Below are 53,487 nucleotides of genomic sequence, written 5' to 3'. Positions count from 1 at the left end.
GGGGCACGGCGGGCTCGGCCGGGCGGCCCCGCCACGCCCGGGCTCGGCGGCGAACGCAGCGCCTGCCCCGGCGCCTCCGCAGCGCTGAAAGCGAGCGCGCGCCCGGTTATTGCGGAGCGCTCGCATCCTCCGGTCACGCGTGGGAGGACAGAAATTAGATGGGGCAGTTTAATAAAATGCCTAAAGGAGGTGTTTGTGTGGATGATGATGAGCTGCCCCTCCTTGGAGATCTCCTGCCTTTTGTATGTCACGGATACAGCAGGACCGGCGGAGGGTGGTTCTGCTCCGCCGCGGGCAGCGGGTCAGAGCAAACGAACCAATGCCAGGTTCAGGAAGAGATCGCTGATTTAGAACATTTAGGAACGTTTCCAAGGTCCTGAGGAGCTAAGTGTACCCTCAAAACCTGCACCTTGCATTAGATGTCACATACTGTCTGTTCTGTCATCTTCTAATTAAAATAATCAGGGTGCCCTAGTTCAAGGGGATTTGCTTTGATGGAAACTTTAGGGGAATTTCTTCTGCCAGAATAAAAATCCACAGTTAATCAATGAGAGGCATGTAAAGATAACTGAGGAGTATAAACACCAAAAAGTAAACGACGACTGGTTAGATTAACATAAGCATCCTGAGCTTAGCAGTGACATAAACTTCTGAAAAAAATTCTAACATTATTATTAATGAGGCAAATTCAGAAATTTATCAGTATCAAATATAAATTTCAAAATAATTGGAAGAAGTAATTATATTTTTATACCATGAATATATACCCTGTGTAGATATATGCTTTTGAAAGTGTTTAGTAGAGGAAATCATCATCAAGTTATTGAGTGGCTTATTTGTAGTAAATAGATTCAGTCTTTCAATTTCTTATCATATGAAAGCTTTACTTTAACTGATTATTCTCAGAAATTGTCTTTGAACTTCCTCTGTTCTGCCCTTCACTCTTGGAGAGAGGAACATGTGATGGCCAAGAAACACCTGGGGTCAGCTGGCCTGGTACTGTAGGCATCCCATCCTCCAATTCTTTGCGAGGGATGCAGTTACTAGAAAACTGAGCTCAAACTCAGGGGTGCACAGTGATGTCTCACTGAATTATACTGACAATATCACAGTCCTTTCCCTGGTATTCTACACTCATTTGCTGTCTAAGCCTGCCTGCCTTTGTGGTGGAGTTCTACACAGTGCACACCTTAACTGGTTTCCACTATGGATATATTTAAATTTTTACCACTGGGTAAGAAAAATGAAGACTTATGTGACTCATTTTAGTGACTTCACCAACTTAAATTCCTAATGTGTCTTTTTTCCATTTATCCATCTTGGTTGTATGTCTGAGCTTAGCCAGTAGCCTCTCTTATCATGATAATCTAAATAATTTTGTTCAAAGTGGTGTGCTTTGCTCTATGTTTGCATACCTTTTCTTCCTTCCTCAAATTAACATTATTTCCAGTATTTTACAACTTCTGGCAAGCAATGTTCATGCATTTTTGCTGTTAGTAATCTGTTTTAGGTTTTAGGTGTTTTTTTTTTTTTTGGTTTTTTTTTTGGTTTTTTTTTTTTTTTTTTGGTAGCATTCATATATTATTGAACCTCCTAGTTTGATGGCTTCCTGTCATTGAGTGCCCTTTTGGCTGGGACTGAGGTGGCTGTGCAGGGTTTTGCACTGAGAGGCCCTGGTAGCATCCTGTAGCCACAGGAATTTGTACAAGGTGGGTTAATAGTGGGGTGAATGCCTATGTTCTGTTTACTGACCACAGCAGACAAGTGTGGTGGTGGCTTCTGTTGAACAAAGGGGTTTGGTCATCATTATTTGGTGCTCCAGAAGTCTGTAAACTTAGTTTTTAAATCCTTCTTTCAAAGAGCAGCTGGGACTGAGTGTCCAGCTGCTATGCTAAAACAGGGAAATCTGAGAACAGTGGTGACAAAAAGGTAGCACTTGGTTTGTTATCTGTTGGCAGCACAGGTGGAACAATGCTGGAGTTTATGTTACCCACTGTCCTTTTTTCCTATTGATGTTTCCAACATGTGGGAAACAAACACTGCTGTTGTTGTTTCCAGGGCTGGTCTGATGTATTTCATTGTAAAAATAAAAAGTCAATTTCCAGGTAATTCCTTCTCCTGTTTGTTGTTTCAGCTGTCGGGATGTGCACATCCTGCATGGTTTCTGGCTTTGGTTTGCAGATAAAATGCAAAAAATGTTGGTAGTTATGATGTCTGTGTACATTGTAAGGAGAAAAAGCAGCTTAGGAAAGATGCAAAAAGAGGTTTATGGGGTACCTAGCAGTGGTCATTATTCAGGATCTCAGTTCTGCAGTCATTAGTACATGCTCTTACCCAGCCTTTGGGTCTCTCTGCTGTGTTTTCACTTGGCCTATGTTGTTCATTTAAAATATCCACTTAAATGTACAAGATGTCCATGGAGGAAGGGACCCATGGCCAAAGGAAAAGCTGTCCAGTGCTTGACACTTGGAAGATGGTTCCATTCCTTATCTTGCCACGGACTTCCCACTGGACCTTGTGCAAGGCCTTTCTTTCTCCTGACAGGGAGTGGAGAGGCTCTCGTGTGGCTGGTGGTGTTTAGGGCCCCACAGCAGCTGGTTCCATGTAAATGTGATCAGCCAAGGAGGGTACCAGAACCTGGCCTTTGTCTTTCCAGGTTTGCCTCTGTGCAAAGCTGCAGGTCTTCCTACGCCAGTGTGTGCTTTGCTTTGCACTCATGGTGGATGTGCTGGTTACAAGGACTGCACTTCTTCACACAACACAAAAGCTGGGATCTGAGCTGGATGAGGACACCTCCTTGTAAACATCACAGCTGTTCCTGTAAAGTTTATGATCCCTGTTCCCCTGGGGCCACAGAGCCGCGGGCTGCAGTGTCACAGGCTGGGGGATGTCAGCTCTGGGGCAGTGCTGGCCAGGGGTACAGATCTTTACCTGCTCCAAGTAAATCAGCACCTGTCTGCTGCCAACCTGCAGAGTCTGGTACTTATTGAAGGAGGTTAAAATATCATTGGTGCCCCCCGGAAGATAATGAGGCCATTTTCTTCTCCTTGCAATCAAATGGGCACGTATCCAAGGGACCATCAGTCGGCCAGCCCTGGTGCAGCTCAGCAGCAGGGTGTTTCTGCTCACGTCAGAGTGAAGCACACAGATGACAAATTGTGGGTGGAGCTGCCACTTCACCGTCTCTTTTGCCTGGATAAAAAAACTCTGTCCTCCACAACTCTCAGCTGTGCACTTCACACCGCCCTCAGTCTCAGACAGTGACTGGTATGTTTTTATCTTAGAAGAGCTAATTAACATTGCACAGATTTTCAAACCATCATTTAAGTCCCATAAACGGAAGAACCTTCCAGTTCTACAAAGTTACCGCCTGCAATGATTGTTTAGTTTGTAACTAAACTTTACCCCTCTAGAAACAATGGGGGGTGTTCATCTGCAAGAGACAGGATGGACAAGCAGGTCTCTGGTGCTTTCCTGTACTTGATGCATCACTGAAATGGCAGACCACCATCCCACCAATGTCTGCAAGGCTTAGGTTTGTTCATCATCCTCTTCTTGGAGGCAGGAATTGAGTGATTTAAAGGTTGAATTTTCTAAGTAAGGCTTAAATCATCATGTGGTCACTGTATAATTAGTCATCAAATGTTTGTCTGGAAACAATTCTAATGGTTATGATCTAAAAATATCATGATACCCAGAAACAAGCTATAAATTCATCAGGCATTGTAAAGAAATTCTTCCTTTCCAGGACTCATTTTCATGTTTTGAGTGGTTATGAGTAATACCACTAATGTTATTTTAGAAACAATCAGAAATTGGTAATTATATAACATTCTGCCTCAGTGGGAGAAGCATCAATGTTTCATCTTTCTTTAATCACCAGGGAAAACCTTTCATGTTACCTCAATCAGAGGGAGTACATCCTTTTATGTCTTCTATAAATAACAGTGCTTTCATATGGATAATTTTGCAATATATGTGGTGGTTATTTTTTTTTGAAAGGGCATGACTGAAGTCCCATTACAATGAATTAATGTCTCACATTTTATTTGCATGGAAGTTATCAATCCCCATTTAAGCAGCCAACTGTGATGTAAACTATAGAGTAGCATAAACATTACCAAGGTTCAGAATGCCACATCCAATTATCAAGTGGAGTTTTTCATCACTGAATGATTATCTTAAAATATCAGGACTAGTCTAATATTAGGACAACATAATTGTTAATTATTCACTGCACTCTTAGAACTAAACCAGTTGCTGGGAATAGAGCATGAAGTAACCCTATATTAGCTCTGGAGAAAAGCAGTATTTTAAATATACTGAGATTTTGAGGGATTCTTTGCTGCAGTGTGACAGAGGATGGCAGCTGGGCTGGGCACAGAAGAGGTTTGGCCACTCTGGCTGTCCCAGAGCCAGCCCTGAGGCAGTGCCAAGTGCAGCTGAGCTCTCCCCCTGCCAGCCCCACAGACACTCTGAAGAACCCAGTTCTACAAGTCCTCAAACAGGTGATTTGCTCTGATCCACAAAGTGATCGCGCTATGTCATGAATGTAAAATGCTTAGAAAAGGTGACTAGACTGGGGCAGTTCAGTACTCCTTATGTTCTGAAGGGTTTTTTTGGGAAACAGAGAGAAAAGTTGGGAGATTCTAGAAGAGGAAATAGTTTTCAACAGACCTCTCTTCCATTTTCTGTCTCTGTGAATTTCTTTGACATGTCTGCTGTATCTGCATCAGGACCTGTAGCTAACACTATTCACATCATGCACACACAAACCCCAGTTTTGTAATGCTGTGTTCCTGCCACACTTGTGTTCTGTGCTGGCCCTAATGCATTCCTTCTAACTTTTCTGAGACTCATGAAGCTTCTACTGCAAAACATGATTTCCTAGAACTCATCCCCCGTATGTTCATGGTTAGAAAGTACATTGATGCATTTGTCTTGCCTTTTAAGTAGAAAAATTAAAATAGGAATCTTATTTATATGTCAGACAATGGAGTATTTCTAGTGTTCCCTGTCTGGCACTGGATTCAGTGTGCTGGTGGGGGCACTCCCTTGCCTGGGACAATCATCCTCCTTCTACTGGTGTTCCCTGTCTGGCACTGGATTCAGTGTGCTGGTGGGGGCACTTCCTTGCCTGGATGCCATGGGACAATCATCCTCCTTCTACTAAGCATCTGCTTGTGTTGCACAAATACGGCTCTTAATCATAATGGCCCCAATCCTATTTATTTGGTCCAGTATCAATTTAACTTGGGATTAATTCCACCTGGTTTTTATTTTCATGTTTAGCTACATGAGTCTATTTAAAGAAAAGGAAGATTTTTTTTTTCCACATTTACAGGTCAGTTTTACAACTGTTTTTTAAAGCATAAATATCCACCACTGTGGGTACAGAGATAATTTAAAATAGGTCATGCATCAGGATTTCCTTTCTAAAGATCTGTTGCTGTGATTTGCAAAAATGAGAACAATTTCTCAAACCTGATTATTAAAAAAATACTTTTTTTCCCAATAAAAATGCAAAGAACCACATGTCTCTATACTTCATAATGCACATTGTCATGCAGCTTCATTCCTAGCTTATACACACTATCAAACCTGGAAATTCACATCCTCTGTAACAGTCTTCTCCTCTCTGCAGGACCCCAGAGACAGATGTTTCTCTAAGTGTGTAGTCTGTGTTTTAGATGGCAGGAGTGACCTGAAGTGCATTTGTAGCTGCTGGTCCATAGGAGATTCTGCAGTTCAGGTTGTTCCAACACTTCCTAAGGGATCCAAGCACATGCAAGGGGGACCCCTGTGACATTCAACATCAATTCAGCAGAGGAGTGATTCACTCTCAGAAAGAAACATCTGTATCAGCAGTAGAAGATTACAACAGTGTTATGGCATCAGCAGAAACCACAGCTTGGCTCCTCTAGAAAGGCTTTTCAGAAGTATATAAGCATAACAAAAAAGTACTTTTGAACATGGTGAGGTGCAGAGGGGCTGTATCACAGCAGGTGTTAACTACACTGAGCAATAATGATTTTATGTAGGCCGGCTAATGACACCCTTTTTTTCCTTGAAGACATGTTTTGAATGCTGATGTTGATAGGAATAGTGAAAAGCTGCCCCAAATAACACCCTATGTATTTCTTTCTTTAGAAGGAATCAGCTATAGCAAGAGGTTCTTTGAAGCTCACAGTGGAACCTCTGTGCTCCACAAGGGTTTAAAAGTAGCATGTGGGTAGCAGAAATGCCTCTTCCAGTTCTGCCCCATCCAGAACCAGCACAGATCTCACCTTTGGGCTTTGCTGTTTAACACTGGGGCTTAGCCCCAGGAGAGACTGAGATACTCCATACTGGAACTCAGTGGAGAAAAACAAATGGGATATGTGCTCCCCCATTCCTTAACCTCTTTCACGCTTCCCAGTAAGTTTGAAGGGAAACTGCACAGTGTTATCCATGGTCCCTCATCCTAATGCAGTGTGACATTCAGGAGTGTGTTGTCTCTGTGGCTAGGCTGGACATCTCCCTTGTGCTGTGAGACCTGATCTGCTTTTACTTGCTCAAAATAACAGCAGCAGGGAGCTCTGGGTTAGAGCTGCCTTTGTAACCAATAGAAGTTTTCATCCAGTAATCATAACAAAGCAAATCCAGTGGATGAAGTGTGCAAGAAGTAAATAGTTGTGCGCACCCAGGCCACAGTAAGGAGCTGCACAGACAGCATATGGCTCTGTTTACATGCACAATATTAACAGTATCAAATCCAATTAGGGAGGTGGAGATCGTTATCATCACATTAGACAGCAGTTTCCAGAGCGTGTGAATCAAGAGTTCAGCATTTCCTTCCCAGTCTGACTGATGCTGAATTGTTGGATTTATCTGTTCCCTTGATTTGAGCTGCTGTGACTCTGGTGAAAGGTCAATAGAGAGCACAAACCCAGGACGTGAGCAATGGGTGTTTCAGCCCAGCCTGTGCAGCAGAGTGAAAGCTCCAGAAAAGCTTTACTGCTTTCAGGCATTGTGGACAAAGAAATTCCCTTAGCAGTTCACAGTTCAGTCACAAAAGAGTAGGATTCTGTTGTGAAAAGGAAAATATTATGGGAATTTCTCTTGCAAATGTGTGCAGGCAAGAAAAGCATGATTTCAGGCTCTTCAATCTACTAAGGGTTATTCAACACAGTACTTCATGCCACAAGAGAAGTTAGGCTGGTACATCTGTAATATCTGGGTTTAAATTTCTCTTTGGGTCATCCCTGCTGAACATGGTCTAACACCTTCTCTTCTTCCTTAAAATAGTGAGAGTTGTCACCTGTTCAAAGTGTCTCCTGGCACATCTTCCCTTTATGGCTGAGCGCTTGGGCAATTCACAAAGAATTTGGGGGTGTGTGGTGCACACAGTCATACTCTGATTCACCTGGGGTCAGCTGTGCAGACCTCACAGAAGCTCTCAGATCTGTGGCCTCGGATCCCAGTGCCACAATTCCTGGCTGTATCCCTGCAGTGCTGTACACCCGAGGGAGAGGTCCTGGTACCAGGTGTCCTGCACGGCTGGACTGCTGACCCTCAGCCAGGGAAATGCCTTGGATTCTTACAAATTGCTTTTTCTACAATATTTAATTACCCTAACCTTGGGATTACATTCTTGTCTTTTCCAGGGATGTGATTAAACTCTAATAAAATAACCATTTAACTTAAATAGTTTTAAAAAGCTGTAATCCCCTCAAAGAGATTTTTTAGCTCAGTTAATGACTGCTAGCTGAAATGTTATGTTTGGAATGAGTTTATCCAAAGGAACTTAGAGAAGGCACCTGATGCCCTGGGGCAGAATGTTGTACTGCATCTCAATTTGGTTTTACAGTTTAAACAAATTACGATTTTTAAATAAAATGCTTTCATTATTTAACAAGTAATTTTGATAAAAATTTTCTTGGATTAAATACATATTGAACTAGTGTTCTTCTTAATCACAAAGCACACAAAAACATCAGCTCTTTTGTACCAGTTTTGGTGAAAATATCCCCCACACTCATTGCATATGATGAAATTTTGGTATTATAAGGAAATTTTGCAACAGTTGTAACTTTATTAAACATCAGATGCTGACTATCTCCCTAAAACAAACTCAATTTAAAGAATGGTTGAATTCTGTCCTGACATTTGGAATGGCTTGATGATGATGTCGTGCTAGGAAAACAGCAGCCACAAACAGAGCAGGAATAAGGAAAAAAAGAAAATGTGTAGGCAAAATAATGATTCTTCTTGGAATAGGATATTTAAGTTTCCAGTCAAGGCTTAATGTGCCTTGCAGTAGTCACAGAATTCCAGATATTTCAAATCTGTAATTCCATTGATTATTCCCTTCCCTTTCAATAGATTGCTGATTTCTAGTCTTTTTGATAAATATAAAAATGAAATATGTTTTAATATTTAGTACTTAAATATTAAAACTCCTAAGTAAATTAAATATTTTTATCTGGATTTGGAGTAAAAGAAAAACAAAAATCAGACTTCCAGCTTGTATGACAAGCAACAGAACCCACATGGATTTTATCAGCTGATGACAACTGAAAACCTGGCCAAAGGAAATTAGGGTTGGGGTTGGTGCATAAATCAGTGGTGGGTGTCAGGTGGCTGGTTTCCATATCAACCATGACTCTGAAATTTGTGAATGCAGAAACTCAGCTGTGAAAGTGCACAGCTAACTGTGCCACTTGAGAGTGCTGGTGCTGCTGTGGGAACTGGGCACCCTTGGGAGGGCCCGGAGCACACTGAGAGTCCCAGCTAATGCTGTTTCTGATCATAAGTTAATTCTCTGTCCCTTTACAGGCTGATTCTGGTTCTAGAATTTGTTCTGGACAAGAAAAAAATGAGCAAGTAAAGACAGAGAGTCCTTTGTCATGTTGTCATATGACAAATAATATGACAATGACTGTTGTGGTCATGCAAATGAGAACTTCTTGTTCCCAGTCGGTTGGGATCATCTAACAAGGAATTGTATTCAAATTTTAGAACTAAAAGAGTTTGTGAAATACCAAGTTCATGTTTTTTTCATGTTTTTTTCAAGTTTTGAAGCTCTGCATGTCTCCCATGTAACAGACTGAATTACAGATAATATTTTGAGCTATAACTAGCATCCCCTCACTCCAAGAATTTTGATGATATGTGCTGTCATTTGTATCCAAACATGCTGAAGTAAGACTAACTACCAGTGTACCTGAGAGAGGCTTAGGTAACCAGAATGTGCCAAAAAGTCAGCCAAGATGATGTGGGTTAGCTTTCAGCCACCAGCAAAGCTGGGATAAGTCAGAATCCCTCAAAGCATAACATTTTGGTTTTTGTTTGTCAGTGTTGGATTGTTGTCTTTTACTCTACCACTTTGCTTCTGGCCAAAAGAGCAAGCAGATACTGTTTCTAAGCAAATGAAATAAACCAGCTATATTTCTATGAAAAAGCAAAAGTTGCTAATATTTTCCTTATCTCTATCTCGAAGCTGCTCTTTGCTGTGCTCCAGCTTACTGAACCCGTCCTTGCTATTCCTTGGCTGCTCTGCCCAGGACATCCCACACCCCCTGTGCTGTGCCAGGACATCCTGCTGCTTTGTTTTCATTAATAAGTGTCACTGTGACCCTCAGCTTTCCAGGACTCTCAGCTCAATGGAGATGCTCACAATGCTTTATTGTTAGCAGGGAGCGTGGCTGGAGGAGCTGGGCACCCCTGGATGGTTGAAACCCTGAGCAGCAGCAGCAGAGCAGAGCAGCAGGAGCCATGTCTCTGCCCTTCCGAAAGGAGCTGGAGAAGTACAAGAATATCAACGAAGATGAAATACTCAGCAAGCTCTCAGAGGATGAACTGAAGCAGCTAGAACACGTTCTCGATGACCTTGATCCTGAGGTGAGTGATGGTAATTGCAGCACTGCCTGTTAGAAGTGCCACACACTGCAGTGTTTTTTATTTGTATTCTGTTGCAGTAGGGACAGTGAACCTTAAGGTATGAGCAGCTCAGCTACAGACATTTTGGTGGTATTCCTGCTGGGATGTGCTACTTTTCTAAAAGTCACTGTGCTCTTGGTCTATCCCATGTCCATTTAGACATGAGCTTGTCTGCAATCTAAATCTTTAATCATGTTGGCACAGTGCAACACAATGAGAAGCTTTTTATGGCTGATATTTCTGAGCACAGCAGTAAACAAACATAACCTGTGTTTATGGACATCAGGTGTTTTGAACTATCTGTTGACCGTGTCATTCAGCACATATGTTTTTACTTGAAGAGAACATATTTGGAATGATCACGAAAACCAGGATTCAGCTACACAACTGTCATTTTCCAGAGAGGAGGAATAATTGGGATATTTTATATACATATATATATAAACATATAAATTAAAAAATTATATATACATATATAGTTATTATATATATATATACATAATTATTATATATATTTATTTTATATATGTGTATATATATATATAAAATAAAAAATATATAAATATCTATAATAGTTGAGAAATTCTCGCAAAGAATTTAAAGATCTCTGGTCTGAGGACCACTTGATCCTACAGTAATGAGGTTACAGTCACATGTGCGCAGGGAATTGTGACTGTATCTACCCAAAAATATTCAAACTGATGTAGGAATTTGAAAACTGGCAGGTAAAATGGCAGATAAAATGTTCTCTCTGGAGGCAAAATGAATTTGGAGAAACACAATAGATTTATAGCTTCTAATTCTATAGCACCAGTTTGTCTGGAAATTAAGGGGCACTTTAGTGTTCTCTCCCATCATGTTGCCACTTCTCACACTACTACCGCTTCTACATTTTCTGGTATTTTCAAGTATCTGGCATCTCAAATGGAGACACAGAAAACCATAAAAAAGCAACACCAACCAACCCAATAATTCAGGCCATGGTGCATTTGTATTTCTGCTACATATATGCAGTGAATTTGGAGCACTCTGGGCACATTTGTGCATGCACAGGTAAAATAACTGGTGACTTGAGTTCAGTGGATGTGCTCAGAAATGCACAGAATTCCTTTTGTATTTGCCATGGATCACGTTTACTGTGCATGTTCTGGCCAGTGAGGAAATGTTTCTGAAGTCCTCTGGGACACCTTCAACACCTTGGCGTTATTGCACATGCACTGCAAGTTCCACCTACCCGCATTTCTTCCTGGGATTTCCTGGACTGACATGGGGGGGCCTTATGCATATTCCTGTGTTACAGGAGGCAGGTGAAATCACAGGATCCCACAGCTACATGTTGAGAGTGGGAGTTATCTGCTTGCTTCCTCATACTCTGAATAGCTGAAGTCTACCTCATTCGCCAGTCTCTTTAGTGCATGCTATTCATTTCTGAATTCTGAGACATCTGCTTTAGAATGAAAGGAATTTTTTTTCAGTGAGAGAAAAATGGTGAGGAAAAAGAGTAAAGGAAAAGTACAGAAAACATATCCTGGTTTATCAGGACTGCAAACTGTGGTTATAATACGTGTAACAAAGGACTCTTGCTTAGTTCCTTGGTGCTCTGCCTGTGAATATGTTTAATACAAATATTAGTGGGCGGTAAGTCGAGAAGACTGAATGATGTGCTGGGGTTTGTGGTTATGTTTAGGTGCTCTGCCTGTGAATATGGTTAATACAAATATTAGTGGGCGGTAAGTCGAGAAGACTGAATGATGTGCTGGGGTTTGTGATTATGTTTAGGTAATGTGTGTTACTGCTGTCACCCAAGAGCATTATGCAAAGAATGATTTCACTTGAAACCCACTGAGATGAGATGTGGAGCACTGTGTGCAGCTGCCTGCTGTCCTTCCCATGCCCCTCTCTCTCACAGAATGCCCTGCTTCCAGCGGGATTTCGGCAGAAGGACCAGACCACGAAACCTGCCACGGGCCCCTTCGACAGAGAGCGCCTGCTCTCCTACCTGGAGAAGCAAGCTCTGGAGCACAAGGACAGAGAAGACTTCGTACCCTTCACAGGAGAAAAGAAAGGTACTGGCCATGCTCGTGCTGGCTCTGGGGAGCAGACAGACTGGCAGAGTGCCTGGTGCCTGCCTGCTCCGTGCTCTGTGCGGGGACACCGGAGCCCAGGGCTCTGACAGTGCGCGGCGAGGCTCAGTCAGATCTAGAGCTGCTGCAGCAGAAGGTGGAGGGGGGTTTAGCTGCCCTGGTGTCTGTCCCACTGCTCTGGAGTCCCATGGCAGCTCTGTGGCCTGTGCCATGGCAGCTCCATGGTCTGTGGTGGGTTATTGGCCTCTTGGGGGTACAGGAGCCCCATTCCAGCACAGGGCTCAGGCAGCAGCTCTTGGTCAGCCAGTGCCTCTGGGTGCACTCGAGCACAAAGGTGCCCTCAGCAGCCCAAGGGACTGTTCCCTGGTCAGCATTAGGCCATGCAGGGGTATTGCACTGGGGGAGGTGTTCAGGAGGAAACACATAAATGCCTTTCTGAGTGAATCTTGCCTACAAGTGCTGCATGTAACAGCTCAGGGAATACAATTACAAAAAATAAGTATTTTTCCACTTCTTTACTATCACATCTGGCAATGCTATTCATGCAGACACTTTCCCTGCTACCCTTGTCCTACAGCTACAGGAAAAAAAAAGGGGAAAAACAGGAAAACCTAATTCTAATAATTTAAACACTGGTAGGATAACCTCAGGGCAGGAACAGTCATAATTTAAACAAACAATATTCCTTTAGTACCACTAGCTCCTTTTCCCTGTTTATAAAAAGTGGACAAAAATGCTGGCCTCAGGCAACCCCTTCATTCAAGAAGGAACTTCCTATGTCTGGGTCCATTTCTGGCTGTGTAATGGATTTGCCATTATTTCAGTGGGATCTGCTTAAGGGAAAGCAGATACTTCAAGAAAGTCAAAGGCAGCATTTTCACATTATGTACCATTACCAAAGATGTAAAATGTTATTTATACAACATTTCATAGGCCAGGAGTTGTTACTATCACTACATTGTGTTCTCAGTCTTTGAAACAATGATTTCAGACAAATGAGACATTTTTCAGCTAGATCTGATCAATGTGTCATTTTACCATGCAGCGTATTCTTTAACCTGTTTTTTGCCCCATCAAAATGCCCACATCTTGCTCTTCACAGGGCTGATGGTGAGCCCACTGCCATGCAGTGAGAGGGCAGAGATCCTGCCAGTAGCAGGAGAGGTCAAGCACACACTGTGCAAGAAGGAAAGCACTTTACTGAAGTATGGATTAATTACCAATTGTTTTCAGTCTCCTACACACTGCTGGGTCAGAGCAGGACAGGTCACTGCCTGCAGGCCCCTAGGTATTTATACCAACACCTTCAGTCACCTTACTGATATTTACAGACTTAAGATTAAGATTTTGCAGTTTTCACTGTAGTTATATCTGAGATCTCCAAATGAGCCTGAAACACCAGCGCACAAACCCCAGCATGTATGGAATGGTATATACCCACAGGACTGGCCCTTGATCTGTGCAAAGTGAGTCCCTGTGCTGTCCCTGACAGTGGTACTGTATGGACTGGGCTCTTTATTCCATTTCAGTTTTCTTTTGATGAAGCTGAAGCAATGTTATTCCTACATTTGCTTCCAGATGCCCTTAAAGTGCTTATTAGTTCTGCTTATTAGTTCCTGGTGTCTCTGCTGTGGAAATACCACTGCTTTGCAAACACAGCCAACCACACATTTCACTTCCCCCTGAGCACAGAGTGAATGCAGCCCTCCCAGCATTTAAAGCTGTTCTTAATTTGGCTTTTGATTCACTGTGTTCATTTGCTTCAAAATTACAATTTCAAGAATTATTACAATTATGAGGTAATGACAGCGTTTTAGGCTACAGGAATTATTCCCTTAATTTCCTCTTTGTACAATACAAATTCATGACAAAATCCTCAGTATCAGCTTTAGCAGATTAAGTCAAATGAAAACAACCATGTGTTCTGTGATTCCTGCAGTCATTTTACAATTATAATCTAAACACACAGAATTATACTACATTTTCTTTGAAGTCAGAGGCCAAATGCTATGAAAATACCCTTTGTTTCTTTGTTGGTTAGAAAAAACTGAATTAATCTGAGATCTGATGAGGTCCAGTACCTTGACAATTGAGAACTGATGGGCTGCACAGTGTCATTTTTGTGCTGCTTTAAGGGAACTGACTTTAGGAACAAAGTTGTTTATTTTGAGCTTGGCATATCCAGAACTGGTACTGGAGTGTGAGTCCTGCTGCCCCTCTGTGGCTTGGCTGGAGGTGTCCTGCAGAAACACCACCAGACTTCCAGCAGTGCAGAAGCTGAGCCTTATAAAACATATAACTGAAATTTCCATCTGCCACATGCACTGAAATCCTCCCACGGGGTCGATGATAAACCTGCTAATTGGCTGCTAATTGGTAAAACGTGATGAATGTTGTACAAAGTCCATGTGTGGCTATTCCTGGATCTTAGAATCTATGCTTGTAACTGCAGTGCCACTCATTTTGACACTCTCAATTGAAAAAAAAAAAAAAAAACCAACAAAAACCAACAGGATGGCTGTATTAAAATATAAATTACTTGATTTACACTTATAAGAAGATATTTCCCATGCAAGGAAACAAAAGCAATCCTGAAAGATATTTTCAAATCTGATACTACATGCTAGGTGCTTTAATTGGAGAATAATTAGTATTCTTCCAAAACTCAGTAATTAGTTCAGGAAAAATAATTTAAATTTCTAAAATGTGTCCTCAGAAGAATTCTAAAGAAGGATATCTCTTGAGGAAAATCTTATTTCTCATCTTTTGCTTGTTGATGGTCTCTAAGTTGTGTTTACAGATTGGTAAATATTTATATGATTATACAGGTTTCTGTTAAATTATTTTTTTATACTCTAAATGCATTGTAATGTAGCCATTCTGTAAATAATTCCAAATTAATTGGATGCTACTTCTGCTAGTTAAAAATTAAATTCTCAAGCAGCTCTAAAATGTATCCAGTTGTGTATATTGGGAAGAATTGATGCCAGTTTGCCATTTGGTATTTATGACCTAAGAATATTTGTGTGTCAGTAGGATTAGAGCATGTCAAGTGTTGTTTGAACTTTTGTCAGTGTTTTGTACTATGATATTTGTCTGCCACTGGGAAATCATTTATTTTTTCAAATTTAGGAAGTGAGATGCTTCTACTAAATGTAAAGTGACATTTCTACCAGTTCTTACAGTTATCATACAAAGCTAAAACTTGGGAATTCAGTGATGAGCTGGAAAGAAGGTGGCATTTAACATATCCTCCTTCCAGACCAGTCTGTGGTACATGATGATTTTTTATCTACTGTTATTTTTTATCTACTGTGATTATTTTTTATCTACTCTTTTTTTTTTTTTTTTTGGTTGTTTTTTTTTTTTTTTTTTTTTTTTTTTCTGTTTTTTTTTTTTTTTTTTTTTTTTTTTTTTTTTTTTTTTTTTGGTTGTTGTTGTTAATATTTTAGAGTTCTTGACCCAGAAGCAACACCAAGCAGCTGCTGAAGGACCAAAACTCAGTTGCCTGTGTTGGTCTCTACATGCTGAGCAACCATAATGTTTTGATTGTCCTAGAAAACAAGCTAAACCAAATTCCAGAGCTGACAGGGATATGCAGAATAGCTAAAACACAGAAAGTGTTAAATACGAGCCCAAGACAGCGGGGAGCTGATTATGCAGGGAATTGCCTTGTTTTTGATTGTAATTGTGGTTTCAGGAGGTTGGAGATGTTTGGCAAAACCAATCAAACGTATGGAATGCATTAGGGTTTTGGACCTCTGCCATATTGCAGCTTGGTAATGTGCTTCATTAATTGCTGTACAGAAAGGATTTAAGCCTGTATGGGACAGATCTCAGATTTCAGTGGAGACCCAAGGTTTGCTGGAACCAGGGCTGGAATGATCACAGGCTCACACCCAAAGCTGGCCACTGAGAAATGTTTTCAGACTGCTTTGCCCACATCCTCCCTAATGCAAGTCAGGGCCGGGCACTTCATTTGAGTGGCCCATTGTGTGGTTTGAAATGATCTGGTGGCTTTCAGGAGCTCTTGTGCCACACATTTGTCTGTTAGTAATGAGCAGTGTAGGTGAAGAGTAAGGGCTGATAACTGGGGCCATGGTGATGGGCAGTTTGTAAGTGTTTATTTTGTGTATTTTTCATTTGTTCCTGCTTAGGATAATGTTCTAGAAATCCTTACATAGAACCTGATGGTCTGTGGAAGTTACTTAGGGTTGTACTTAAGTACAGTTGACCCACTGTACTTAACACATGTAGCTGGGACTGGTGGTTATCAGACTTCCATCACTTCCATGTGAAGTATCATTTTCAAGTTCAGAATGACCCGGGAATAAAAAGAAAAGGTGGGAACATGAAAGGCAGTGCAGACAAAGTATTGCAGAGTTCTGTCAGTGCTGTTTTTTCTGCAGTCTGTGCCTCAGTCTGACCTCAGTAAAGAGCTGAGTCCTGCTGTGGCACAGACATCAACTGGTAACAGCATTTCTGCTTCTGCTTTGTTGAGGGCTTCTCTGAACTGTATGGTACTAATGAAACACAATTAAAAAAGTTCTTCTGTTGTGAAATGTCATTAGCTATGAAAGGTTGCTTTAAGGATTGCTGTTTCAACCCTTCACCACTGTCCCTGTTTTCTACACGGTCTTCTGCTCCTTGCCAAACCATTTCATTTTGGATCCGATCCAGTTCTCATCAAAGTCATGGAAAAACTCCAGTGGATTGGGCTATTATTATTTGTGACTGGAAAGGGAAGAGAAACATGCTTGTATGTGATTAAATACTAACATTTTCAGCTGATTGATAAAAGGGAAAGGAAAGAAAGTACCAGAGAACTTTTGGCCAAATCAGTGTTTTCAGTTGCTCTGGCAGAGACCATCAGTGTAGCATGTGGTGCTGTGCCAAGCAGAGTATCAACACACAGCACCAGTAATAAGGACAGTCATTCTCAGGAGGTCAGAGTGTTAGAGCAGATGCTAATGAGTTCCAATTCCACTGTGTCTGACAGACTGCTTTCAAAGTCAGGGTTTAATATAGAGACTCAGTATCTTTCTTGGATTGACATGGCAGTCGTTTCACCCCCAATGCCTAAATGGTTTGTTTAATATTTTGCCACCTTTTTCCTATTCTTTAGGGCTTAAATTTAGAACTGATGTTTGTCTCTGAAGGCATTGAAAGCATTGCAGTTGCTGACAGTAATGCCTGTGGCCAGTGCCTTTCACTGCTTGCTTTTCTAAGGCTCTCTTTTAGTCGCTCATGACTTTGCCAAAGTTGCACAGTTCACAGTGAAATTTCCCATGCCGAGAGGCTGCCTCGAGTTGAATTTTTGGAAAGTGTCAGCAAAAAGGACTTAGCTGCTTCCAAGAACAAGATTAGGAGAAAACACATTGTTTTATCCATCTAGAGTAAATTTTTCCAGCTGTTTTTTTTTTTATGACCTGCAGTGCCTCTGTGCTTTGAAGAGAAGACTCGAAATGAAATCCCCAGGGAAATATACTCAAGTCTGGCATCCTCAAAATATTGTGCTTTCTTGTACATCCAGTTTGTTGTAGCATTCTCCAAGCATTCCTCCTGCAGTGAGTGTTGCTCAGAGCTCCTGCCTGCCTGTGCAGGCAGCACAGCAGTGCTCAGAGGGACCTGGCATGGCTGGGCTCTTGAAATTCCTCATCTGAGAGGCTCCTGGCACACCAGGACCAAGGGCAGGGAGACTCCCTCCTGCTCTGACAGAGCTCTCCTCACTTTGTAAGGGCACTGTAAAGGAGAAAAAAGAGTAAAGAGCCAGCAAAGAGGCTGGGGCAGAGAGGTGGAGTGGGGGGTTTGAGCAGCTGTATGAATATTCCAGGATGAAGGATTAGATGTGGCAGCTCTGGGGAAAGGAGCTGTAGAGAAGAGCAGTGGTAAGGAAGGGAGGGCAGAAGCAAGGTGGTGGGAAGGGTCAGGACTCAAAGATTTTCAAAACCAGGAGACATAGGGGATGGGGAAGGCACAATGAGGGAAGGAAAAGAGCAGAAGAATGTGTTGGGTGGGAGAAAATAGGCCAGAAAGGAACATAACTAGTGTAGTATTCAGTTCTGCCCACGTTTCAGAGGTCTTTGATGTCCAGGAGGACCTGAAGTGCAGTGGCAGAGTTTGAGTTTCTTCCTCCTCTATCACCATTACACATCAGACATAAGAGCTTTCTGCTGGCTTGGAGTGAGTAATGCAGGAGGTGATGCAGAGAACTGCCCTAGGGCTGCATCCTAACTTGTGATAATCCATGTGAGGGTCTGAAGAAATTCTGGGCTTCCTTCTGTTTTAAAAAAGTACAGGTTGGCTTTTGTTTATTTTTGTTTGAGCAAGCATACTTTCCAGGAGAGTTCTTTGGAGGATATTGCTGCAGTGGCAGAATCACAGCATGCTGATCAAAGTCAAGGATACTGGTGCAACTTAAGTTCACTTTTTGTGTTTATGCACAATAGATTTAACAACTTTGGAATGCTTATCTTTGCAGCCTTCCTATTCCATTGTCATAATTTTTAAGGCATAGAATATGCTGATACTAATCCAAGAGCAACAGAACAACAACAATTATGATTCTGCATTTTTATTTTATACTGGTGTTCAGCTTCATGCTTACTTGAACTTGGCATGTTTCCTTCTTCATAATACAAATTTGTCCTTGGTAAGAACTAATTTAGCTCCATTTTTATAGAATATTTGTAGGGAGGTTTTTAAGAAAGTGTCAACAGAAAAGAATAGTGTAAAATGAAAAAAGTGAATCAGGTGCCTGTGATTTATGCAAGGCAGGTTTCCAGGATTATTGAATTTCACTCCCAAGGTCAGTGTGGCATTCTGTAATTGAGAGCAGACAGGCACTCACTCTACTCAGTGATTCATTGAGAAGTCAGAAGTACTAAGTGTAACCAGGTATTTTCTTGAAAATACAATAATCTGAACTACACTATATAGGAAAAGAAAGTACATTGTTGTTTTACAATTACAGCAGAAAATGCATTTGTATTATAAAATATCTTTAAAAAATCCTCCCATAGATGTGCATATGGTAATTAATTATGACTGTATAAGAAGGTGGAGATCTCATTTCCTTGCTTTACTCTGACATTGCTTTAATGGGGGCATTTGCACAATGCAGGAAAAGAGACTTGGCTGAACCAAAATGAGATCTATGGTTTCATGACTGTTCCCAGTGAATTTCTTTTTTTTATAGAGAATTTGCTTTTCTTTTACCTTGGTCCACATTTCTGTGTCTCTCTGTAGTGCTTCCCTCTGAATCCTTCTTCCCTCTGGCTGTCAATGGATTTTGTTTCTGTAGCCTCTTTTGAGGAAAACCATATCCTATTTCAGTTTCAATAGAAGTCTTGTTTTTGCAGTGGGTGAAAAGGAGTAGGTGTGCTGTTAAACTGAGCCAAGACAAAACTCTGCTCACTGCACTCACACTCAGCCAGTCCCTGTTTGTAATCAGCTGCCTCAGCCGTCACCCAGGTCACCCCAGACACTTTTGGCCAAGTTTGGCCAAAAGAAGGGGAGAATTGCAGTGATGCACACTTAAAATTTCACACTGAAAGAAAGCACTGGGGATTCCCCACACTTTGGGTTTCTATGCTTGTGTAAAAATAAAATGATATTTTACTTCAATTGAAGTTTGGTTGCAGTTAAACAAAAAATATATTATTCATATACAGAAGTGGGTTATTTTTGTCTTGTTAACAACAAAGTAGCTCAAGTTATGCATTAACAGAACTTTTGTCACTGTGTTTTCCATTGGTAGAAAGTTAAGCTATTACTACTAAGACTTAGCACAGAACATTAGCATGTTCTGGAGGCAAAATATAACACAGGCAACATTAATTACACCACATAGAATAAAGTAATAATGAAGTACCTTCTAAAATACAGTGTGAATATAAAGAAGACCAAGAGCAGCAGCCTTTCTTCATAAATCTCACTTTATAATAATAAAATGTCACTATTCCTCCAAGGCTTCTTCCAAGTAATAAATTTTAAGTTGGACCATTGAATCAAGGAAGCCACAATCCATATTTTATTTTGTCAGTGAATTCCGTGATGAATGGATAATGAATTTACAATGTACAGATGTGGGACTAGGAGACACCTCCTGAATCTTTAAACTCTGTCCTTAAATAATGAAGGAAAACTGGTTGACAGCTGTCTATAAACAGACACACAGCTTTGCAGCTGGTGGACAGGTAATAAATTCCTAATAATATGCTAAATTCAGGAGTTTTTTAACCTGCATCTGCTGTGCTACAGCATCTCTTCACAGTGGAATGTTCTTATCTAGATAGCAGTAAAATGAATACTTTTAAACACCACTGGATGCCAGCAAGACCCACATACATTAAATATATATATTACTGTCTTTGACATGACCTTGCCCCTTTAAATATTTCATATAACCAAGAATAGAATTTTTTTTTTCTAAAACATTTGCCGAGAATGCGTTAAATGAAACTATCATTGGGAATCATGTACACATTTAACGAGATTCAGGCTGGTATCCAAGAATTACATATGCCTGAAACAAATGCTTAAAATTGTATTCCTATATATGTCAACTGTACAGGAAAGGTATGAGCCTCTAGAGGTTTTCATTACCTCTTGATTTCTTGCTGTGCAACATACTTAACCTTCACATATCCAAAGTCCTTAAAGAGCAACTACACCACATACTGTGTCCAGTTTAGTCCAAATTCAAGGTCCTGTGTCCCTTTACAACGTTATGTGTGAAAGTACAGCCTTGGATCAGTGTTTGTTAAAAGTGTGACTTGCGTTTGGGCCTGTGAAGAATCACTCACTGCCTGATGGAGATGCTTTGTCTCCACAGGCTGTGGCTCTGTGGAATCGCTCCTACAGAACAGTGTGATCAGTCAGGATGAAAACTCCCTCAATATCTCAAACAACCTACTGAGTATTTGAAACTCACGTGGCATCACAGTGATCTGAAAGGAAAACACTTTCTGGACAGTATTCCTCACTCACTATTGATTGTTTACTTGGATATTCTGATTGATTTTGGTTTTCTAGCCTCCTGCACAGTAATGAATTTTTTTTCTTATGTCTAGCTGGCATCAGTGAAGTCTTGGTCAGTGGAGCCTGGAAGCTGCCACCAACACTTCAGGCTGGGTGGTAGCACAGAGGGGGTCTGGAGTCTGACCACGTGTGCTGCTGTTAGATCTGGAGAGCGTGACTGACCTGTCTGTGCAGAGTGTTTCTTACCCCAGATTTCCACTTGACTTTTGTTTGATGCTGCTGGGATGGCTGTCCTTAATTGCTGTGACCTAATGCAGTCACAGTTAAAATGGTTCTTACCTTTCACCCACCAAAGGCTTTTATCTTCTTGAAGCCTTTTCTAAAAAGATTACTTACTTAAAGTTTCACATGAAAAATAAATCATACCATGATACTGCTTTGACTTTCTGCATAGCTTTCTGTCCAATTTTGTACTCAGAAGTTGTTTAGCCTTGGTAGAAATATCTCTAAGGTAAATAATTTGAATCATGTATCAATAAACCTTGCCAATGTTTCAGAAATTTCCATTAAAGTTTTTTTCTGAGCTTACTCAGGGACTTGAGTCATGAAAGCTGACAGCATAAAAATATCTGTAGACAATTTATAAAGATATATGTATAAAAGATATAAATGAATTGGCAGTTACTACATGAAAATGATACTTTGGACCATAATGGGGAAAAATGAAGCCACAGAAGGATGACAGTATTGAAAAAACAGAGACAAAACATCTGTAATACAATACTAAATATCAGGATTACATTTATGAATGGTAACAATATGACTAATTCAGTTAAAATTAAACTATTTTAGAGACATTTCAGAAAGCCACAGGACTAGATGTAATGCTTCAAGAATTATATCTAGCATGTAAAAAGCTGCACAAATCGAAAATTTAAAGCTGACAGTGGGCCAAACTGCCTGCACCATAGAACATCATTAAAACAGGATTAATTAAAGCCTGCCTGAGAAGCAGTTGTTAGGGACAAGGTGAGGAGAGCTATGGCACAGTGGACAGTAGATCATGGGAATTCCCTGTTATTGGAATTGTTGGAATTATTGGAGCAGTGGCACTGCCTGTTGCCTGGGGGATCATCCAGTTCTGCAGGGGCTGCAGGGGCTGGCCAGGAGCGCGCAGCGGGGAAAAGCCCAGCAGAGCTGAGTGCAGCTCCAGCTCTGACTTACAGGGCCTCACTCCAGGCATTTGCAGTTACATCATCACAGCACTGAGGTTAACATCATAGCAGCCTGAAGGAGTAGTGGAACTTGTTGTGTTGTTCCTGGATTTATCCTGCATTTTCCTCATTTCAGCAGACAGGCCAGTGACCTCAGTCTTGGGGGAATATTGCATGGAAACATATCTGCTAACCCAAAGCTATCAGCAGGATACAGAGAGAAACAAATATGCCAGGAGTCTTTCTTGGGCAACATGTGGTTCAGTTCAGAGTTTTCAGGCCTGCACAAATGATCAGAATAAGGCTATTTATGTGAATTATCAGGAGACACAGAGGGAAAATACTCTGGAGGGGCTGGCAGTTAAACTGAGTTACTGGAAGAGAACAGGTTTGCTGAGCTTTCAGCATGTATGGAAGTTCATGAACTGAAGGATTCTTGCAGTAAGATGGTTTTAACTACTCCTAGTGCCTCATTTAAATATAAGGATGAAATTTCTTCAAGCTTTTTGTGTAGACCTGATTCTGCCTATTTAAGGACACAAGACCTTCAGCAAAATCCCAGCTGGGACTCCTCCTGAGAGCAAATTCCTAAAATAACAATCACCAACACAGAGCAGTAATCTGCACCTTTTATTTTTAGACTTATTAAGATCCTGGTGTGGAGGATAACATCAAGTAAGAAAGAGAAAAACACACATGTGATAATATTTCCAAGCAGTTCCACTGTCACAGACCTATTCCTCTGCTGCCAGGAGGCAAAGAAGTTGTTCCAATAATTCATTACTCACTCTGGCTTTTTTCCTTATCTTAGGAAAAATATTTATCCCTAAAGAAAAGCCTGTAGAAACCCGCACAGAAGAGAAGGTGACCCTGGATCCAGAGCTAGAAGAGGCCCTGGCCAGTGCTTCCGATACCGAGCTCTATGACCTTGCAGGTTAGAAAACATGCAGATGTGATCTCTCACATGCCCAGCTCTTCTCTGGCCAGACCTGCCACCAGGAGTGTCTCATGATGACCCCTCAAGCCCCTGGTGCTGCTCTGATGGGTGGCCAAGCCGTGGGCCACACGTTGCCCAGGATGACTGAAGTGTGACTCGACAGCTGCTGCATTTCAGACTTCTCTGCTTAAAGCTGATGTGTCAGGCCAGGGGGGAAGATGGAGGAGCTCATGTGACTTGGGGAAGGGAAGGGTGGGCAGTGGACTGCAGGCTGGGGTGCTGGCACTGCAATGGAAGTGACTGATCCCACTGTATCCGCATTGTTTGTAGCATACTACAGCTACCTCCTCTCAACTCTGACATCCCAAATAGCCTGATGAACTTGTTACAGCATGCAGTGGATAAAGATCCTGAATCCATGAGGAAATTTGGAATCTAACCCCTTGAATGAGAAAATTGGTTGCCAGGTGATTAGACCTGGGTATCTTCACCACTTCTGATTATTTTCCAAGCCCATTAGTGTCGATGTGCTTCCATTGGAAACCCTGTCGGGAATGCCAATGCATTCAGCTCATCACATGTACAGTGAAATTCTCAGATACACCAAACAATAGAACATAGGAGTAATAAGAAGTTCAGATTGTATGTTGGGGAAGAAAAGGGATTAGGAGTGTAGCACTGAAACAATTTACCCAAAGAGTTGTGGGATTTCCATCCCTGGGTGTTTTCAGACCCCAGCAGACAAAGCCGTGGCTGACCTCATTAGTGCTGGCAGCACTCCTGCCTGAGGGAGAGGCTGGACAAGATGACCCACAGTGGTTCCTTCCAGCTGGCACTTCTGGGATATGCATTCTACATTGACTCAATTGTTCAAAAATCTATATTGAAAGTGTCTGTATCTCCAGAATTTGGAGCCCAAAAGGCTCTCCATACAAGCAGGCATGACGCACGCAGTTAACATTTTATAAAGGGGGTTTTGTTTGGGGAACTAAACTACAGTTTGTAGCAGATACTTTCCTGCAGCCTGTGTTCCTGTCACTAACATTGTATCCTCTTGCTGGTGTTTACACATTTCAGCTGTTCTTGGAGTGCACAACATGGTCAACAACCCAAAATTCGATGAAGCAGGAGCCCGTGGTAAAGATGGAAAAGGAATCGTGAGAAGTAAGCAAGCAGATTTCTCTTGTGGGCTGCGCGTCATCTTTGGGGACTTCTACAGCTGTAGGTGGGGTCTGTTGGTCTAATTTAGTGTAATGTAACTGGACCTAACTTTGATTGATCTAATTAATCATGAAAGGTGACTTTTTAAAAGTAAATATGATCTAAAAATTCATTATAATAACAGTAGTATACAAACAGATCATTCCTAAGGAAATTTGTTTTTGTAGAGAGCAGTATCTGGCTCTGCAGAGGTGTTTGAAAGAGTGGGAGTATTTAAGAGACCAAGACATATAAATTTCCATTCCATGTCAGTTTAGGCAGCAGGCAGAAAACAGAGTGAGCTGTAGCCAAGAATTGGCCGCAGTTCAGGCCAGGCCATCCTGCCCCAGGTTCCTACATTTACACACCTGAAAAATTACTTGTAACCACTGGGTTCAAATGTGGCAGAATCCCTGCATTCACAGAGAGGCAAAGACTGCCTGGATGTGCTCCTGCCCCAGGCACTCCCTCTGATCTCCCACCTCCACCTGGCTCCTGTGGCAGTGGTGCAGAGTGCCTGTTCTGTGGCTCCCTAGGGACACAGGAAACGGAATCATTCTGGAAATCCCCCAGGAGAAGCAGCTGTAGTTACTAAAAACAAACCCAGAAATGTTTGCACTAAATAAACAGACCTTTGGTGAGTCTGATCTTAGCTCAGCAGCCCAGAGGAGGCTGGATGGAGGGACAAATGGCTGGATGGAGGGACAAATGCATCTGAATTCCAAGCTTTTCTTGAGAGCTGCCAAGCCTTGATGCAGAACTCGTCACCTCCAGGCCCTGGGATATCTAGTGGGCTAAACTTTACTTTTTAAGACAAAACTGTGGAATGCCTTTTCCTAGGGAAACTGTACTAAAAAAATGTTTCTTCTTCTCAGGCCATGAGAACAGCAGCTATCTTTACCAAGGGCTTTCCTTTCCATCTTCCATTGCTAAAGGGGAGGTGGGAAAGTAGACAGGACACCATGTCACTTCATTTTTCTCAGGATAAAGCTGCCCTGCAAGCCTTCCCAGTGGGGCCCTGTGTGAGCTGCCATCTATCTCATAACAGGCAACTGCATGCATTACTAATCCTCATAGATTTCAGAATATTTTTGTTGTACTAAGTCAAAAAGTCAGCTATGTGAGTCAGCTAAACTATGCTCCAATCACAGACCTACGAACCAGAAAATCACCATCACATCACTTTATTCTTTGGTCCAAAAGCAATACCTTTCCTTAGCCAAGTGAAATGCTTCAGTAAAAATCTGCTCATCAATGTGGCAAAACAACACCATGATTAAAGAAACAAGAAAAACTCATGGAAAGCAACAAGAAGTAGAAAATGAAAATTCTTCCTAACTCTAGACAGAGTACACTGTGATGTACACCTGAGTACACCTGAGTACCATGATTAAAGAAACAAGAAAAACTCATGGAAAGCAACAAGAAGTAGAAAATGAAAATTCCTCCTAACCCTAGACTGAGTACACTGTGATGTCTAACCTGAGGACAGGGTGCTTGTGTCTCCCTTCCTTTCAGTCTGGCAGGGTGCTTCCACAAGTGCAAAAAATTATTTGCTTTTTTATTTACTTTCTATCCTTGCATCCAAGGTGAATTCTCTAAAGGTAGTTTTCAATTCCCAGCTCCCTAGAAAGGCTGAAGTGTTATCAGGGATATGTGAGGTCTCTCAGGGAATTAGTATAAAAAAAGGTTTGGCATCAAAGGGAACAGAGTGAAAACCAGCTCAAGACTTGTCTATGACCATCTCTACTATGAGTATGAGTTCTAAATAAGATGTGGCTTTCTTTTGGCCCATGATATGGCATGAACTTTTACCCATTGCAAGGAACAGCAATGTGTAGTACACTGAGACTTGAACACAGAAGTCTTCAAGACCTCTGCCTGTCTGCAGCATAAAATAAAAGGATTCAAACACATTTGTGGTCACAGATTCCTTTCTTGCTTCTAGTGGCTTGGGCGGTCAGGGTTAATAAATTAATCTCCACAACTCTATGCATGGGAATTAGAAGTACTAATTGTGTTCTAAGCTATGATTTTTATGCCTCTCTGAGAATATTTATAGCTCATAGCTTCCAGCACTAAATACCATAGTTCTTTGGAACATGACTACTCAAAGATTTCATAAATCTTGGTGCTGGCAGACAGACTTACTTTTCATGCTTTGATGGTTTTATTATTTTAAAAGTGCAGATGTTGCAATTTTACAAGAGCTAATTGAATTTATAGTAAGGCTGATAGTATCAGCTGAGAGGAGGAAACTGAGGGGCCTCCTGCTCGTGCTGCTTTATGTAGCACAGTCTATTCAGAGGTGCAGGGACATTTTCTCACTAATACAGTGGGCAAGTTCTGAGCTCACCATTCTTTGCAGATATTAGACAAAGCACAAAGCAGCCCTTGCAGTATATCACATCCCAAACAATAGCCTTCAAAGCTGCTTTGGCTCCAATTAATTGTACAGGGATTTTGTATATAGAGCAGGAGTTTGCCCTTGACAATGCTGCCCATCCTCCCTGACCTCAGCCTCCAGTGGCAGCTCTGGGTGCACAAGGCATGGCAGGGGTAAGGGGGATAATACTCCTACTTGCAGGTTTTGTGGTTCTCATAAACCCTTCCTGGATTGCTGCAGTACAAACCTAAGTGGGAATGGAACAGCCAGAGTGATGGTGCCTGTTCCTCGGCTGACATCTCATGAGATTTTGTGTTGCAGATGTGGTGAAAGGTGAAAAGGTCAAGCCCATCTTTGAGGAGCCACCTAATCCAACCAATGTGGAAGCAAGTTTACAGAGGATAAAAGCAAATGATCCTGGTCTCACAGAAGTTAATCTCAACAACATAAAGGTAGATGCTGTGGTTTTGCCCATGTCACGATAGGAGGATTTATTCAAATACTTCCAAAGCCTGTGCCTTTTATCCTCAAATTTTGTCTCTCTTTACTGTTCAGAAAAAGCAGGACACTCAGGGAAGGGGTGGGGAAAGGACTGTTGTCGTCGCTCCAAGGTCATCAATTCCTGATACCGAATTAAATGCTGATTAAATGCTCAGGGGGTGACTCCCTTTGGCTGCCTTTCTCAGCAGATTGTGAAGGAATATATCTCATGGGTACTATATAATCATCACTGGCCAAATTCAATTAGCCCTCACAGGCAGGAGGAGGAGGAGCTGGCACTGGAGACTGAAGAACTGGCAGAGGAGGAGAAAGTGTCTCAGCGAGGGTCCCGTGCTGGCCTTGGCCTGACCCAGATCCGGGCAGCGCTGGCATCGCGGGCAGCACCAGCCCCTGGGGCCACTGTGCCCACCCTGACACACTCCTGAAAGCAGCAGGGGTGTTCCCATTGCATACACTGTGCTTGTTCATCAATCAGTTCCATAATAATTAAAATCAGCAGTGTGATTGGCTTTCCTAATTACTGGATTTGTCTTTTTACCCTAGAATATTCCTATTCCAACACTGAAAGAATTTGCAAAAGCTCTGGAAACCAACACACATGTGAAGACATTCAGTCTTGCAGCTACTCGAAGCAATGATCCTGTAGCTATTGTAAGTTTTAACATTAATGGGGAAAAAATAAAACCACAACAAATTTTAAGTAGGTCCATGTCTGCTTTAGGATACATTCTTTATTTTCCCTTGCAGGAATTCCCTATGGCTATGAAAAGTAGAAATATAATCTCTTCTGATCTACCTCTCCATTCTTCTAAGCATATTTATGTTTTATTTCTTGTTGGTACTAAGCTATGTTTTGCAGATTCCCTGTTATTCCCTAAAACTTTCAAGATGTTGTTTCATGTTCCCTCTTTTTGGCCCTTCAGGCATTTGCAGATATGTTGAAAGTGAACAAAACACTGAAGAGTCTGAATGTAGAATCCAACTTCATCACTGGGACAGGGATTTTGGCACTGATTGATGCACTGAAAAAGAATGAATCCCTAACAGAGATTAAAATTGACAACCAGGTAAAGAGAGACCATTGGGGAGGTTCACTTCTGTTTCTCTTTTATATGCATTCCCAGAGGGTTCTACCAGGGGCCTCTGGCAGAGTCAAGGCAGCCTCTGTGGCTCAGTCATTCTGCAGCTCATGTCCCCAGTCAGTGCAACCAAAGAGTGGAAAACTTCTCAATAAAACTACTCAAAGCCAAATACAAAACCCGGGGCAAAATCTCCAGGGATGGGATTCTCTGTGTAGTTTGCAGCTCAGTGCTTAAATGCAGCTACTTTCTTCTCTCTCATATGAAAGCAAATGTTTCCTTTTCTTTTGGGGACGCTTCACCACATCCCCAACAGAGGCAGCAGCTTGGGACAGCTGTAGAAATGGAGATTGCCAAGATGCTGGAGGAGAACTCCAGGATTCTCAAGTTTGGATACCAGTTCACAAAACAAGGTCCAAGAACCAGGGTAGCAGCAGCGATCACTAAAAACAACGATCTGGGTAAGATGCCACTACATTTACTCATCATTTCTTTGTGTGAGCCAAGCCCTGACCTTCCCAGGCACAGCTCTCCCTGTCTGTACATTCAGATGGAATTTTGACCACAGCATTCACGCTGCTCCCAGTGAGGGGAGATGCAAAGCTCCTCAGGCTCTAAAGCAGAAAACAGCAAAGATCTTACTGGGATTAGGAGCCACTATTTTTCTCCTGCTCCTTCTGGGAAGGGGAGTTATTTCAGCCTTTTCTATGGAGTGTCCTAGATTTCTCACTGCTCTATCAGCTGTTCTGGCCAGTAGATGAGGAGTCCAACCCATCCTGTTTTCTCAGAGGACACAGAAGTCCTGACTTTGTTGTCCAGCCCATGATGGACCAGGCCTGCCCAGCCAAGGGAGCAAACCAGACCCTCCTGCTTTTGTGACCAAGTACAGGCAAAGGCAATAAAACCCTGCAAGTGTCACCTGAGTGTGCCATGGCCTGCCCTGTGTGCTCTGTACACAGAATACAAAAGAGATGACTGGGCAGGAGAAATTTAGAATGAGAAGAGGGAAAAAAAGAAATTAAACTTAGTATTTTTAATCAGTTCTGCTTCAGACTGGGGTATCAAACCATGATGTCTTTGTGGGTTTCAGCTTGGGTTTCTCTCTGTGGGAGCTAAGATATAAGTTGAGCTAAAACCTTTTTCTTTCATACAAACTTTTAGGGGGTTGAAATTTTAATTTTTAGCATTCCAACTATATACTATTTTTTCTGCCAGTGTCCCAGAAGGGTATTTGAAATATCCTATCTACAAAGAGAGAAAAACCCTTTTTTCCCCCATTATTTCACAACTTGTCATTAGACTTATGTCCTAATCTTGATTTTCCTGTGTTTGTGTTGTTTGGTTTTGTTCAAGATTTTGTAGGACAGAATTCCTAAAGGAATTCAATAAAATAAATGAACAAAACACTGAAAGCAGACACAAATGACTGATGCTACACTGCAGGATTTGGAATAATGCAGTCTGTTTGCCAAAAAGGCATGATGAAAAAAACTTCCTCTTAGTAATGAGATGTTTAGCAATATATTGTTGTTATTGACTTTCTGTGGTGAAAAGCATTCATTCATCAAGTTCTACTGCTTTGTTCTGTGCTTCAGCTGTTCAATATCAGAAACAGGACATGACACTGACATAACACTAAATTTTGTATCACACAAACAGGAGAACCTCACAAATCTTATCTGGCCAGGTCAGAAAGGATTCAATGCATTTTATTAGGATGTGGAGTAGCAAATGCTGCCCAACTAAACCTGCTCTATACCAGGTATAATGTATCTTTAAGTGCTGTAAAAATTCACACTGCTTGTCAAAATAATCCTGTTCATAACACAAGGTTTACCACTCTGCTTTGCTAAATGGCAACTTCAACCTATGTGGTTTCTAGTGAAAAGCCAGAGTTAATTAACTGATTACCAGATGCAGTGAGAGCATGTGAAGTTTAAACAGGTAATTGAAGGTCCAATATAATATTTTTTGCAAATAGTAATGGATATCGGTTCTTAATAGTACTGCAAATTATTTTCTAAAAGAATGTGACTACTTCTTACCTATAGTATACACTGTGCAATTACAGAAGTTATTAATTTTTGATGCCTAAAGCTTAAATAATCCAGAGCATTGCAGACTGGAGCAGACCAGTATCAATTTAGCTGGAACACAGTGTCTTTTAAAAGAACAATAAAACTGTAATAAAATCTAAATGGAATCACTGGAAGGAAGTGCAGGAAGCGGTGATTTTTAAAATAATCTAAAACCTTTAGCTCAGAATGTGATTTTTGTGGAAAATGTACTGATGTGAACACTTGGTGAAATTCTACAGTCTGCGATACAAAAAATGCAGTTTAGGTACAATTATTTTGTTGAGCATTATGGTGCATATTGATTATGGTATCTGTGGGCATATTTCTTCTGGGCATTTCCCAGGAGCTCCTCCCTTCTGTGCTGTTCCGTGTTGTGGGCGGGGGTGTTGGGGCTCTCAGGCAGGCAGCGGTGACTCTCTCCTTGTTCCACCACAGTTCGGAAGAAGCGGGTGGAAGGGGAGCGGCAGTAGCCACAGCACCCAGGACGCCAGGCAGCACTGGAGGCCACACCACTGCAGTCCCAGAGTGCTCACTGCTCAGGAGGGAAGGCACTGGAAAACTGTTACCATGGGAGTTGCTGATTTCTGTTACTGTCTCCTTTTAACCTTGAAAACAGAGCCTGCTCATTTTTAATTTTCATGGTTAATTTAATTCGTATGAGAAAGGTTCATAGTTGGTTTGATTTTAATGAAGAAAATGGTTTGCAGTATCTGAAGCCAATATGCATCTTAACTGTGTTACTGAGCATAACTTATAGTGACTCTGACCCTTATTTTAGACACTTTTTGATATATAAAAATATGACCTTGTATTTGGATAAGGGATTCTCTGCTGAAAATAGAAATTTTAGGGCCAAGTTCTGCAATGCCTTATGTTTGTGAATAATCCTTACTTATGTGTATAGTCCTGCTGAACTGAATCCTGCAATGGGCTGCTCCCAGGAGTAGAGCTAGTGATGCCAGTACAGGTTTGCGGGTTCACACCCTTGAGCCTCTCTCCTGCAGGGATCTGGGCAGCTGGAACCACCTTGGAACAGCTCCTGTCGCCCTTGTTGTGTCTCCACCCGTCCAGCTCCCTGTGCAGGATCACGCCTAGACGTATAAACATTGTCAAAGCGTACTTGTTTACATAAGCTTAGGTTAGGTGGATCATTTTGCAATGTTACACTGATGTTTTTTATTCTTACTCCACATTGTAAAGTAATATTAGTGTTGCCAATCCTGTAGATGTTGAATGTTTTGGGTTTTTTTCCTAGGCCAACGAGTTTTTGTCTGTTACTAGAATGCACAGTTTACAGCTAGTGATCTTAACCTAAACAAGTATTCTGAGCAATATTTGTTTTGCTTTGAGCCATGAGTTTGACTTTTTTTAGTTCTATATTTATGTACCTTTGTTAGCATTATAGGACTGTTCTCAGGATCTTTTAGATGAACATTAATTAAATACTTAATCCAGGAGAGCCACTGTGCTACCAGGGAAAGACATTAAAGGGGTAGTTTTGACAGGTACATGACTGACATTTATCTGCTGCAGCTGAGGTTTGTCCCTGTATCACAAGGCACATGAGTATTCGTGCCAGTGTTTATCTGAATAAAGGCAGATTTAAGCACATGCACAAATGCATTGCTAAATCATGGCCTTGACTTACAAGCACTCAAGAAGCAGCAGCTAACCCCAATGCTCAACAGCGTTGAAATTTCTGTAAGAATTCAGTCTGATGTTCCATTTTGTGTATTTCACCATCTAAAAGTACTCTCTACCAGAGTTGTATCACTGCCAACAGCTGACTGACAGCCAGAGGTTCATTTTGGTTCCACGTGCACATGCTGTGAGAGCCAAGGGACACTCAGGTCAGATGTGTCACACACCCCAAGCTTTCAAAAAGCTGCAGAAATGCTCCTGCAGCCAGCACTGTCACCGGGGCACACTGGCCTCTCTGAGACAGGGATGAAGCACTGCTTGCTCGGGCAGTGCTGGACACCACAGTCGCTGCAGGATGCTCCTGAGCCAGCAGGGACTGCTGTGGGGCTCTGGGATCAGAGACCTGGGGATGCTTGGCACGGCTCCCTGAGCATGTTTTCACCTTGCTGAGCTGTGAGCTAACAGGATGAACCCTCCCTCTGTGCCTTTTGTAAGGAAATGAGAAGGTCCAAGGCAATGCTCTTCCTGTTGGATACTGGTCTTTGTAGTGGGGTCCAAAGTGAATAACACTCACTGAAATCCCACTTAAAATACTTGGCTAAAGTGGTCTGCTGAGCTGGGATATGAAGTGCAGTAGCCACAGTTTACTTCTCTGAGAAGTCTCTACAATTTATTTCCCTTCCAGTCTTTACAATTTCCACTTTCCTTCCTCAGAATAAACAGAAACCTTTGCTTTGCAAGTAAAAAACAAAACACACAGGGGAGTCTTGCTAAGGTTTTCCCTGGATCCATGCAGGATTTGCTGTGAAAAAACTTTGACCTCCCATTTTAAAAAAAATTATAAGTTCTGTAATACAGTCATAACTCTGCATGGGCTTAAATAGAAGCCTTAAAAAACATTTGGATTACAAGGGGAATACTGGGCTTTGCACCATGAAGTTTCATGGGTGGGAAGAATCCCCATCCACAACACCTAAAGATTATGTTACTGATAACCTTCAGTGATAGGAATCACTCTGCCCCTAATTTCTTGGGTTTTTTTCCTTTGATCCAATCAAGGAAATCCCAATTATCAGTCAATTGTTTGAAGATCTTTTAATGGTTATTTTTTCTTTCTTAGTGGTACGTATCTGTGTTCAAGGGAAACAAGTGCAATCCATTTCTAGTCTTAGCTGCCATTGACAGTGTTGGTATTTGCATGCAGCAGTTTCACAGGGATGGGCTGGTCTGACTGCTTGAAGGTGTCTGCAGCATGTCCTGTATAGCTTTGCTCAGAGCCACACACGTGCTGACCCAGTCAGGTGCGTTTTGCAGCCCCAGTTTGCACCATGGACCGAGGTCCCTGGCTGGGGAAAGCCCTGTGGGCTCATCCCTTCATCTGCCATGCCCTCTGCACAGCCACGGGTCCTGTGCAGGGAGGAGCCCCACCCTGGAGGGATCATCTCCAACACCAGCCCCACCATGGGCGAGCAGACAGGGCCAGAGCTGTGCACCCCATGGCGGGACCTGGGAGCCTGGCTCCTTCCAGCATGTGTGAGGAGAGCTCCCAGTCCCTGGCTGTTTTCTGCAGGCAGCTCCTCTGCCAGGGGGCTCAGTGACCAGAGATGTCTTTGTTCTGCCTCTTCTGTGTGCTCCACACAAGGCCTTGGTTGTCACCAGCCTTGAGTGTCACAGGTCAGATGTCACAACAATATAAAGATCTGTTGGATGCAGCAACAGCACACAGTGGTGATGCTTGGAGGCAGATTTTCATACTAATACAGGATTTTTTAGCTGGTTAAACATCTCTGCAACTAACATGAAGGCAGGCAGAATGTGACCAGTTATTTCATGTCCTACTTTCAGACAACATCTGGCATTGTCAATGCTGAATGGGGAACAAGGACAGAAGAGTCCCTTTTTCTTAAGCAAACATTCAGGAGTAACTATCTATTTTTGCACATTGCTTCTTGTATTGACTGCTTCAGTTTGGTTTGTATTTTTTATACAGGTTTTTCATGGAAAAGCTCAACTTTGTGCGTGTCCTAACATCCATGTGAAGTGTAGTGTGCACTGAGGACCATATGTGTACATGTATAAATAAATGACGATGTTAGCTCTGGAACAAAAGTAATTGCATGCGCACGGTGTGGTGCATATTACTCAAGAGGAAGAGAATTACCACGCTATGTAACAGTGACTCCCAAGCGTTGTGGTTTTTCTAAATAAACCTTCACAAAGGATTTGGATTTTGCAATTTTTCATGGGTTTGTGACTTGAATTGAGCCCCTGTTGATGCTCTGACATCAGAGACATCACTGCTTTCTCCTCTGCGGCTCTTGCAGCTTTCACTCTCCTGGACTTCACCTTCTCAGGTGTAGAGACTGGTGGTATTTCCTGCCCTCTATTCTCCACCGTGTCTCAGCAATTTCTATGTGTCACCTCATTAGAATTTGACACCAAAACACACCAATTTCTTTCACATTATCCCCAGTTCTAAGGTTCAGGGGGCTCAAGTGCATTGCAGAGTGCCTGAAGGCCTGGACTGAGTTAATGACATGGTTAACATGGCCCTTAGAACCTGTGCTGCATAATAAAAGAACTGCCAAATACCCATAACTGCACAGTGCATAGCACAACTGGAAAGGAAATGTCATTTCCCCACCGACAATTTGCTCTCCACAATCCCAGAGAACTCCACAGCTAACCCACAGAGAAACAAAACACCTTCTCTACCTATTTTAAGACTGCCTTTACTTATGTCAGTACTTTAACTGTGAAATCTCACAGTATCTTTCTTCTTTTCATCTCAATGTAAATAAGTGGATGAGACTTCAAGAAAATGAGAAAATCTCATACTGAAAGAAGAAGAGGTATCTGTGTCCCAGTATGTGGTTCTGCTGGGATTTGCAGAGCCTAAATCAGAAGAGTGCTCATGGGAACTATGCAGCACAATTCCCAGATCCTCAGTCATAAGGGAATCAGAGAATACAGCTGCAGAGAAGCTCATGAGGTCATGAACTCCATTTCCTATCTCTCAGAGTTTTGTTTCTACATAATTCATAGCTTTTACCAAAAGACCAGTTTTGGTCCTGGATCCCTTTTATTACAGGGGTTGTGTTCAATTCCCCTTGGGATTTTGAATATAAGTGCAGTATATGCCAAACAACACAGATACTGTATCCCACCTTATCACTCTGCACCTTTATTTTAGGAATCAGCTTCTTCCCTTGCACTCACCTTTTACAGAATGGAAGTTTCATATACTGTTGAAAAATAATGACTTTACAAAGGGAGGATTGATACTATTCTTAGTCTCTAAACGTGCATCTTTATATCTTTCATATTCCAATCAGTTCAATCCTCTCCCAAGCCTGAGCAACAACAGTGCAAACCCCAGTGCTTCATATTCTACAAGGAATGCCAGGTCATTTTCCCCATGAATATGATATGGAGTGACAGCCTGAACTGCAGGAAGCTGCATTTCCCACTGCCCATCCATCCCCCACTGTTGCCGTGCAGAAGGTCCCTTGCTTGTGTTCTTTTAATGAATCTACCCAAAAGTAAAATCTCGATTTTGAATGAAACAGAGACTCTAGGGAGTTTTAATACAACATCAAAGAGTGGGGTGCAAGCTGACTAAATCTTGTGCCCTGCTGCAGGAGCTCTGCTCTGTTGGCTGGTGTGTTTCTCCAGGCACAGCCAGGAGCTCTGTGCCCTCTGCCCAGCACAAGCTGCTGCCAAACCTGCAGCAGGCTGGCACCCAAATGCAGGGCAAGGAGAGCACTGACAGGCACCTCAGGGCAAGTGCTCTGCTGGGGACGGGGCTGTTGGACAGGAACCACGAAACCAAGCAGTTCTCAAATGAATGTTTTGGATATTTTAACAGAGGACAGCATTTGCACATGAAACCCAACAATCTGTTTCAGCCACAGCAAAAGTACTTCTGTCAGAATGGAGCAGAGTGGTCAATGGGCTTTGAGGCTTCCTTCTGGAGGAGGTGGCACAGGGGCAAAACACCAGCGAAATTGTGTTCAGCTGGTTCCCAGCCACAGCAAAGTGCTTTAAATATTCATGTTTTTCCTGTCTATTCCCATAAAGCAGATGAGCACAAACAAAAGCAACACAAGGGGCCTCCCTTAATGAGGGTCTGTTTGTTTCTTATAGCCAGCTGTCTACTGAGTCTGACATTAGGTAGAATCATTCAGTGAGCAAGAGAGGAGAAAACAGGGCAGTCAGATAAAGCAATTGCATGTGTTTTTTCACAGTCAATCTTTTCTGATAATGACTGCATTGATAATAAATTGAAGAGAATCTGGAAGCAACATTTCCTAGTTGCAGAATTATTTCTCAGCTGTCACCACAGATGCAGGTCCCCTAAAATCTGCTTAGATCTCAATCTGTTGGTGAACACTAAAGAATTCCCCAGGCCTGAGAATCTTGCATTAATTCTGCCACTTGTCCGTGAAAATGTTGTATACTCATCATTCATCCAAATCAGCTTTAAAAGCTTCAGATGATGATGGTGAGAAGGAGGTCACTGTGCCCAGTGTCTGGTGAACCAGGGCATTGGCATTCATGGTTAGTTTGTACTCAGCAATGCTGGCACCCTGCACACACTGCTGTTCATCACCCACATGAAGCAGATTGCTTAGAGATCTGATGTGGTTTTGTGCTACAACTGTTCACGGGACGCTGCATTCAGGAGCAGGAAAAACAGAGACATTGGCAGGAGCTGCTGTGGAGGCTCCCCCCACCCTTTGGCTGGTGGGCAATGCCAGGCAGCACAGTCACTCTATTGCCTCCCTGTATTTTTCCTTTTAGGAAATGCTTTTAGGGTGCTTGAGGGAAAAAAAAAATATTTTAAAAATTAAAAAATTTTAAAAAAAAGTGTTATTAATGTGTTAACTCACTTGAAAATAAGAATAAGCCCTGAAAAGGGTCTCCTTAAAATATTGTTCTGCAGAACCAATTGCTCTGTGGCTGCTGCTGAGTTAAGCTCTCTCTGCCTTCACAATCCAAATGTGCTGGTTGATTCAGGTGAACTACTGGGACACCTTAAATGCACCACAGGGAAGTTTATGGCATCTCTTCTGAGCCTGGAATAAAGTCAAGAGCACTTTTACTGAACCTGGGCCTGGTTACCTCCCGTTTTAGTCACCCTCCTTTTTTGCAGAGCACTGATCTCATATGCACTTGTGGAAAAGTCTAGAGTGCCTGACAGAAGGGAAATGGAAGTTTGGTTGCCATGAGCAGACAGAAGTGCTCAGCAGCTGTGACAAACCCAGCCAGCAGGAGTGGTTATGCCACCTGCCAAGAGCTGGGGTCCCTTCCAGCACTAGAGATTCATGGGGTGTGAGAGATCATCTCCATGATGAGAAAGACTGAAGGTTTAAACAAAGATATGTGATGACATTTACATAAAAATGCATTTTCTTTCATTTCATATACATTTTTCATTAAAATGAGACAGCTGTACTTAATATTTTCTAGACATTTCCTATTCTATTTCTGTACCAATGAGAAAATCCAATTAAAATATTATTTCCCTTCACTCTTCTGAAGCTTTCAAACTGATTCCATAATTAAATGAACAAGTCATAACAAGTTATTTTAATATTTGCACAATGGAAAGCACTGTTTCCAAGGAGAAGCAGCATGATCTTGCATGCTGAGAAGTCAGCAGAGACTCCAGCCTGCACACAGCCAGTGCTGGAAGGGCAGCAGTCCCCAGACACAGTGGCTGAGGCACCTCAGGCTGCTCCTGTGAAGGACTCACTGGGCTGTCTGGACAGCTGGGAGTCAGAATGAATCACTGCAAGAACATCCAAGGAGGTCTGGGTGCTCAGGAGAAGACTTGCACAAGGTTTTGCTTATTGCTTGTCCACTGGTGCACACAGTCACTGCAGCATCCAGCTGTGCCATCACAGCAGTGTCAGATTAGTCAAAGGCCAGGTGGGTACTTCAATCACCTAGTGGCACAGGTCACAGCTTTGCCTGTGAGTTGCTGTCAGTACCTGCTGCTTTGAAATTACTTGGTGCTTTATAATGGTTCCATTTGGTCTCATTTTTCCATGAGAGGAACTATTGGGGCCACCTAGTCTGGCCTCTTGTGTATCTGATATCCCTAAATTGTGTGCCAGTACCCAGCCTATAATTTAATCAGGCCAAATACTTGCATCATATAGAATAAAAGAAGAATGTTGACACAAAAACTGTGCTCCAGAGAGTAAGTGATGCAATGGCAGGAATGAATTAGGTGTGACATGTGAAGACATTTTCATGAGCTGAAGGTGAAAGCCACCTGCTACAGAGGAAGTGAACAGCCTGATGTCTCCATCAGTTCAGATGAGTGGAGAGAATTAGCTCAGAGCTGGTGATTAAGTTTACCTCTGGACACATGAGCAGTTTGGCACACAAGATCTGCCAAAAATACTAAAAAAGCATTGGCACCAACATTCTGCATCCTTTTCCGGATGTTCAGATTGAGCCCAAACATTTGCTCTGCTTGGAACCTGACAAAGAAATCTCAGCAGGCTAATTTACTTGAAAATGTTTAAACCCATGCCAAGCTGATCAGCCCTCTGGATGACCCTTTGAATCCTCTTCCCCTGGCTAAAGCTGCCCTGAATTAAAGAAAAATTTTAGATACCACAAGGGTATGTAGAAGAGGTGGCTATCAATGGCACTTGCCCTGTAATTGGTACAGGTGACATTTCAGTTTCTGAACCATCTACAAATCATTAATAAATCATAGTTGGCTGCATTTTGCCGAGCACTGCCCTGTAATTGGTACAGGTGACATTTCAGTTTCTGAACCATCTATAAATCATAGTTGGCTGCATTTTGACAAGCATTTTTGGCGTAAACTTTAAAAAGTACTCAAACAAAGACTACTGCACATATCCTTCACACACCACAGAGGAGGAAACTGAGGTACAGATACATTCAATGCTTTTTTTCTCATTCACCCAAGAAAATGTTAACACTAGATGTGCCCTTGATATTGGTTGTAGGAGTTCCTACAGATGCACTGGTCTGTCAATGAGATTTATCTGCTGGCCATGCATTTGTTTTCCAGTGGAGCTCATTGGGGCTGCAGAGGGCTTGAGTCACCAAAGCCATTGGTGTCACCCTCTCTGCACAGGAACAGCCAGGCACCCCAGCACAGCAGAGGGAGCATGAGGAGCATGACTCAGGCTGGAGCATCCAGGAGCAGTGATGCCATGGAAACTGTGCTTTAAGCACTGGCTTGCTCAGACTAGGCAGCCTTTAATTAATGGCTTGATTGTTGCTCCCTCCTTTCTCCCACATGTAATATTGACTGCACTCCCTAGGCAAGCCACTGGAACACTCCAAACAGACAGCAGAGAGCAGAGACTACAGCTGGGCCAACCAGCACATGGGGGAGAGCCCTGATCTCCTTGATGAATCAGGGCTGGGTACAGCCGCTGGCTGCCTCATGGAAGGGCAGTACCAAGGCAAGGGACACCAGCTGGATCTGCCTGGAGCCTGGATGCTCACCACTAGAAGAACTGAGATTCACTGCCAGCACCTGCCAGCCTTAACACTGAGAAAGCCCCTTCAGCATCAGAGCAAGGAAGCAAAGCACACACTTGGAATTAGAAACTCCCAAGCATGCCCTAATGCTGATCATGGGAGGGAGAGGCCAAGGTTTGTCCCCTCTCCTCACAATGGGATGACTGAGACCTACAACGAGTAGGTTTATGTCTTCTGGAAGATGGACAGTAAGCCAGTGACCTTTAGGAATCCAAAGACTACAGGCTAGAAATCAGTTCAAAACTGAAGGCACAGCTGGGAATGTTCAGGTTTTTCTACTCTTTCAGTATTAGGTGAAAGTCTATAGTAGCAATCATTCAGGAAAAAAGGTTCAAAGTAAAAGACAATAGGAGGGCTAACATGCATGCTGGTAAATTTTAGCATTGATATTCTGAAATGCTTCCCCCCACCAACCCCACTCCTCAGATGCCATTAACTCTCTCTCAGAAGACACCCAGGGTTCAGGGTTCCTGATGAACTTGCCTTAAAAGGGAAAAATTACTGCACTAACCAGAAGAAATTCCTGAGGATAAGAGGTTTAAAGAGCTGAGGACTTATTTTGGCTCAGGGAGAAGCAGGACACATTTTTTTCTCTAGAACATAATTTTCTCTTTAAAAAGCTGTAGACAAAAACCTGTTTAAGTACAGAGAAGAAACAGAATGATCTCTCCAATTAGAAGACAATTTCTTGCCCTGCACTTCCTGCCGGAGACACAGAGAGGTTTGATGCTAACAACTAACCTATTTACAGGGATTGCTCCCAGGAGGACACAGGGAAGAGCAAACCTCATTTCAAAATGATCAGTCCAGTTGTAATAAAGAAAGTGGAGCTTTTCTTGTTTTGACCTAATCCCATTTACACATGCAAACTGGGAGGAAAATAATGGTTTTAATTTGAACACGATTCAGACTGACTTGAAAGATCTAAGTGTCACACCACAGACCAGTCAGGGTTCATGCTCTTGTTAGGGGATGAAATAGTAAAATAGACATGAACTGATGCTGTTTGTGGCCACAGACTGGCCTGAGTCTCCTGAAACTCAGTGTGGAACAGAAATTGCCATTCAGGAGCACCTACACTGCTCTGTGTAATGGCACAGCTGAAATAACAGCAGCCTCATCCCCAAACCAGATGTAATCCCCCAAAACAAAGCCACATGCAGGGAAGACTGAAATCTCTGTACGAAAATGCTGCTACTCTGCCAAGATCTGGGTTTATGAGGACTACAGAGCCTGAGAATACAGACAACACAAAAGACCAACACCGATATACTGATGTAATAGCTGATACCCTAAAATGGAGCTTTACAAACTGTCAGTGAAGCTAAGGTAGATTTCATACACAGATGATATGCTGGCAATAGGGATGATGAGGAGAAATCCTTGCAAGCAAAAAACATTTGCTAAGAGAATTCCCAATTAGTGGTTGCAGCTAGGAAAGGGACTAAATTACCAGGATGGGACTAAATTACCAGGATGTTGTCCACTGGAAATAGATTTTGGTGTAATCAGTTTTGGAAAAATAAATTCACTTCTGTGCTAATCCTCACAGGTTTCACCTTCAAAATGTCATCTCTGAGTACATATTCTACTTGAGTTACTTTTGTGCTAGATTTAACATTCAACAACAGAGCCTGCCTGTTTACAGAACCAGGTCAGGAGCTGGTCACAGGACTACAGGATGTTACAAAAGGGACCTTGGGATATTATCCAAGTGAGGATGAGTAATGGTACCTGCCTCTTCAGATGTGCGTCAAAACCAACCATCATTAAGAGGTTTGGACTGTTAAGATTTTCAGTGCTGTTAGATTTTAAGTTATTCAAGGACAGAGAGAGTTATGATTCATAAAAAGGCTTTTAAGAAGATGAGTCTAAGCCCTGCACTGGAACAGCTGATGTGGTGCTCTCACTCTGTAGCTTAGGTAATCACTTGGGTCAATTAAAAGCTACAAAACTAGCACTAAAGATGCATGTGCATTTGTGACAGCTATTTGTAGTTTACAGAGCTTAGCAGCCTCAGCTGAGTGGGAGGCCCCAGTGTGCCATGCAGAGATCACATATCTAGCAAAGGCATAGTTACTATTGCAAAAAGATTAGAAACTAAACCAGCAGGATTATTATTTCTATTTTAGAGTTCAAAATTACAAACACACATCTGGCTCCACTGCACCTAGAAGCCCAGCTGCATTTAACTTTATTTATTCTGGTCTCTCCAGTGCCCTCAAGCCAAGGTGCCTCTGAAAGCCAGACTGGACCAGCCCAGGCATGACTGAGTGCCCAGAGACCCCACTCAGTCTCTGCAGCAGAGCAAGGACTCCTCATGTCCTGGGCATCCACCCTCTGCTCCCCACAGAAACTCCCCTTGTTTGCCAGTGTTTCCCTCTCAGAAATTCCTTCTGGGTGACCAGTACCAGCACAGCCACTGAACTACAACTGGGGAGAAAGATCGGCCCAAAAGAACTTGAGTTTCTTGTTTCCACTTTCAGGTTTCATGTAAATACCAAAGAAAAGCACCAGATCCTTTTCATCAAGAAGAAAGAAAAGGAAGTTTATGAGTTTTTAAACAAAAGATGAAAACTGCTGTTTTTTCAGGACACCAAGGTACTGGAGAACATAATATATGTTCATGGTTTGGATTATACAAAGAATTAAGAAATCAGTAACTAGAAATTAGCTTTTTTGGGGAAAAGTACTTATTTTTTGGACAGAAACATTGCAACTATTTCCAAAAGGTCCACAACTAAAAGTGCTCTCTGTCTCCTACTTTGAAACAAGTCTAATAGCTGCAAACAACCATAGATTTAAAAGGTCACTGCATAATCCAATCTCAGTGATTAACATTTTCCTTTTAGTTATGGCTACACTAAAATAATGATCTCAATTCACAGGACAATTAAACACTTATTAATTTATTGCTGTAAAATCAGCTGAGGAATCTTTGTATATCCAAGCTAGCTGAAGTGTAGTTCACACAACCTTATCATTCAAGGTGCCAATTAAAACAAAAAAACCTAGTTCTTTTTCAAAGTCAAAACTGTGAAACAAGATTCCAATTTTAGTATCTACTTCAGAGCCAGCATCTCAAAACTACTGCTGAACATTATCCTGCTAATTTCAAGCATTCATTATTGCCCTAGGAGGCAGATAATTCTTTACTATGAGAGTTCCCCTGCTGCCCCAGCCATTTGTACAAATATTCACCGTGATGAGTGACTGCACTTGATATGTGAAAAACCTGCAACTTCCCAGAAATTATGCCCTCAGAGCCACTTGATACCCACAATTATATCTTTCTGTAAGAAACATGGTTTTAAGCAGACTTCCCTTGTTTTTTCTTGGCTTTCATTTATTCTCAGCACTAACTTGGACATGAAAAGACATCTCCATCAAGCAAAACAGCAATCAATCTGTAGTATTCTACTCCAAGGAAGTTCTTTCTTTTCTTGCATTTTGTTCTTTACATTTCAAATTAAGGCATTGCCTGAGAGAGCAGAAATATACTGATAGTATGAAATGCTACTTTTAATGAAGGAAAATTAACCTCTTACCCTGACAGACAATTAAACCAGAAAGTAATGAAAGCAGATGGCAACTATGTCACATTGCTTAAGAGAGTAATATATTCAGTACTTCTTGTTCCTCAATTCATGCATTAAATACTGCTGGTCAGCTTGCCAAGCTTAATCTGTACCACTAAATACATGGAAGTGGGGTGAGGAGGAAAGAAGTCCAGCCAGCTCTTTTTGCAGCTTCACATTACCTCACATTATGCTGAAGGGGACAGAGGCAACAAAAGGGTCTGAATACCCATCCCACAGTGTCATCCTAATTCCTGGGGACACAATGAGGCCCAAATCTTGATAATAACAATTATTTTTTCTTTACAAAGTCATTGGAGAGGCACAGACACAGCTTTAGAGAGACCCTGGCTCCAGAGGGCTGCTCTGACTCTACTCCTGACATGTGCTTGAAGTCCTTGAGCTTCTGATCCCAGCTATGGAGCTGTGCAGGTGAGGGAGCTTCAGGTTTTGTACGTACAAGGTCAAGACACAGCTCTTGATATATTTCTCTTCTGATGGGATTCCTTTACCCCTTTTTTTGTCTCTTTCACCTTTTCCCCCCTTTTTTTTTAATGTGGCATGCTTCTCTAGAAGCAAGGTACTGAGCAATATGTAACAAAGGCATCACTTAGTGGTGCCATGTCAGTGATCACACTGCATTTTGTGATGGAAAAATGCATCTTGGCAGCTGTACCCAGTGTAACAAACAAACATGCTGCAGGGTTTTATATGATTTCAAAACAAAGTCAGTCTTGAAACTAAATGCTAATTAATTCCCCAATTGCTTCCTAATGAAAAATCCACTTGGGATTCTCACCAGGAAGCAGCAGAAGATTGATCCTGAGAAAGTGAGGGTACCTTTTCAGGCTCTTCACATGCACGGAGTTAGGAAATGATTCAGAGCACCTTGAAAGAACTACTTACAGGAAAGAAGATTTGAGGCAAGTTCCAGCAAATTTGTGTGACTAAGAACAGCACAGGTATTTGCATAAGCTGTTTGGGCTCTTTCAGGTAATTGGCTCAATTGCCATCTTGAAAATATTTGTTCAGCTGCTACAACTGACAGGACTCTCACAGGACAAGGTAGGTCTCACACACAACTCTGTTCAGGTGAATTAGCTGATGGCAGCAGTTTGTTCTGCAATTCTTCCACTCCATCAGGCTGATGGCCAGCAGTGGAGTTCATCTCAGGAAAGTGAAAATCCTGGTGCCAAAGAATAAAGCGACAGATTGGAATGGTCTATTTTAAAAAAGAGCTGCCATGTCTAGTTAGTATCATACAGAGATTCACTGCACAGTAACAAATGGATGTTGGACTGAGCTTGGAAACTAAAGCCAAAAGTATATGGAGTATTTCAGCTAGAAAAAGGAAGGAAAAAAATTGCTTTTCTGCACTAAATTGCAGGAAGCAAACATTCCTATTTTACTGATATTCTCAATTTTCCTTGCTTAAATTTATTTCATCATGTTTTTAAGGACACAAGACAAAATTTGAAATTCAAGGGAAGTAGAGAGGATTTGATGTAAGCAGCAAGCAAATCAATGGGTCCGGATTCAATTCAGGCTTCACCTGACGGGATTAAATGTATCAAAATGTATTCATGTTTATTAGAAAGAAATATGAGACATAATGTAACCAGTACAGCCCAGCTGAAAAAGAGCCTGCCTCCTGTTGCAGCTCTGGCTGGTTAATACTTTCATTTACAAGTCCAGTGAAAAGTGACTACCAGGAACTGCCATTGTCCAGACCTCTACATACATGCAGCCTAGGCACTGACATTAGCATCTCACCTTCTCTGGTTTAGTGTTAGACATAACCACTGCTTCAGGCACTCCAAGTGACTAACTTCCACTCCAGAATTAGCTGCCTGTAACATCGCCTTGCAAGTCTGGGACTCATGTTTGAAAATTCAGAGCATTAACTAATATGTATGCCTGGTTTCTACTGGAATAGTCTGGGCATTTCCTTTCTGTATTCTTCCCTGTGGTAATAATGCCCCAGACAGTCTTCCCATACTTCACTGTGTTTTCATGGAATTTCAGAAGTGCTGGGTAAAAAAGGATGAGGTGCTAATCTGGCCATTTGAAAAAACCCCACATTTTATGCCTAGCATCAGCATCTTAATTAAGGAGCTCTCAGCAACTAGAAATAGAGATGTAAATAATTTCTGAGAGAGCTTTTAAGTACAAGAAGCCTTTAGCTGAGCCAAATCATCACGGAAATTATTTAACTGACAGTATTTGACAGAGATATTTCACACAGCCTCTCACAGGCCTTCATACACCCATACATGCCATATATTAATACACATATAGGTAGAACTATTGCCAAGAACAATCACCCAAAGGGTGGTGAGCAAGATTTAGCTGGTCATTACAGCAAGCACCTAAATAACCAGTCCTGAAAAACTCCCTAGAAGAGGGACTCCCAGACTCTGCATCTGAAATTATCTCACTTTCTGTCTTCACTTTATCTGAGTTCACAAACCATAGTGATACTTGAACAAACAAGCCTATCCCTAATTAAATGTGTTAATGCAGGAAGAAATGATGGTATTTGCATATTGTGCAGGATGAAAGAAGTTTACAGTACATAGGAAAAGCATTATCTTCTGTCTTTATGAAAAGATGAGAACATGAAAATATTCCAAATAGGACACACTTAGGTACTTGCCAGAAGAGTTAATTACATACAGGTAGGATTACATATCCCTTTGGACAATTGGTCTTCAGTGAAGCACAGAAACATGGAGTGCTCTTCAAATATACTGGGAATGCTAAGAACAAAGTCCTCCCAAAAGACACCTCTCCCTTCACATAAAAACCCTTCCTCCTTTTTGTTTTTGCTTTTTACCGTGCAGGTAAAACAAGTCACATGCTGACACAGTTTTCAGTGGCCCAGAAAAACAACCATCTGAGTAAAACCAGTACACTAAGCCATGACTTACTGGCTGAGGAGCCAGCGTCCTTATGCTTCAGCAACAATGCTGCAAAGGCTGCAGCCTCTGGCACAGAGACACAGAATAAAGCTCAAAGCAGGAACGCCTCAAGTTGCTTTACCACAAACCACCTTTATCCTTTTATTAACTCCTGATGTTGCATTCTAACTTAATACACTGTTGAGGTGCTCTGGAGCTCATTCAGGACCTTTATACAGGCCCTTTGCTACTTGACATTCCCTCCTAAGACCCAGAGAGCACAGTGGAGGTACTGCTTAGACAAGCTCAGAGATCTTTACCCTGCCACAAAAAAATACTCTTCTGCAAACAGTTTCTATGTTAAAACCTTGAACTCATGTAAAGAAACAGTACAACAGGTTGCAAGAAATAATAATATAAATTAAATTTAGAGGGCTTGTGATCAGATAAACACACAAAACATTACATTTCCTTCAGAATTACAGTTCTCCATCTTCTTGTAAAAGCTGAGGACACTGTTGGTGTCAGGGAGTTCCAGCTGATGTGCCATAGCACTGCTTGGAAACTTGCAGCCGGTTCCTGCTGTGCCATAGCACTGCTTGGAAACTTCCAGCCGGCTCCTGCACAGAACAGGCTGAGCAGCTGCTCCTGCTGGATGCTGACTGCAGCCCCGCTGCGCTCGGGGCCACCCGGCCAGCAGGAACATTTACCTCCCAAAGGGCAGCAGGGCACCGGCCAGGCACGAGGAACAGCTCGATCTCCCGTTGGGATCAATCGGCTGGTCGCCACTCGAGGGCAGCATTTCAGTAAAATAAAAAAAGACATGGGAATAAAAATGAAAGACACCAAACTGCCGGACTGTGTTAGCTCACCATGAGGATTTTGTTTGCAGGCTGATCTCCAAGCTTTCTGTAGCTATTTAAACAGGGAGGCAATAAGAGCAGAAACTGAAGTGCAAGCGGTGAAGGAATATGAGGTCAATACCAGATAAATCTGAGCAGAGACTGTACAGGCACCTTAGTTTACATATGTCTTAGCTACCTAAAGGAAAAGTGGATGCAACGACACCCAAGTCTCCCTCCCTCCTCCAACAGAAACATTTTATCCAAGAAAAAGTTTTCACTCAGAGCAGCCAACTCTCTTTTGACCAGATTTGAGGAAGTTCTTGTACAATAGTGACTTTAAAAGCTAAGGAGCAGCACCCAGTAACAGTCAGGATACAAAACAATGACCCACTTGGACCACCACCACCTTTTCACTATAATAATGCCATGGCACTTCCAGGGCCCGCTGCTGAAGAGAGAAGCCTGTAAAAAAAGGCATGAATGCTGCTAGTTTAGTGCTGTACTTACACCAGCTAAAAATAGTCAGAGGCCAAAAACATACTCCAGTTTTGGACACTGAATGACAACATGGGCTACGAGACCAATTAGATCAAATTAAAATATACCAACAGAAAGAAAATAAACACTGGTAAACTTTGTCTGGAAGGCAAAAGAGAGCTCTTGGAATAGAAACTTGTTACACAGCTTCATATGCACTCATGTAATTGTTTTGCCTTCTTATTCCAGAGAAGCTTTCCTTCACACAAGGACAGGCTGCTCCCAGACGAGTGTCACAAGGGTCATTGAATGCATCCTCTGCACTCAATAAATACAGGTGATTTCAGAAGTGAATCACAGCACATCAGTGAAGCTGCCATTAATATCCATATTACATCCAGATTTACTGTGTCATTTTTTTAATCAAAAAGGGCTAAAGCAGGGGTTAATTGCACTGAATTTGAATACAGCAGGAAAAGGAAGACACTGTTGTTCACTCGGCACCAGCAGTCTCAGCAGTGATGGCAGGGTGGGACCATGGTGAGGATCCTGTGCACCCAGCTGTACCTGTGTTGGAGGTGCATGTGAACAGAGGAGGCTTATGGGAAGCAGCTGTTAGCATGGACAGCCCAGGCAATGTGAATAGAAACACACAGAAGCTAAATTAAAAATATGTTGGAACCCAGAAGTATTCTGCAACGGCTAATTGGTAATTTGACATTCATTTCACTCCAGAAACTGAAATCAAATATCCCATCATGAGGTCCAATGATAATGGAATGTGTCAGAAGGTTCACTGTTCTTCACACACACTTCCATGTTTTCAGCACTATTTTTGCCCTCCTCCCCTTCCAAAATGAGCATGATGTGCTCCATCATCCTGCAGCAGGGTTTACATGGACAGCAACAGATTAGTAACATAAGGCAATTTCCCCAGCAAATCTCTGAGGCAGCTCAGGAGATAAAAGGTGCATTGCCAATGTCTCCTGTCACTAATGTGCTACCCAGAGCAAAAGGAAATGTGTTACTGAGGCATTGTGAAGTCAGTCAACATTGAGCCATCTGCTACACACAATCTCAGGCTGCATCATCAGCAAGGCATGAATGTAAAGAAGGCTCTAGCCTGACATTTTAGTTCTAAATTGAGTACATTTAATCCAGTAGTCATTGAAGGACAGCAGATACTGTCCCAGGGCACCTTCCTAACAATTGCTTCTTAATGTAGAACAGTGATTTATGTAGTTTATGATGTCAAAGGACATATATGATGATGATGCCGCTCCAAATGTTCCCCCCTTCTGTACTGTTGGCTTCATTGCCTGATAACTTATTAACAAGAAAAAGCTGTAAACAATTTGATTTCAAGGATTTTGTGACTTCAAGGAAAAAGTTGATAAACCATAAAAAGGGTATAAACACAATATGAGCAAAAAGAAAGCCTGAAGGCCAGAGACTGTCCCTGAAGAGCCAGTGGAGAGCTTGTCCCACCCTCCTCCAAAGCACTGTGAGCAGAAGCTCCCTGCCTGCCAAGTCCCTCATGCTGTACTGAGTACTGCCTGCTGGCCCCGTGTCCCAAGGGCTAGTGCAGCCATGGATGGTGTTCTCTTAGACTGAGATGTGCAGAACATGGGGATTCCATCCTACATATTCAGCCCACCTGTTTTCAGTGAAAACAACTATGAAATTTCCAAGAACTGTCTGTCCTTTCAACATGCACAGGTAAAAAGCAAATATCAGTCAAAAGATGTAGTTAAGAAGGAGAGGCTGAGTGGTATCATCATTTTCCAGGAGGTCACACCAAAAATCACACAGCTGGAGTGTGGCAGCAGCTCTCTGGCCACAGAGAGAAACAACTTCCCCAGGCATTGTCCTGGGGGAAAGTCTGTGAGAAGATCAAAGAAAAGAATGAGAAACAATTCTTATCATCACTTGCTACACCTGTTGTTGTGAACATGTGGAATGTGTTATGGAGATTTGTTTACCAAAGGGTGATTTCTTAATTGGCCACTGGTGATGGTGTTTAGATTGAAGGACCAATTTAGTCCAGGTATATCACAACTCTCTATGAAAAGCAATGGGTTTCTTATTAATATAATACAATAAAGATTATTGATTAGCCTCCTGAGAATCATGGAGTCAGTGCTAATTATTACCAGTTTGGGGATGCCCTGCAATGATACAGGAGGAAACAGAACATACCTGTGATAGCAGAAGCCATCCCTTGTCATGAGACCCAAACTGGTTTCATCCTTTCCTGTGCAAGATTGCTCCTACTATAATGGGACTTGCAATGCTCACATGGCTAAGTGGCAGGTGATGGACTAGTAAAGCTGGAGGCAATGAAAAATAAATAATCATGCACCACAGTCCAGCTTAGAAAAATATTCAGGCTCTGCAAATGGTAAGGAAGGGGAATTAATAAAACTTCACTAGAACTTTATACAATGACAAAAAAGCTCAAAGAATGCAAACCCATAGCATATGATATTGCAATGTTGTTTTGTAACCTTAATACAGAAACCCAGAGTAACCCCTGCTAAGAGCATTAAATATTAATAATGGCTCCCAGCTGCTACTGCTACATAATGGGCTTATTTTGATGAGGAAGATGTGCACATCTTAAGTAATGTTCACCAGTTCAGATGATCCTACTTTCCTTTTGAAATTCATGCAAGACCCTCTCTCCTTGCTGCAATTAATTGAAGAACCCAAGGCTATTATTCTTAAAAGGCAGGATTTGTCTCTGATCTTTGTCCTACATTACATTTTTTTTTGGTCAGAGGTTACAACATGAGCAGAGGTGGATGGTTTAGCTTGATACACGACTCATTACCAGAGAGCAGCCTTCTTTTCCTCTGTACTGTCCTAATTAGTGCGAATCTGCCCACACAAATAGCCCACAAGGATGGGGTTTTTCATTGTTCTCTGTCCTACATCAGTGCAACTATTATAAATAGTAATGTTCCTGGCTTGCATCATCATAAACATCAAAGCTAGGAAATGCTCAGCTTCCATTTATCCTTTACTAAGCAAGCTTGAGCTTCTTTACTGGCAAAGTAGGTGATGAATAGCTGACCACTAACAGAGTGATTAATTAGCCAGAAGGTCTTCTCTTCTCTTCTCTTCTCTTCTCTTCTCTTCTCTTCTCTTCTCTTCTCTCTTTATCCTTAAATTATATGGTCACCATAACTAGACTGAGCTGATACTGATCTCTATTTTAGAAGATTGCTGACTGTAGTCTGCTGATCCATGTAATATTTTTAAAAATCATGATCACTGTGCACTTAGTGATCTAGATATGAATGGTTCTCAATGATAACATGGCAGCTAGATATCCAATACTCACTGGAAGTAACACACTTAAATAGAGTTGGTAATTTATCATGAAGCATTACTAAAAAGAAAACCCTCATTCTCAGAAATTCAGAATGACAGAAGAGGCAGAAAGTTCCTAGACTTAATATTCACTAGAACTACCATTAACTACTACTGCATGAGTAAATATTGAAATATATATTTTCTAGCCTTAACCAATGTGTCCAAAGATTTTATGTAAGAATGCAAAACTAATATTATCTAGGTCTGAATATGTCCCTGCTAGAGGATCTCCACTTGTGGGAGGTCAGACACAATTTTTAAAATGAAGTGTCAGTAGCAAGACACTTCTAGTTTCTTCTGTAACTTTGAATGCAAATTAGAAGATACAGGTAAAAATGGGTTGCCTAAATGAAGATCTTGCTCAAATTTCTAACTCAATTTTTTTTTAGAGGGTATTCACTTCATGTAGAAAAAGAAGCAGTCAGCTAATCAGATCAAGTATCCTGGCAACATCCCAGATGCAAATGTTCCTCTGGCTATAATATGGATTTTGAGATAAGAGACCAACATTTACACGAATTGCTGACACAAAGGACAATCCAGAAAGTTCAGGGAAAAAACCCCTCATCTACCCTTGCAAAGGTTTATTACTAAAATAAAGCTTTCAATATTAAAATACCTGTGGTATCTTTATATTATCACAAGGGATGCTTCTGCTGCTGTCAGAATTGTGACAGCTGATTTAAAGTGTATTGCACACTCTTCATACAAATAGAGTTTAAGATAACATTAGAGGGAATAATACTGTCTAACATTAGTGTACCTGTCAAGCACATTTCCAAACTAATTGATATTTCATGTTCAGCTGATTGTATCACTAATGTAAAACAACATTTCCATTTTCTCAAATTGCAGCTCCCCTTTGCTGAGAGCCATTTTAGCTGAAGTAACTGGTCTGCGTAATTCCAGCTCTAGGCAGGCATCCAGATGTTTGCAACTTCCATTAATCAGCCTGAAGAGGCTGAAGCTGATCTATGGCTCCACACTGCACACACAGTAGACATTTTTAATAAGTGCTGACCTGCAGTTCAGCTCTTTGCTAGGTGGGTCATGGCTGAAGTGCTGATGCAGTTCTGCAGATCAAGTTGTTTCACAAGGAATTGAAAGCACTGAGATGTCACAATCTGGTGCTCACTTTCCAAAGCTGGGATTAACTCTACTAACGTCCCTAGGGGAGCCTCCAACTTCCCAAATATATTGTAGACTGCAGAAAAATGAAACTGAACCTTTTCTTGCCATCAGTTTACCATCTCTTGTACGGCTCTGGTCTGTCTGTGCATTGCCTACAGTCCCTCTGTTCAGGATTGTCACACTGCCTTCTCATGTGATGGTGAGGTGCTGATGTGTCAGTCCTTACCAGCAACTTGTGTGTCTTGCAGGACAACTTTTGTATTTTCCTAACTTATATCTGGAAACTTGTGGCCAGATTAACAAAGTTTGTGAGATCTGTCTTGATTTTTACACTGTATTCCTTAAAGAGACTCCATGACCATCACTGAACAAAATCTGAAAACTGCAACTAGGTATTATGTCAGTTGATGTTTTTTTTTTTTGTTTGTCTGTTTGTTTGTTTGTTTGTTTTTGTTTTGGTTTTTTTGTTTGTTTGTTTTTTTTTTCTTTCCAAATATTAGTATGAATACATACTGGACTGAACTGAGGAATGTTGAGGTTATGACATGCATGACTTTTTTGCTTAGGTTTAAGATATCTATTTTTCTAGGACTTCACAGAAAAAAACCCCCAAAAAATATGCTGGTGTTACACACACACACTACCCAGATTCCCAGCCTGGTTGAGGTTGGAAGTGACCTTTGAGGGCCATCTTTTCCAACAGCCCTGCTCCAGCACAAGCACCTAGGCCAGGCTGCTCTGGACACTTCTTGGTATTTTGGTACACATTATGTCTGTACAGGGTGCACACATGCGCACCATCTATTTGTGACATACAGGTTTTGTTAGAAAGCTCCAGTTCAGCAATAATGGATCAGCTTTGCAAGCCCACTGACAGGTTTCTTGGTGAGAAGTACTCACTTAAGAACACATTACAATTAATTAAATGTAACACGGTACTCCAATACCTGAAGGGAACTATCTGCCAAGAGCCTGCAGTGACAGGACAATGGGGAATGGGTTCAAACTGTAAGAAGGCAGGTTTAGATTAGATATTAGCAAAAGATTTTTTACTGTGATGCTAGTGAGGCACTGGAAGAGATTCCCATGTAAGTTACGGACGCTCAGCCCTGGAGGTATTCAAGGCCAGGGTGGATGGGGCTTTGATCAACGCGGCCTAGTGGACAGTGAGAGGTCGGAATTAGGTGATCTTTAAGGCCCCTTTCAACCCAAACCAAGTTAGGGATTCCATGATTTGAAGTCACAAGTTATTTTCCCGAAATGAGTTTCCCCACGTCTTACTGTTTCAATAAATCTGGCATAATTAGACTTTCATATTTGTGCACTTATGCCCGAATCACTCCTTTTTACACTCTGACGGACCGCACTATCGAGCCTCCCGCTGGCAAACGCGCTGGAGCCTGACCAGCCACGGGCACTCAGTGCCGGCTCTCAGCAGTGGTTACGGGGCAATCGTGCGTTCCGCACGAGCCGAGCACCGAGGGCTGCCGAGGGCTGCCGAGGGCCCGGCCCGGCGCTCCCCGGGCCCACTGCGGCGCGGGGCGGGCGCTCTCCGCGCATGCGGCCTCTCCGCGCCGGGCGGGGCTGCCGGGCCGAGCCGGGGCTTCCGCCGGGGC

General features: G+C 42.0%; 1 protein-coding gene across 1 annotated transcript; it reads left to right on the top strand.

Annotated features, from left to right (window-relative positions):
* Positions 1 to 9,674: 9,674 nt before the first annotated feature.
* LOC121354575 (tropomodulin-2) lies at positions 9,675 to 34,245 on the top strand. Its single transcript, XM_041469303.1, has 9 exons — positions 9,675 to 9,882; positions 11,831 to 11,987; positions 23,013 to 23,135; positions 24,216 to 24,302; positions 27,046 to 27,176; positions 27,769 to 27,876; positions 28,149 to 28,292; positions 28,621 to 28,765; positions 30,818 to 34,245. Exons 1-9 carry the CDS (start codon positions 9,757 to 9,759, stop codon positions 30,850 to 30,852), a joined length of 1,056 nt encoding a protein of 351 aa, XP_041325237.1. The 5' UTR covers positions 9,675 to 9,756; the 3' UTR covers positions 30,853 to 34,245.
* The last annotated feature ends 19,242 nt before the right edge of the window (positions 34,246 to 53,487 follow it).

This window comes from Pyrgilauda ruficollis, unplaced genomic scaffold (genome assembly GCF_017590135.1).
Source record: "Pyrgilauda ruficollis isolate IOZ18807 unplaced genomic scaffold, ASM1759013v1 scaffold23, whole genome shotgun sequence".
Taxonomy (NCBI): Eukaryota; Metazoa; Chordata; class Aves; order Passeriformes; family Passeridae; genus Pyrgilauda; species Pyrgilauda ruficollis.
This window is presented reverse-complemented; position numbering and strand designations above follow the sequence as displayed.

Bases quoted from the DNA above. Each gene is read 5' to 3' on its own strand.
- LOC121354575 (XM_041469303.1), top strand. From the start codon at position 9,757: ATGTCTCTGCCCTTCCGAAAGGAGCTGGAGAAGTACAAGAATATCAAC. The intron at 23,136-24,215 runs GTTAGAAAACAT...TACACATTTCAG, and splicing joins CGAGCTCTATGACCTTGCAG to CTGTTCTTGGAGTGCACAAC. The intron at 27,877-28,148 runs GTAAGTTTTAAC...TTGGCCCTTCAG, and splicing joins GCAATGATCCTGTAGCTATT to GCATTTGCAGATATGTTGAA.